Here is a 72,089-nt window from a genome sequence, read left to right as displayed (position 1 = left end):
ATAGATTTAGCTAGATGATTCTCTGATTCCTTTTTTAACTTACTGTTTTGTTGTTAGCTTGCTTTGATGTTTGCATTACATCATTTTAAATTTGTTGGGCTCTAATAGCTTTGAAATTATATTTTGTATCTGTCTAATTGTGTTCTTGGGTATATTTCTATAAGTAAACTCTTTTTATGTAAAAACATAAAAAAAAAAAGAAAAGAAAAAGAAACCCCAGTGCATTCATACCTAAGAACAGTAGCCATTTTATTTACTCCCAGCCAGGTTCCTGTCCTGGAACAGGTGACCATGACACCCCACGAAGAGGATACTGACAATCAGTCCTGTAGGGCAGTGCCTGAAGCGCCTTTACATGCAGATGAAGCATCATTAACATCTCAGACCAAGCAAATAGGAAGCATCTCCTTTTAGACCCCAACCCACCCCAAAATGTATAAAAGACCCTGTCCACAAGGAATAAAGTGCGTGTGCTATTTCATCAAAGATCTGAGAGCATCTGTCATAGATAGAGGTGTAACACTTTGGGGAAGTGAATTCTTTCATGAAGCTTTTGTAGTTGGAAGCTGTTTGAACCTACCACAGTCACTTCCATCTCTGTGGCCCCAACCTTAGCTCCTAACCACCTGGTACTCCCTGCTGTCCCACTGAGCCCTGTTGGTCACTATCATCCCATTGTGTGCCACTTATGCTAGAACAGTGGTGGCCAGAAGAGACCCAGCAGCCTGCCTTGACCCAACTCCCTCTCCCTTTCAGAGAGCTCAACTCTTTGGCCACTCTAGCTCGGCCAGGGTCCTACAGATTCTCGAAGATAGCATCCAGCACACAGGAAAACCTATCCAGCAATTGGCTAATGAGAGATTTTAATCACCTGGCTAATGTGGGTCAGGTCCTAAAGAATATGTATGTATTCCAATAGCCCCACTGTACTGGCTAGTATTTTGGCAAAATATTACATTCATTGGCCATTCCCTTTGCTTAATTCTGTTCCCTTCACCATATCCTCACAAGTGCTCACCCATAGTGTATCTCAGTATTTCTTTCCAGAGGCCCTAACCCTAGACAACACCGTAGTTGACTTCTGTTAGTCAGCTTATTTCTGAAGCCATGTCACTGAGAGGGGAAATCTCATTTAACTCAGTATTCTTAGAAACTAGCAAGTCGTGACTAAATGGAAAGCAATCAGACATGAATTAAAATTAAAATCATCTTAGGGAAAATTAAATATTAAAAAATATTGGCAGAAAAATTGAACAGTCACAAAAGCAATTATTATGTTTCACTTTTTAAAATGCTTCCTATGAATGAAGCTATTTTCATGAACCACTCATACACTTTTAGAGGAAGTAAATTTTACCAGCAACTTCAACACTACTCAGAGTAGAATCCTCTGAATTACTTAACTGCTGCAGCAATGGTCCTCTTTCGTCCGAGTGCTTGCTCTGTACTTGGACAAAGCAAATAATGAACAATGTATGTACGACATCTGCTGGCTCACAGATTATGTTACATCTGCCTTTCAGTAAGGCTGGGCCACAGAGGCTGGGCATCCTGGAAAGTCAAACCTTTTCTTATGTTGAGCCTTGCACAAAGATTAACAGGACTCGATTTGTCTGTGCTGAGAGAGTGGGGGTTATTAATTTGCCAAAGATGCCACTTGTGATGAACAGAACAGCCCCATTCCTTGAATCCTTTGATTTATATTGTCTCCAGATTAATCGTCATTCATCCAATTAAATGCTCTGGATCTGGGCCTCTGGCCAGTTCCATGTCACAGACTGTGATAAGACCTATTAGCTGTAAGGCTTAAGTTAACCAGGATTGGACCCAAGGGAGGTATATTGCCCACATGAACCACCTTCTTCTACTTCTGCACCAACCTGCTTAATGCTAATATATATATTTCATTTTACATGCTATGCCCACAGTCTGTACATGAAATTCAATTCTTAGTAGAATGTTAAAGATTCCGTAAATTTGAAACTGCTGGCAAGTCAAGTTTAGAGGTTTATAAATTTATGTAAATATTTTTTAGCAACACACAAAGTTGTACAAGCACAAACTACAAGTAGGAAGACACCCCTAAAAAAATAGTACAAGGATGTTTCCCAGTGCTATTATTATAACATGCTCTGTTATAATACACTATTATATATTTATATAATATATAATATACTAACAAGAGGCAGGATGAGAAGAGAACTTTATCTATAGTATTTGTATAGTTACCTTTTTCCTAATCTTGGTTCAACACATATTTGTATAGCCTTTAAAACTTAAAATGGAGATGGTTCGTGTGCTGCGGAGACTCGCAGGAAAAGTAAAAGTCAAATGGAAACCTAGAAAATATCTTTTGAGTATGCACCGCTTCTTAGGCATGTAGAAGCAATCCAGGAAAGCTTAGCACAGGGTGCGGAGCCTCTGCTTCTTTGTAATGGACTAAAGTGTAGGCCTTCCTTTGAACTCCAAATCCTGAAAAATAGGAACTGATGAAAGGGTCAGTGGAGTTAATCACCATGGCAATCCCAGCAGGTATACACAGTTCACTCTTCAAGCTGACAAGTGTCCATAGGTTGAGGTTAACACTGGTATTCAGTAGCATGTGCCAGCAGTCCTCATAAGCATTTCCATATATGCCGTTAGTGGGGATGTCAACAAACACTTAAGCATTTTGAATTTTCTTGATTAACATGAGAAAAAAATTGTTTTGAATCATGATACTGGGAAAGATATCTTTATTAGTAGTCATATAAGCACATAATTCTCTATATTAGAATACCAGACTTCATTGAATGTGGTTCAGAAAAGGGCAGGAGGTATTTCTGCATCAAGTTACCCCTCTGTTCTTTGCATTCCACTTGATTTACAGTGACTTGGGATTAACCTCATGACTACAGAGCTTGCCATCAACGGTTGATTAGGTAAGATATGAGGCAATATTTGCAATTATCCACTTTGGAACATGTCATAAATCCATAGAATAGTAAATTGATCCAAATAGTTTTTAGTTCTTTTTCTATACCTTACCTACCACACCATGGTGCTTCCTTCCTTCCTATCCTGACTGAACTTTTAACTTAAAATCCTTCTTAAAAATTACCCTCATTGTTTCATAAACTACATTAAAGGATGTCATACCTATCTATCTGCCATCTACTAGCTATCTATCCATTGAAATGCTTGCTAACATTATTAAAGTTATTCGAACTATAACCTTTTATTAATTATTCATTTAGTGTATCTGTCTATAAGAAGAACATCTAAAATAGAATATCTTGATACTTTTCCTGATGTAATATGATATTGACTTTAGTGCTTATAATGTACATGAAATATATATTTATTCACCCAATATATCTACTACTTTTATCCACTTGGCCCAAATTACTTCATTTTTAAATCTGCTCAGCTATTAATCATTCTTATACATTTTGTTGCTATGGATTCAACAGTTTTTCATTACACAAAGAAATGTCATGCCCTGGTTGTTGTTTGCCTGTTTGTTTCTGTGTTTAGTTTATTTCATTTATGGCGATGTCTTCTAGGCTTATGTTTACAATTGTGAACGGTAGGTTTCTTCGTTTAAAATTCTGTTTTATGTCTTTCTTGTTTATATTCTAATTCTTTTTCCGTTCATTGACATATTATCTTTCATAGGGAGTAATGCAGAAACCAAATAAGAAATATGTATGTACACATAGATAATTAGCATCTTTAAGACATATTCTCTAAGAGGTGTATCTGCTGTATTTGATATCAGTTCTAGTTTTAGATTGATGGCAATATGGGGGAAATTCCATTAGGTTTCACCCTCATTAGCCTTATTATCTATAATAATAGTTGTCATAACAACTATATGCTAATTGTGGTTTTAATTTATATTTTCCTGATGGCTAATGATGAGAACTATTTCTCGTATCTCTCATATCTATTGCACTTTATGTCTTGAGAAATTTTTCTTTTTTGTTGATGTTGTTTTGTTTTGTTTTATCCCCTGTTTTCAATTGTGCTGGACTCTATCTTGGGTATTCTGTACTTTATTTTGGCTAATATGCACTCATTAGAGAGAATATACCATGCATGTCCTTTTGGGTCTGAGTAATCTCAGATGATATTTTCTAGTTCCATCCATTTGCCTGCAAAACTCAGGATGTCCTCATTCTTAATAGCTGAGTAGTATTACAATGTGTAAATGAACCACATTTTCTATATCCATTCTTCTGTCATGGGACATCTGGGTTGTTTCCAGGTTCTGGCTATCACAAGTAAGGCTGCTATGAACATGGTGGAATATGTTCCCCTGTGACGTGGTAGGGCATCTTTTGAGTATATTACCAAGAGTGGTATAGCTGGGTCTTCAGGTAGATCTATTTCCAATTTTCTGAGGAACCTCCAGATTGATTTCCAGAGTAGTTGTACCAGATTGCAATCCCAGCAGCAATGGAAGAGTGTTCTTCTTTCTCCACATTCTCTCAAACATGTGTTGGCACGTGAGGTTTTGATCTTAGCTCTTCTGATGGGTAAAAGGTGGAATCTCAGGGTCGTTTATTTCATTTCTCTGATCACTAAGGATTTTGAACATTTCTTCAGGTGCTTCTCAGCCATTCAAGATTCCTGAGTTTAGTGAATTCTCAGTTTAGTTCATTTTTTGATTGAGTTGTTTGGATTTTTTGGTGATTAACTTCTTGAGTTCCTTATATATTTTGGATATTGGCCCTCTATTGGATGTGGAGTTAGTGAAGATTTTTTTTCCAATCTGTAGGTAGCTTATTTGTCTTATTTACTATGCCCTTTGCCTTACAGAAGCTTTCCAATTTCATGAGGTCCTATTTATTAATTCTTAATCTTAGAGCATGAGCCATTGAAATTCTGTTTAGGAAATTTACCCCTGTGCCAATGAGTTCAAGGCTCTTTCCCACTTTCTCTACTATTAGATTCAATGTATCTGGTTTTATGGTGAGGTCCTTGACCCACTTGGAGTTTAGCTTTGTACAAGGTGACAAGTATGGGGCTATTTTCATTCTTCTACATACAGACAGACCAGCACCATTTATTGAAGATGCTTTCTTTGTTCCATTGTATATTTTTGACATCTTTATCAAAGATCAAGTGACCTTAAGTATGTGGTTTTAATTCTGGGTCTTCAATTCTTTTCCATTGATCAACATGTCTGTCTCTGTACCAACACCATGCAGTTTTTTTTGTTTGTTTGTTTGTTTGTTTTCTTTTGTTTTGAGACAGGGTTTCTCTGTATAGCCCTGGCTGTCCTGGAACTCACTTTGTAGACCAGCCTGGCCTCGAACTCAGAAATCTGCCAGCCTCTGCCTCCCAAGTGTTGGGATTAAAGGCGTGCGCCACCACCGCCTGGCTGCAGTTTTTAATCACTACTGCTCTATAGTGAAGATTGAGGGCAGGGACAGTGATTCCTCAGCCATTCTTTTATTGTTAGGAATTGTTTTAGCTATTCTGGGAGTTTTGCCTTTCCAGATGAATTTAAGAATTACTCTTTCCATGTCCTTGAAGAATTGTGTTGGGATTTTGATGGGGATTGATTAAATCTATAGATTACCTTTGGTAGGATGGCCATTTTTACTATGTTAATCCTGCCAATCCATGAGCATGGGAGATCTCTCCATTATCTGAGATTGTCTTTGATTTCTTTCTTGAGAGATTTGAAGTTATTGTCATACAGGTCTTTCACTTGTTTGGTTAGAGTTACCCCAAGGTATTTTATACTATTTGTGGCTATTGTATAGGGAATTGTTTCCCTAATTTCTTTTTTTTTAATTTAAATATTCTTTTTTATTATGTATTTTCCTCAATTACATTTCCAATGCTATCCAAAAGTCCCCCATACTCCCCCCCCCCACTCTCCTACCCACCCATTCCCACTTTTTGGCCCTGGTGTTCTCCTGTACTGGGGCATATAAAGTTTGCATGTCCAATGGGCCTCTCTTTCCAGTGATGGCCGACTAGGTCATCTTTTGATGCATATGCAGCTAGAGTCAAGAGCTCCGGGGTACTGGTTAGTTCATAATGTTGTTCCACCTATAGGGTTGCAGATCCCTTTAGCTCCTTGGATACTTTCTCTAGCTCCTCCTTTGGGGGCCCTGTGATCCATCCAATAGCTGACTGTGAGGATCCACTTCTGTGTTTGCTAGGCCCCGGCATAGTCTCACAAGGGACAGCTATATCAGGGTCCTTTCAGCAAACTCTTGCTAATGTATGCAATGGTGTCATCGTTTGGAGGCTAACTATGGGATGGTCTTGTCCTTGTAATGTTTCGCCAGCAAAACATACTCGGACAACCAGATCCCTCTACAGCAAAGCTTTATTGCTTACATCTCAGGAAGACCCCAAACACAGGAAACTCAGTCCTTTTAAAACCCACAAGAGTGGTTGGAGACGTGACTCACCCTGACTGGCTGCCCACTATCAGCCCAGATGACGCGCCACGGGACAGGCAGGGCACAAGGAATGGAGAAATACCCCAGCACATACTCAAACTAATTGTTTATCAGTTAGAACACCGGATATGATTGCAAGGGCGGCTCCTTACATCTCCCCCTTTCCTTTTATTTAAAAGACAACAGGCCACCCAGTACTGAGAGTGGAGATAGAGGTCAAATCCCCAGTGTGCAAAATTAGGGGCATTACACAAAACCTTCTCCCAGGCTCATCACCCGGAGGGGTCTTGGTCGCTCCCGTGTTGTTTTTCCTGGGGGCAGGACACTTGAACACTCAACCTTCATACAAGATGACATGTCTCCCTAGAATAGGCTCATTTTATGCCGCAGAGCCTTTCTACTGCAGTGCTTAGCCGTGCAACTCTCTCAGGCTGCTGAAGCACACTCACTCTATCCCGTGCAATGAGACTAGCCTCGTGGGGCGCAAGAGCTGAGTGGCCAGCGACCTATTGTGTAAGTTTAGATAACCATATATCAGGGGAGACACCGTGTTCTAATGCTGCAAGTGCTTGGGCTATCACCATCTTGTCCCTTTTTGTTTGGGCTTTAAGTTTACAGACCAGCCAGAGCAAAAGCAATGCTCCACCGCATAGGATCACGGCAAACAAGCCTACCCCCACCCACTCCTTAAAGTAGGAAAATGCAGAGGAAATCCAGTGGAGAAGTCCTTCATCAGCAAAGGGTCGAGACGCGTAGAATTCACTAGTAGAATAGTAACTCTCAACTCTCGAAGCGTTTGTTCAAATTCCATGGTCCAACTCTGTAACATATAACGAGACAAAGTTTTTGACAAATTTGCTGCTCTTGTAGAATTTTCAAACTGAACAGAAGTAACACAAAGGTTAGGCATCTTGTATTCACAACCCAATTGAGCCAACTGCCAAAGAATATCCACTTGTTCTTGGACTAGGTCGATACGTTGTATTTGTGAGTTGGCTGTGGCTTGTTTATCTAAAGTTGTTGTGACCATCATAGAAAGCTCATTAATAGTTTGTATTGTTTGAACAGTAGTAGATAGAGCTAGTGCCGAGGCTGTGATAGAGGCTGCAACCGCCGCTGTGGCCACCAGTCCAACTATGATAGCAGAAATACCAAAATCTCTTTTCCCTCGAAACAAAGTCAAGCTATTAGGGGCATCTACAGGAACAGGAACAAATCTAGGCATGCGGGTAACCAAAGCAAAAGGATATTTCTTAGCATCCCAGCATAAGGCATAAAAACATTTTTCTCGTGAGCAATCTATCTCTATCTGATTCTGATTTAAGCTTGTGTTACTTACCACCCACAAAAACAGGGGCCATACACATACCAGGGTGGCAGTAAAATTTACCTCTTTTTGTTTTTTATATTTAACATTGGATGTAGTCCATTTAGAATTTGAACCCTGTTTTTCATTCTGGCGCTGGGTACTTCTCTAATCAAAGGTCATTTCTCCCTTCTCACTAGAACCTCCTCCAATCATAGCCATGGGGGCGAGATCAGTACAGCTTCCATTAACCCCACAAAGCAACCACTGATCAAAAGGGTTACTATTAGGTCGGAGGGGGTCCACAGCACTAAAATCATATCCAGCAAAAGTATCATTAAACTCTCTACTAATATATGGTGAAAAGGAAAAATATTTCTCTACTGCCCAAGTATATTTTTTAGCTTGGCAGCCTGTCCAAGGTAGCGTTACATCTTCCATGGACCCTTCCTTGCAAAAGGGTGCCATTCTAGGTTGTGAAGGCGGCTTATTTCCAGAACTTCCACCTTTTCGGCTGGGCCACCATCTTCTTATAACTATGGCATCAGCCTTCATGTCAAAAGCCGCTCCGCCAAAAGAGGCCCTTTTTAACCAGGCTGCTGATTGATAATGCAAGGATATACATTGGCTCTTATCTTGTAATGAGGAAATTAACATAAAGCACAGGCTTCCCTGTAGGAAGAAGGTTCTATTTTCTTGTAAAGCCTGAATCTGTTCATCTAAGGGTAAATAAGCAAGACCCAGTTCTTTATCTGTAGTGAAAAAGCATGGAAATATTTGTGCATTATGCATAACTGGCATAGGAAGAGGGAAAGTTGACATAATTCCCCATCTTAACTCTCTAGATATACTAAGAACCAGAATGTCCAGCATGAGAAGTATGATCCATCGATGTCTTGGGATCTTGTTCCTGTGACTCATTGTCCAAGAGCTGGATCCTTTGAGTGAGGCGCTCCGGAATCCAAAAGGGATTATCTTCCTCCTGTGGAAAAACACATATAGCTTCCCTGGATCTTATTAAAATAGGATCCGGGCCTTACCATTTATTATCAAGGACATTTTTCCACTTTACCATTTCATTGAGCTATTGAGGCCATTGTCTGTGCCTTTCAGCTGGTGATCTTCCAGCATTATCCAATTTTAAGAAATTAAGAGTAAATACTATAAGGGATAGAGCCATCTTTGGTGTCATAGCCTTTATCCCCCCTTTTTGTTTAATTAAATAGGATTTGAGAGTGTGATGGGCACGTTCTACAATGCCTTGTCCTTGAGGATTATAAGGAAGGCCAGTCAGATGAGTCACATTCATCTGATGGCAAAACTGTCATGAATGCTTTTGACTAACAAGAACAGAACATTTGTTTCTAGGGTGGCTATTCAGCCCAGTCATATATACTATTTAGATTTACAAAATAAACAGCTAGGACGTATCTGTTTAGTCTTTCTTGCCAGTGGCTAACTTCAGCTTAGGAATTTTTTCTTGAATAGGAGCCAGGTAATGATGCATGTGCTCTAATATGTTGAATATAAAAAGGGTGCTCACGCATCAAAATACAATCTTGTATTTTCATCAAAATTTTAGATACTGAACTGTTAGTCAGTTTTAATATAACATAAACAGTGACTAATTACCTTTCAATTGTTTCTCTTGAAGAGAGATTGTAACTAGAATGCTTGAAAAGTCATTATAGTCACTTGTGTACAATTTATTTATTTATTAATCAGAAGTTAGAGAAAGTCTTTAAGTTGTCTCTGTAAATAACTATCTTCTAAAACCCAAATAAATATAAGAATCCTGAGTTTGTATCTTTTCAGGAGCTATCTGTAATCTTTATTAGTTAAAGCTTTATGTAAACCTCTATAACACAAAAGCAAATCCTGGGGGTCTTTTCCAGGCAACTTAGGACAATTTCTTAACTGCCCAAAAACAATTTTCTTAAAGGAACAGTATTTTTTTCTTATAAGTTGCATAAGCAATTGCAAGCTCTGAGATATAATATTGACTATTAATATACAACTTAAAGTTTGATTGTTCAACATTTTTAAACACCATCTTCAGCACACAATTTAATTATCTGTGCTGAAACAGGAGGAAACTCAAAAGAATAATCATGTGATCTAATTTACATATACTTTTCTCCCATAGAGGGGTTGTTTTTAAATACAGTAAATGGGATGTAAGCATGCATGAAGATACAAAAGCATGCATGAGCAATTTTTTAACTTATTTTTAGGATGAGTATCAATTTTATTTAAAATGATGGTATGTAATAGGTCAAATATCAATATTCTGCAATAACCAATTGCTGTTTGGAACAAGGAATTCTTAATTCTTAATTATCACCACAGCAGCCTTATAATAGGATGTTAAAACTTTGAGGTGAAGAAGGATGATTTTACATTAATGTTTATTTTTGCCAAAAAATAGCTGTGGACACATTTAATAAAAATAACTAGAATATGTAACTAATATTTGATTACCACCAATTACAATTGATACCAATAGACTACAGAAGTTTCTTCTACTTTCTGTTAAAGCCTTTTTGGTTCTCACCAGTTAATTGGAATCTCACTTGATAGCACCTTAACAAAGGCTTAGGTTCTCCTGTGGCGAGTTTAAGGTGAGGTCTTAGCCAATTAACATATCCTGTAAGCTTTTGGAAATAAAATTTTGAAGTAAATTTGTACCAATTTACCAGTATAACTGAAACCCTAATTATTAAAAAAGATATTGCCTGTGAATCTTATGAAGCAACAACTCTTCTCCAGAACTTTAAACTTCCCTTTAGAGACATTAGTTAATAAAATACTTTTCACTTAGGAAACAATATATACTGAAAGATTTAAACCTTTTGCTTCTTGTATTGAAGCCGATAATAAAAATTTCTTACATATTGTTAAGCTATGTTAGCCATACCTAGGGGCAAAACCTTTAATGGTCACCAGTTCACTAGAAGTAAACTCTTTACAAATGGAAAAAAATAAACTTTTAAATCTATAATAATTTTACATGAAGTAGGCAAGCTATTTTGAAATGCTTTTATAGGTGTTATAGCCTGATTAACCTTTTATAAACTTTTGAATTTAAATTTTATTTCGAACAACATCTGGCTATGTCTGTAATAAGGATCTAAGAAGTGACACACAAGCCGAGCTGAAGCTGCTCCCCTCTGAGCTCAGCCTCAACCCAAATGCAATCTGAACACTCTGCCAGAGTCTTGGCTCAAAGATTATCTCTATGTTGCAGTATCCTTAAAGACTTGAATCATGTGTTTGTTCATGTTGTTTAGAAAGACTCCAACCTTGAGTTCCCAATTTTAAGCTAACTTTCTGTCACAAGCAAAAGGCTGTCTGCCCCTTTAAGAGCTCTGCTTGTAATTGGCCCTCAGCAAGGCTTATCCAGCTGTACTTGACTCCCAGCCACAGTGCAGCTAATTTATCAGCTTGTACTTGTGCAAATTGAAACTACTTTTAAAACAAGTTTTAACCATTTATATTTTTCAACATGAAACATGGAACAATAATCATTCAAACAACACAACAAAAACAAACATGAATTGACAGACATATGGACAATTTGTTTTGATGCATCAAAAACAGACAATAGACAGACAGGGAATAGAACTTTGTGTCTCAAAGGGACACAGATATTTTAACCAGAGCTAAGAAAAGTTCCATAGGAGTCAGAGAGAAAGTGGGACGTCTCCCGTTTTTCTTCTGTTCCCAGGAGAGCTCTGAAATAGCTTATTTTCATTTTTTCTCTTTTTTGCTAAAAGATCCCAAACAGGGGATAACTGCTTTTTTTTTTAAAAACTTATTTTCTCTCCCTCATGTTCAGACTCTACTTCCTTATCTCCTTCTTCTGGTAATACTGCCAGTGAATGAGGGTAGGTGCAGTGACCTTGAGAGCTATCTCTAAGCCTTTAATGAAAGCTGCCTCTTTAGTCAAAGTCTTTGAGAGGAGGGTAAATTGACTTAATTTTAATTTCTATCCTTTGTATCTTTATATTTTATATTATCTTTTGTATCTTTATATTTTATATTATCTTTTGTTTTTCTCTTTTCTCCTTTTCTAATCTCACCCCGGGCATACTTTCCCGACATTATCTTTTCCTCGGGTTCAAGACCCGTGGAAAGGCCTGTATGCTTAATTGGTGCACCATGTTTCCCTTTTGCTCCTTATCTCTCTCCCCACTTCTGCCTCTGATAGGCTTTCTTGAATTTCATCCAGAATTTTCTGCCCCGCCTCACCAGCTTCCACAACGGCATGGTCTCTGTTTTAAGTTTGCCGTTCTGCTGTTTCCTAACTAGATCTCTTTTCAGTTTCTCCCAAGAGGCAATAAAACAAACAAAAGGGCCTCTAACTCTGGAGAAAGTTTAAGACCGCACGTACCTTGCAGAGCTGTATTGTCCCGTAGTTCTGAATCTGCCCCGTGAAACGGGGGCTCTCCTATCAGCGCCTGGTGATAATATAGTTCCCGGGTTTCTGCACCACTTCTTGTCCTTGTAATGTTTCGCCAGCAAAACATACTTGGACAACCAGATCCTTCTACAGCAAAGCTTTATTGCTTACATCTCAGGAAGACCCCAAACACAGGAAACTCAGTCCTTTTAACACCCACAAGAGTGGTTGGAGACGTGACTCACCCTGACTGGCTGCTCACTATCAGCCCAGATGATGCGCCACGGGACAGGCAGGGCACAAGGAATGGAGAAATACCCCAGCACATACGCAGACTAATTGTTTATCAGTTAGAACACCGGATATGATTGCAAGGGCGGCTCCTTACAGGATGGATCCCTGGATATGGCAGTCTCTAGATGGTCCATCCTTTTGTCTCAGCTCTAAACTTTGTCTCTGTAACTCCTTTCATGGGTGATTGTTTCCAATTCTAAGAAGGGGCAAAGTGTCCACACTTTGGTCTTCGTTCTTCTTCAGTTTCATGTGTTTTGCAAATTGTATCTTATATCTCGGGTATACTAAGTTTCTAGGATAATATCCACTTATCAGTGAGTACATATCATTTGAGTAATTTTGTGATTGTGTTACCTCACTCAGGATGATGCCCTCCAGGTCCAACCATTTGCCTAGGAATTTCATAAATTCATTCCTTTTAATAGCTGAGTAGTACTCCATTGTGTAAATGTACCACATTTTTTGTATCCATTCCTCTGTTGAGGGGCATCTGGGTTCTTTCCAGCTTCTGGCTATTATAAATAAGGCTGATAGGAACATAGTGGAGCATGTGCCCTTCTTACCAGTTGTTTCCCTAATTTCTTTCTCAGCCCATTTATCTTTTGTATAATGGAAGGCTAGTGATTTGTTTGAGTTAATTTTATATCCGGCCACTTTGTTGAAGTTATTTATCAGCTGGAGAAGTTCTCTGGTGGAATTTTTTGGGTTGCTTATGTATACTATCATATCATCTGCAAATAGTGATACCTTTATTTCTCCTTTACCAATTTGTATCACCTTGGTCTCTTTTTGTTGTCTTATTGTTGTAGCTAGCACTTTGAGTACTATATTGAATAGATATGGGGATAGTAGGCATCCTTGTCTTGTCCCTGATTTCAGAGGGAGTGCTTCAACTATGTCTCCATTTAATTTAATATTAGCTGTTGGTTTGCAGTAAATTGCTTTTATTATGTTTAAATATGGGCCTTGAATTTCTGATCTCTCCAATACTCTTAACATGAAGGGGTTCTGTACTTTATCAAATGCTTTTTCTGCATCTAAGGGGATGATCATGTGATTTTTTTCTTTGAGTTTATTTATGTAGTGGATTATGTTAATAGATTTTCACATATTAAACCAACCTTGCATCCCTGGGATGAAGCCTACTTGATCTTGGTGAATGATGGTTTTGATATGTTCTTGGATTTGGTTTGCAAGAATTTTGAGTATTTTTGCATCAATATTCATAAGTGAGATTGGTCTGAAGTTCTCCTTTTGGGTTGGGTCCTCGTGTGGTTTAGGTATCAGAGTGAGGCTTCATAGAATGAGTTAGATAATGTTCCTTCTCTTTCTTTTTTATGGAATAGTTTGAGGAAAATTGGTATCAGGTCTTCTTTGAAGGTCTGGTAGAATTCTCCAATAAATCCATCTGGCCCTGGGCTTTTTTTTGTGGGGGGGGGGTGACTTCTTCTTCTTTTTATTAGATATTTTCTTCATTTACATTTTAAATGCTATCCCAAAAGTCCCCTATATCCTCCCCCAACCCTGCTCCCCTACCCACTCACTCCCACTTCTTGTCCCTGGCGTTTTCCTGTACTGGGGCATATAAAGTTTGCTAGACCAAGGCGCCTCTCTTCCAAATCTTGGCTGACTAGGCCATCTTCTGCTACGTACGCAGCTAGAGACATGAGCTCTGTGGGTACTGATTAGATCATATTGCTGTTCCACCTATAGTGTTGCAGACCCCTTAAACTCCATGGGTACTTTCTCTAGCTTCTCCATTGGGGGCCCTGTGTTCCATCCTATACCTGACTGTGAACATCCACTTCTGTATTTGCGAGGCACAGGCAAATCCTCACAGGAGACAGCTATATCAGGGTCTTTTCAGCAAAATCTTGCTGGCATATGCAATAGTGTCTGTGTTTGGTGGCTGATTATGGGATGGACCCCCAGGTGGGGCAGTCGCTGGATGGTCCATCCTTTCATCTTAGCTTCAAACTTTTTGTCTCTGCGACTTCTTCCATGGATATTTTATTCCCTATTCTAGGGAGGAATGAAGTATCCATGCATTGGTCTTCCTTCTTGATTTTCTTGTGTTTTGAAAATCGTATCTTGGGTATTCTAGGTTTCTGAGCTAATATCCACTTATCAGTGAGTACATATCAAGTGACTTCTTTTGTGATTGGGTTACCTCACTCAGGATGATATCTTCTAGATACATCCATTTGCCCAAGAATTTCATAAATTCATTGTGTTTAATAGCTGAGTAGTACTCCATTGTGTAAATGTATCACATTTTCTCTATCCATTCCTCTGTTGAGGGACATCTGGGTTCTTTCCAGCTTCTGGCTATTATAAATAAGGCTGTTATGAACATATGGAGCATGTGTCCTTATTACAATTCTCCAATAAATTCCAATAAATTCTTCTGGCCTTGGGCTTTTTTCTTCTTTTTTTCTTTGTGTTTTTTTTGGGGGGGGGGGGGTTGGGAGGTTTTTCGTGACTTCTTCTATTTCCTTGTGTGATATGGGCCTCTTTAGATAGTTTACCTGCTCTTGACTTAACTTTGATATGTGGCATCTGTCTAGAAAAAAACATCCATTTCATCTATATTTTCCAGCTGTTTTGAGTGTAGGCTTTTATAGTAGGATCTGATGATTTTTTTTAAATTTCCTCCGTTTCTGTTGTTATATTTCCCTTTTTTATTTCTGATCTTGTTAATTTGGATGCTGCCTCTAGGCCCTTTAGTTAGTTTGAGAAGGGGTTTATCTATCTTGTTAATCTCTCAATGAACCAGCTTCTGGTTTTGCTGACTCTTTGTATTGTTTTCTTTGTTTCTATTTGATTGATTTTAGCCCTGAGTTGGACTATTTCCTGCCTTCTACTCCTCTTGGGTGAGTTTGCTTCTTTTTGTTCTAGAGTTCTCTTGTGTGCTGTTAAGTTGTTAGTGTAAGATCTCTCCAGTTTCTTTACCAGGGCACTTAGTGCTATGAACTTTCCTCTTAGCACTGCTTTCATTGTGTCCCATAAGTTTAGGTATGATGTGTCAACATTTTCATTAAATTCCAGGAAGTCTTTTTTTTTTTTTTTAATTTCTTCTCTGACTAAGTTATCACTGAGTAAAGAATTGTTCAATTTCCATGTGTATGTGGGCTTTCTGTAGTTTTTGATGTTATTGAAGGCCACTCTTAGGCCATGGTGATCTGATAAGATACATGGTACTATTTTAATCTTCTTGTATAGATTGAGGGTTGTTTCGTGACCAAGTATATGGTTGATTTTGGAAAAGGTACCATGAGGTACTGAGAAGAATGTGTATTCTTTTGTTTTAGGGTGAAATGTTCTGTAAATATCTGTTAAATCCATTTGGTTCATAACCTCTCTTTCAATGTGTCTCTGTTTTGTTTCTGGTTCAATAACCTGTCCATTGGTGAGAGTGGAGTGTTGGAATCTCCCACTATTACTATGTGGGGTTCATTATGTGTTATGAGCTTTCATAAAGTTTCTTGTATGAATTTTGGTGCTCTTGCATTTGGGGTATAGATGTTCAGAATTGAGACTTTCTTTTGGTGGATTTTCCCCTTGATGAATATGGAGTGTCCTTCTTGATCATGCTTGATAACTTTTGGTTGAAAGTCTATTTTACTGTATATTAGGATGGCAACTCCTGTTTGTTTCCTGGGACCATTTGCTTGGAAGACCTTTTTCCATCCTTCTATTCTGAGATGGTATCTATCTTTGTTATTGAGGTTTGTTTCTTGTATGCAGCAAAGCTCTGGATCTTGTTTGTGTATCCAGTCTGTTAGCTTATGTCTTTTTTTTTTTTTTTTTTTTTTTTTTGGTGAGTTGAGTCCATTAATATTGACAGATATTAAAGAGAGATATATGTTTGTTTTTGTAGGTGGCTTTATATGCTTATGGCTCTCTGCTTTCAGCTTTGATGTGAGATGCTTAATAGCTTGTCCTTTCTTTGGTGCAGATACCTTCCTTGTGTTGGAGTTTTCCTTCCAGGATCCTCTGTAAGGCTGGGTTGCTAGATAGATACTGTTTGAATTTGGTTTTGTCCTAGAGTATTTTGGTTTCTCCATCTATGTGGATTGAAAGTTTTTCTGGGTATAGTAGTCTAGGCTGGCATTTGTGCTCTCTTAGAGTCCACATGACCTCTGATCGGGCTCTTCTGGCTTTCATAGTCTCTGATGAGAAGTCTTGTGTAATTCTGTATGTTACTTGGCCTTTTCCCCTTGCAGCTTTTTATATTCTTCCTTTGTTCTGTGCATTTAGTGTTTCGATAATTATGTGATGAGAAGATTTTCCTTTCTGGTCCCATTTATTTGGTGTTCTATAGGCTTCTTGTACCTTTATGACCATCTCTTTCTTTAGGTTGGAGACGTTTTCTTCCATGATTTTGTTGAAGACATTTTCATGTCCTTTGAGCTTGGAGTCTTCTTTCTCCTCTATTCTGATTATTCTTAGATTTGGTCTTTTCATTGTGTCCTGAATTTCCTGGGTGTTTTGGGTTAGGAATTTTTAATGTTTTGAATTTTCTTTGACAGTTGTGGCAATCTCTTCTACTGTATCTTCTATACCTGAGAGTCTCTCTTCTATTTCTTGTATTCTGTTGGTAACATTTACATCTGTAATTCCTGACCTCTTTCCTAGGTTTTCCATTTCCAGGTTTGCCTCCATTTGTGTTTTCTTCATTGTTTCTACTTCCACTTTTAGGTCTTTGATCACTTTATTCAATTCCTTCACCTGCTTACCTGTGTTTTCCTTCATTTCTTTTAGTGAGTTATTGATATCTTCTTTAAAGGACTCTATTATCTTCATGAGATAAGGATTTTAGGACAGATTCCTGATTTTCAGGTGTGTTGGTGTATTCAGGGCTTGCTGTGGTGGGAGAACTGGGTTCTGATGATGTTCATGAGTTTTAGCTTCTGTTTCTTATGGTCTTGTGCTTACCTTTCACCATATGGATATCCCTGGTGTTTGTTGGTCTGGGTGACTGTTTGGAGTCTGCCTCTTTTGTCCCTGACTTGCTTCAGGTCTCCCAGTAGGCCTGTGGCCCTGGCTGTATGAGACCACCTGTGGGGTGTTTCAACTGGGGGCTCTTCACAGGAGCAGAACGGCTGCTTATCTGTTGCCCTGGCAGCAGTAGATCTACTGGGAGGCCTTCAGACTGTTGGGTCTTTAGTGGAGCAGTCAAGCTGTTGTCCAACTGCTCTGAGTGCATCTTATCCTCAGCTTCTCTGAGTTCAGTGGGTCCTCAACTGTTCTATGTGCAATAGATTCTCTAGGATGGATCAGGATATGGTGTCTTCACCTGAGCAAACCAACTAGGAGTCTGCCCCAGCAGCAAGGACTGGGCAGAAGGTGTCGAGAATTTTTTTCTAAGCATATCTTCAGTCATTTTTATATTGGGTTACTTTTTTCCTTTCATTGACTTGAATCAATTCTTTGTACACTTTAAATATTAATTATATGTCTGATGTATGTTTCTTCAGATGTTTCCCCCAACTGATAGTCTGTTATATTCATGTCGTTCTTTGTTTCCTTTGCTTCTGAACCTCTCTAGTGTTACTTATTCCCAAGTATTGCTGGGTCCTGTGGCAAGTCTTTACTTACCCCTTTGAAGAACATTTTCCAAGGTGTCTATAGTTTCTTGGTAACATCGGAAAATTGATACAATTAACATATTTGCTTTTGTTTTTTCAGTAATTGGGTGAGACTGTATTCAACGCTTATTACCCACTATCTAGATCTAGAAGACATAATACTTAATAGGAGCCAATTATTACCACTGCTGGAGCTACTGGACTTACTCAAAAGGTGAGGAATATTCTCTGAAAGAAATGGTTTCTTCCAAAATTGTTGTTTCCAGAGATAATTATAAACTTCAGAGCTGTATCAAATAACAGAAATAGCTAATAAATAAGAAAAATACCACTTCTGTAAGAATAGGTATTTATATAATATCTGTATAACATATCATTTGCCATTGCACATATATAAGTCTTTTCATAGGCTGATTTGCTGTTAATAAAATTTAGCTGAATCTGATAACTGTGTAAGTAGGAAAGACCTCACCTGTTTTTATAAAATAACTCAAGATGGCAACTTTGTGTTAAAAGTAAAAATTTAAGTGATTACCTAACATTTAAACATTGAAATACCTATGAACTACTAAATGCACTAAATTTTAGCTAATGTGCACAATTAGGCTAAGGATAGTATATAAATTGCAATAGATCTTGGATATTCATATATTCCATACCAAGGATTTAATTAATTTTGATTTAAACATTGTAGGGAGAAAATTGGATTTGTATTAAATAAGGATAGACTATCTTCTCATCATTAGTCCGACTCTACATTACTACAGTTCTTTACTTATTTTTATACAATATTCAGTATTATAAAATATTCAGTTTTCTAATGTGGTCTTACTGAATAGTTTAATTAAGCTAGATTACCAGGGATCCCAGCTTCATGAAGAGAGTAGTCAAATAGTGCATCTTAAACATGACACCACTAATGTCATAAAATCTTTGCTATGACAGATGATTGTTTAAGATTCCTGAATAAAAACTATGGAGAAAATAGTTATTCAAGCTCAAGAGTCTTTTCAGATATCCATAATGGAAAATATGCTATAATAGAAGTTTAAAGTCAGAGAAATCAATGTAGTTTTAGAGAAGTCCAACATGCTATTTCTTGAACCACTGAACCACCTGAAACAGTGTGGATATAGTAAACATTTTTACATATTAGTAAAACATATTCTACTTATTTTCATCTTTGGTAACTTTTTCAACTTTAATTAGACTGCCATAACATTACAATCCTTTTGAAGTGTTAATAATTAACAATGATGACTTAGGTGAGTGAAACACAAATGTTTTGTGTGTGTGTGTGTGTGTGTGTGTGTGTGTATGTGTGTATAAACAAACTGTGTATATGGGGTTCTTCAAAAATTTAATGCATAGCATAAATTTATAACATTCCCTTTGAAAAGCAATCCACTAATGAAATAAGCAATGACTCTGTCAGGGGTTGCAGCAAGAAAAGACCATCTTTAACCCTGTTTATTATACCCAAAAGTAAGTTTCCAAAGATGAGTTAATAGGAGAAAAAAGCATGTATTTGTTTGACATAAGTTTTACATCAACTGGGGGAACTCATATATGCAGTCACAGAGAACAAGTTGTATGCACTTTTATGGTAAGTTTGAGGAAGCAAATAGTTGTACAAAAGCATGACTGCACAGCAGGTGGCATGTAATAGCACTCAACTGCTGGATTCAGCAAAATCTAGTTTTACACGTTTTTCTATCGCTTGATTTTCAGATATAAGAGCCTTACTTTCCTCTACAGATAAGACCTTTGCCTGGCCCATAAAGGTGCCATGATCTCTTCCAGGGAAGTACTTGCAAAAGATAATTTTATGACCTTCTCCAGGAAGAATTGATAAGGCAGTTTTCTTAATTTCCTTGCATTTAAAAAGCTCAGTGTATAACCTGTATTTTGTCAACTGACTGAGTCTGTCATTGCAACAAAGAAAACTAAAACACCATGGTTACTTCAGGTAAAATATCGGAATACTTTTAACTAGTTCAAACCATACTTATAAGAATCAGACAAAAGAAACCTAGCGTGGACTATAGCAACATGTATTTATACCAGTATTCTTTTAGATAGTGTTTTGGAATCACATTTATGGAATTATGAACAGTTCCAATTTAAAAATAACTTGATTTTGAGTTAAAAATTTTGAAAACTTCTTATTATAATGAAATCAAGTAACAATATATTCTTTATACTCTTTCTACATTGAAAACATCACTTTCAAAGAAATAATACCTATCCACAGAGAACATAAATATGCAAAGATATCACCAAGACAGTATCTATTTTCTCAAAAATAAACACCCAAAAACAAAATATCTATTTGCTGAATATTGAAATACAACATTGCAGCCACCTGTGCTGGTAAACTTTTACTCTCAAATACTTTGCAAATATGATTTGTATATTAATTTCAATGGTAGCAAATTTTATTATGATAGACTGCTTTATTAGGTGACTTAGTTTCTTTCAATTCTATAAAGTACAAAGTAAATAAGACTACAAATCTATTAACAATTTGCTACTTCCAGAATGCATATATGCCCTGTTTATTATATATAATGCAAATTTCTAGGAAAGTATAAGTTATACACATGAGACATGAAATACAGGATGGGAGACCATGGATTCAACTGCTATTATTAACAGGAAAATGTGTAACTGATGTCCAAGCTAAAACACTTTAGTAAATGAAATTGGAATTATACTGGCACAGTGTGTATCAAACTTAGTACTTTCCAAGAAAATCAGGTCTTATGCACAACATAAGCAGAATCTGTCAATATACTAAACATTGCGGTTTCTGTAAAACAATAGGAATAATTGTTGTTCACAAGCACCATGGCAAATTTTAACAAACAAAATGAGTAAACCAATGCTCTAAAGTAGACTATAAAATAGACAACCTGCTGCCCTCCCAGGAATTTAATTAGCCTGCTTTCCTTTAGGTGTTTCTGTATTTTTGCCACTGTGGTGGTGTGGTGCTCTCCAACCACAAGTGTGTTGTTAACAAGGGTGTTGAAACAGACATTCCCAGGCACACCCAAAACAATCGAGCATTTTTTTTTCACCTTGGTAGTCAATTTTATTCACCGTTAGAAGTGCCCAATATAACAAGAGAGAAAAAGATTTAGTTGGCTATTTGTTTTCAGAGTTTTCATCCATCATGCGTGGAGAGTATGGCAGAGAGCAGAGCAACTCACACCATAGCAGTCTGAATGCAGAGAGAGGTTGGTAGTGGTGCTGCAAGCTGGCTTCTGTCTATTCCTCTTTTCTTTTCTCGTAGGTCTTCAGGCTATGAAACTATGTCACCTGTATGGCAGGCCTTCTACCCTGAGCTTATTCTCTTTAGAAACACCTCGACAGGATGCCATCTTTTATTGATTTTAGTATTTATTTGTGTATATGTTTGTGTGTTTGTGTAAATGTATGCCATTTACACATGGGATGGCACATAGAGTCCAGAAGCTTGGGTATAATCCCTTGAAACTAGATTCAAGTTTGTTATAAGTTACCTGAAATGAATGCTGGAATTGAACTTAGGTCCTCTGGAAGATCAGCAAGTGTTTCTAAAGACTAAACATCTCTCCTACCATGGAGTGTCATTTTTTTTAATTAGGTATTTATTTCATTTACATTTCCAATTCTATCCCAAAAGTCCCCCCCCCACTCCCCCCCAACTTCCCCCCCTCCACTTCCACTTCTTGGCCCTGGCATTCACCTGTACTGAGGCAGATAAAGTTTGCATGACCAATAGGCCTCTCTTTCCACTGATGTCCGACTAGGCCATCTTCTGATACATATGCAGCTAGAGACACGAGCTCCAGGGGGTACTGGTTAGTTCATATTGTTGTTTCACCTATAGGGTTGCAGATCCCTTTAGCTCCTTGGGTATTTTCTCTAACTCCTCCATTGGGGGCCCTGTGATCCATCCAATAGCTGACTGTGGGCATCCACTTCTGTGTTTGCTAGGCCCCAGCATAGTCTCACAAGCAACAGCTATATCTGGGTCCTTTCAGTCTAGCGGTTCCTCAGAAAATTGGACATAGTACTACCGGAGGATCCTGCAATACCTCTCCTGGGCATATATCCAGAAGATGTTCCAACCAGTAAGAAGGACACATGCTCCACTATGTTCATAGCAGCCTTATTTATAATATCTAGAAGCTGGAAAGAACCCAGATGCCCCTCAACAGAGGAATGGATACAGAAAATGTGGTACATTTACACAATGGAGTACTACTCAGCTATTAAAAAATGAATTTATGAAATTCCTAGGCAAATGGATGGACCTGGAGGGCATCATCCTGAGTGAGGTAACCTAATCACAAAAGAACTCACACAATATGTACTCACTGATAAGTGGATATTAGCCCAGAAACTTACAATACCCAAGATATAAGATACAATTTGCTAAACGCATGAAACTCAAGAAGAACGAAGACCAAAGTGTGGACACTTTGCCCCTTCTTAGAATTGGGAACAAAACACCCATGGAAGGAATTACAGAGACAAAGTTTGGAGCTGAGACGAAAGGATGGACCATCTAGAGACTGCCATATCCGGGGATCCGTCCCATAATCAGCCTCCAAACGCTGACACCATCGCATACGCTAGCAGGATTTTGCTGAAAGGAATGTCATTTTTAAAAAAAATAATTTACTAATATTTATCTTTATGCATAACTCAGTACAATTAATTTATTAACAACTATAGCAAATGTGTTTAAAAGATTTGTGAAATAAATAACACTGATCTCAAATTTCCATGCTGACACCTCCAAATAAGAAACTGTCATCTTTATATATTTTGACAAAGTCAATCTTCAAAACACTTCTATTATCTTTATCTTATCATTACACTTTACATGCTGAATTGTGGGGGAGAGTGCTTAACTAGTATTAAGACCCACCTAATTGGCATGGAATCCAGGATTCAAATCAAGAAGTATGTCTTTGAACCCCATGAGCATAACCAATACTTTATACCAAATTTGGATGAATAGCAGTTTCAATTTGTAATTGGCATCTATGTATTAATAATTCTTATTATCGGTCCAATTGAAACATAAGTAGAATGTTATTAATCTCTTACACACTAAGTATGTTTTCTTTGTAGTTGATTATCTCCCAAAAGAGAATATATGCTTAAAACTGAAGGAATCTAAAATTACTTGAAGGGTATGTTGTCTTTCCACAAGATAAATACATACTAATGTTCTTGGAGAAAGGCAAAGGTCCATATTTTAAGGGTCAGGGAAAAATGCCTCTCTAAGCTCCAAAACCCACAGGAAATCCATAATTCTTTATTCAATAGTGCAATCAGATGAGTGGCCCAAGTATCTATCACTCTAAATATACCTCCCTAAACACCAAATAAAGATGATTAGTTAATCAAAATCTTCAGTCAGAAAAGCCCCCTAATGTGCTCATCACAGAAGTGTGTCTGTCCAACACTAAATATATGCAATTATTAGAGTAATGTTAAATATTGCAAGAGCATGAAGACAGCTCACATTTCTTCTATTTTAAGCCAAATTGCATTCTATCAGAATATTCTAAGTTCACCCTAGACCTAGGTAGTTTTTACATGTTTGTAAAGAATTAGTACTCCTTTTTTTAATTGAAAACAGTCTTTTATACAATGCACCCTAATTCTGTTTTTCTCTCCATCTGTTCTTCCAGTTCCTCACCACCTCCCTTACCATTTGGATTCATCTCCTTTCTCTTTCACTAGAAAACAGACAGGTATCCAAAGGGTAATAATGAAATGTATAGTATAAAGCAAAATCATACACACTGTTATCAGACAAAACAAACAGACAGAAAATATAAATTGTTTACACACTCGGGAATCCCATAAAACCTCAAAACTGGAAGCTATAATATAGCTATAATGTAATATAACACATAAAGGCCCTATAAAGCAAAATAAAATAAATGCTCCTAAAAGATAAACCTAAAACAAGAAAATGAATAAAAAGCCCTGATACAACATTATGTGACAAGGATGTTCCAAACAAGGCATTGAGTTCATTTGTTATTGTTCATCTACTGCTGAACATGCAGCCTATCCTTAAGAGTAGTCTGCTTCCCAAGTGAGACTCTCTTAAAGGAAACTAATTTTTCATTCATACATGGTTATCAGTTGAAGATACCTTCTGAGTTAGGGTTGGGTCTGTATATCCAGTTCTACTTTCAGCTCTAGGAGCCCACATAGTGCACTGTGCATGCTGCCTTGGTCTTTATGAGTTCGTCTGTATGTTAATCCTGTTTTACCTAGAAGTCATTGTTCCCTTGGGCTCCTTCATTGCTCAAGGTCAAACATTCATTCTGATTTCTGAGTCAGGAAGTGAGGGATTTTCTGGAGCTATCCCATTTTGGGCTGAGTGTTCTCAAAGCTCTTAATGTCTGCAAGTTGTCTGGCTGTGGGTCTCTGTATATTTTAGCATCTGCTGCAGGATAAGTATTCTTACTTTTAACCCAAGTTGTTGAAAATTATTTCCAATTCTATTCATTTACCTTCCTGTCTTTTATTCATATGGACAAAGGTCATCCCTTGCTTCTGTAAATTTCTGAGGAAGATATGCAAGGTAGTAGAAATAGAATAATATCTAACTAGATTCATTTGGTGTCAGTCTCTGTCTCTAACTTTCTTTTCCTATATATTTTTTATTAGGTATTTTCCTCATTTACATTTTCAATGCTATCCCAAAGATCCCCCATATCCACCCCCCCAATCCCCTACCCACCCACTCCCCCTTTTTGGCCGTGGCGTTCCTCTGTACTAGGGCATCTAAAGTTGGCAAGTCCAATGGGCCTCTCTTTGCAGTGATGGCCGACTAGGCCATCTTTTGATGCATATGCAGCTAGAGACAAGAGCTCTGGGGTACTGGTTAGTTCATATTGTTATTCCACCTATAGGGTTGCAGTTCCCTTTAGCTCCTTGGGTAATATCTCTACTTTTCCTATATTTTTATTAGATATTTTATTTACATTTCAAATGCTATCCCCTTTTGTGGTTTCCATTCCAAAAACCCCCTATCCTATCCTCCCCTACCCCTGCTTCTGTGAGGGTGTTCCCCCACCCATCCACTCCCACTTCCCCATCCTGGAATTCCCCTACACTGGAGCATCAAGCCTTCACAGGACCAAGGGCCTCTCCTCCCATTGAAGTTTGACAAGGCCACTCTCTGGTATTTATGTGTCTGGAGCCATGGGTCACTCCATGTGTACTCGTTGGTTGGTGATTCTAACTTAATACAGAGTGTTGAAGAAAACAACTGACATTTTATACCCTTCTTTCCTGAAAATAATAGAGAGATGAGAGGCGCCAGCTCCAGGCCACCTTAGGCACAAACTCTTCAGATTGTCCCCAGGTCCCCAGAGGACTCTCCATACCACAGGCACCCTACCATGCCCAGGATTTTAAGATCACAACATCTGTTCCAAACCAATCGTGACTGGCCTGTGACAGCAGCAGGGACTCAGGAAACCAGCCTGAGCAGGGGCATAAGTCTCTTCCGGTCAGCGCCAGCTCTGAGCTACCTTGGGCATGAAGTAGGCAGACTGTCCCAAGGTCCCCAGAGGACTATCCATGCCACAGGTGCCCTAGCATGCCCAGGATCTTAGGGATCACTGGTGAGTGGAAGACAACATCTGTTCTAAACCAATCATGATGGGCCTATGACAGCAGGAGCAAGGACACAGGAATCCTGCCTGGCCAACAACTTGGGTTCCTTCTGATCGGTGCTGGTATACCTTGGTTTTGAACACACCCGACAGCCTCACGGTCCCCAGAAGAGATATCACTTACAGGAGCTGTAACACGCTCATGATCTTAGGATTTCAGGATCCCAGGATAACAGGAGCTTGGTCACACCAGGATCTCAGGGTCTCAGATGAATCTTGACTGCCCAGAACTCTGACACACCCAGAATCTCAGGTTCATAGGATCTCTGAATCACAGGATCACAGAGAAAGCTGGACTCTGAAGAGTCATGAACCAACTGGGATTATTGGAAGAACAGGCTCCAATCAGATATATTGAGGGCAGCAAACACTTGAGATAATCAGAAGGCAGGAGGCAAGTGTAAGAACAAAAACAAAAGAAACTACTTGGCAACATCAGAACCAAACTCTCCCACCATAGCAAGTCCTGATACACCATCACACCAGAAAAGCAAGATAGGGATCTAAAATCACTTCTCATGATGATGATGGGGGACTTTAAGAAGGAAATAAATAACTCCTTTAAGGAAATACAGAAGAACACAGGTAAACAAATAGAAGCCCTTAAAAAGGAAACACAAAAATCCTTTAAAGAGTTACAGGAAAACACTAACAAACACGGGACAGAATTGAACAAACCCATCCAGGACCTAAAAATGAAAGTCCAAATAACAAAGATCCTAACTCAAAACATCCAGGAAATCCAGGACACAAAGAGAAGACCAAACCTAAGGATAATAGGTATAGATGAGAATGAAGACTTTCTACTTAAATATCTTCAACAAAGAAAATTTCCCTTACCTAAAGAGAAAGATGCCCATAAACATACAAGAAGCCTACAGAACCTCAATTAGAATGGACCAGAAAAGAAATTCCTCCCAACACATGATATTCAGAACAACAAATGCACTAAATAAAGATAGAATATTAAAAGCAGTAAGGGAAAAAGGTCAAGTAACATAAAAAGGCAGACTGATTAAAATTACACAAGACTTCTCACCGGAGACTCTGAAAGCCAAAAGATCCTGGACAGATGTTATACAGACCCTAAGAGAACATAAATACCAGCCCAGGCTACTATACCCAGCCAAACTCTCAATTACAATAGATGGAGAAACCAAAGTGTTCCATGACAAAAACAAGGTTCACACAATATCTTTCCATGAATCCAGCCCTTCAAAGGATAATAAAGGGAAAACCTCAACACATGGAGGGAAATGACACCCTAAAAATAGCAAGAAAGTAATTCTTCAACAAACCTAAAAGAAGATAGCTGCAAAAACAGAATCCCAACCCAGAAACAAAAATAACAAGAAGTAACAATTATTTTTCTTAATATCTATTAATATCAAAGGACTCAATTTCCCTGATAAAAAGACATAGACTAACAGACTGGCTATATAAACAGGACCCAACATTTTGCTGCATACAGGAAACCCACCTCAGGGACAAAGACAGACACTACCTCAGAGTAAAAGGCTGGAAAACAATTTTCCAAGCAAACATTCCAAAGAAATAAGCTTGCAGTAGTCATTCTAATATAGAATAAAATCGACTTCCAATCCTAAGTTATCAAAAAAGACAAGGAGAGGCACTTCATACTCATCAAAGGAAAATTTTTCCAAGATGAACTCTCAATTCTAAATATCTATGCTCCAAATGCAAGGACAGCCACATTCATTAAAGAAATTTTAATAAAGCTCAAAGCATACATTGCACCACACACAATTATAGTAGGAGACGTTAGCACTCAACTCTCATCAATTGACAGATCCTGGAAATAGAAACTAAACAGAGACACATTGAAACTAACAGAAGTTATAAAACAAATGGATTTAACAGACATCTACAGAATATTTTATCCTAAAACAAAAGGATATACCTTCTTCTCAGCACCTGATGGTACCTTCTCCAAAATTGACCATATAATTGCTGACAAACAGGTCTCAACAGATACAAAAATATTGAAATTATCCCATGCATTCTATCAGATCACCACAGACTAAGGCTGATCTTCAATAACAACATAAATAATAGAAAGCCAAAATGGGAGATGAACAACACTCTACTCAATAATAAATGGGTCAAGGAAGAAATGAAGAAAGAAATTAAAGGCTTTTTAGAGTTTAATGTCAATGAAGCCACAACATACCCAAACTTATGGGACACAATGAAAGTAGTCCTAAGAGAAAAACTCATAGCTCTGAGTGCCACCAAAAAGAAACCAGAGAGAGCACACACTAGCAGATTGACAGCACACCGAAAAGCTATAGAACAAAAGGAAGCAAATTCATCCAAGTGGAGTAGACAGAAGGAAATGATCAAACTCAGGGATGACATCAACAAAGAAGAAACAAAAAGAACTGTACAAACAATCAACCAAATGAATAGATGGTTTTGAGAAAATCCAGAAGATTGATAAACCCCTAGCCAGACTAGCTAGAGGGCACAGGGATAGTATCCTAATTAACAAAATCAAAAATGAAAAGAGAGACATAACAACAGAACCTGAGGAAATCCAAAACATCATCAGATCTTACTACAAAAGGCTGTACTCAACATTACTGGAAAACCTGGACAAAATGAACACTTTTCTAGATAGATATCAGGTATAAAACTTAAATCAGGATCAGATTAATGATCTAAACAGCCCTATATCCCGTAAAGAAATAGAAGCAGTCATTAATAGTCTCGCAACCGAAAAAAATCCCAGCCAAAAGAAGCCCAGGACAAGATGTATTTAGTGCAGAGTTCTATCAGACCTTCAAAGAGGACCTAATTCCAATTCTCCTCAAACTATTTCACAAAATAGAAACAGAAGATACTCTACCCAATTCATTCTATGAAGCCACAATTACTCTGATACCTAAACCACATAAAGACCCAACAAAGAAAGAGAACTTCAGACCAGTTTCCCTTATGAATATTAATGCAAAAATACTCAATAAAATTCTCGCGAACGGAATCCAAGAACACATCAAAGTGATCATCCATCATGATCAAGTAGGCTTCATCCCAGGGAGGCAGGGATGGTTTAATATACAGAAATCCATCAACTTAATCCACTATGCAAACAGAATCAAAGACAAAACCACTTGATCATCTTGTTAGATGCTGAGAAAGCATTTGACACAATCCAACGCCCACTCATGATAAGTCTTGGAAAGAATAGGAGTTCAAGGCCCATAAATAAACGTAATAAAAGCAATATACAGAAAACCAGTACAACATCAAACTAAATGGAGAGAAACTTGAATTAATCACACTAAATCAGGGACTAGACAAGGCTGCTCATTTTCTCCCTACCTATTCAATTTAGTTCTTGAAGTTCTAGCCAGAACAATCAGACAACAAAAGAAGATCGAGGGGATACAAATTGAAAAAAGAAGTCAAAATATCACTAATTGCAGATGATATGATAGTATATATAAGTGACCCTAAAAATTCCACCAGAGAACTCCTAAACAGATTCGATGCAATCCCCATTAAAATTCCAATTCAATTCTTCACCAAGTTAGAAAGGGCAATTTGAAAATTCATCTGGAATAACAAAAAACCTTGGATAGCAAAAACTATTCTCAAAAATAAAAGAACCTCTGGCAGAATCACCATGCCTGACCTAAAGCTGTACTAAAGAGCAATTGTGATAAAAACTGCATGGTACTGGTATAATGACAGACAGGTAGATCAATGGAATACTACTGAAGACCCAGAAATGAATCCACACACCTATGGTCACTTAATCTTTGAAAAGGAAACTAAAACCATCTAGTGGAAAAAAAGACAGCATTTTCAACAAATAGTGCTGGCACAACTATTATCTATTATTATCTAGTTATCTACACGATAACTAGAGGTTATCTTGTAGAAAAATGTAAATAGATCCATTGTTATCTCCTTGTACAAAGCTCAAGTCTAAGTAGATCAAAGAACTCCACATAAAACCAGAGACACTGAAACTTATATAGGAGAAAGTGGGGAAGAGCCTTGAAGATATGGGCACAGGGGAAAAATTCCTGAACAGAACAGCAATGGCTTGTGCTGTAAGATCAAGAATCAACAAGTGGGACCTCATAAAATTGCAAAGCTTCTGTAAGGCAAATGACACTGTCAATAAGACAAAAAGGCCACCAACAGATTGGGAAAGTATTTATACCATTCCTAAATCAGATACGGGACTAATATCCAATATATATAAAGAACTCAAGAAGTTGGACTTCAGAAAATCAAATAACCCTATTAAATAATGGGGCACAGAGCTAAACAAAGAATTCTTAACTAAGGAGTATTGAATGGCTGAGAAGCACCTGAAAAAATGTTCAGCATCCTTAATCATCAGGGAAATGCAAATCAAAACAACCCCTGAGATTCCACCCCACACCAGTCAGAATGTCTACAATCAAAACTTCAGGTGACAGCAGATGCTGGCGAGGATGTGGTGAAAGAGAAACACTCCTCCATTGCTGGTGGGATTGCACCCTGGTACAACCACTCTGGAAATCAGTTTAGCAGTTCCTTAGAACATTGGACATAGTACTATTGGAAGAGCCAGCCATACTACTCCTAGGCATATACCCAGAAAATGTTCTAACTTGTAATTAGGACACATGCTCAACTATGTTCATAGCACCCTTGTTTATAATAGCCAGAATCTGGAAGGAACACAGATGTTTCTCAACAGAAGAATGGATACAGAAAATATGGTATACTTACACAATGGAGTACTACTCGGCAATTAAAAACAATGAATTTATGAGATTCTTAGGCAAATGGATGGATCTGGAGGATAGCATCCTGAGTGAGGTAACCCAACCACAAAAGAACTCACATGATACGCAATCACTGATAAGTGGATATTAGCCCAGAAACTTAGAATACCCAAGATACAATTTGCAAGATACACATGAAACTCAAGAAGGAGGAAGACCAAAACGTGGATACTTTGTTTCTTCTTAGAATGGGGAACAAAATACCCATGGAAGGAGTTACAGAGACAATGTTCAGAGCTGAGACAGAAAGAAGGAGCATCCAGAGACTGTCCCACCTGGGGATCCATCCCATAAACAACCACCAAACCTAGTCACTATTGTATATTCCAGAAAGATTTTGCTGTCAGGACCCTGATACAGCTGTCTCATGTGAGGCTATGCTAGTGCCTGGCAAATACAGAAGTGAATGCTTATAGTCATCTATTGGATGGAACACAGGACCCCCAATGAAGGAGCTAGAGAAAGTACCCAAGGAGCTAAAGGGGTCTGCAACCCTATAAAAGGAACAACAGTATGAACTAACCAGTATGCCCCTGAGCTTGTGTCTCTAGTTGAATATGTAGCAGAGTTTGACCTTGTAGGCCATCAATGGGAGGAGAGACACTTGGTCTTGTGAAGATCATATGCCCCAGTGCAGGGGAATGCCAGGGCCAGGAAGCAGAAGTGGGTGGGTTGGGGAGCAGGGCGGGGCTAAGGGACTTTCCAGATAGCATTTGAAATGTAAATGAAGAAAATATCTAATAAAAAAAAAAGAATAGAGTGATGAAGTTGAAAGTACTTAGTTGTAACTGTTGGTTCAAAACTCTCTTCATAAAATTGTGACTCACAAGGCTCTGTGCAAGAATATTCTACATTAAGGTGAACCATGGCTATGCAATGAGCACATCCTGAGGTGCATCCTGGAACTGTTCGAAAATTTTTTTTGTCTCAGTTCGAAGCTTTTCTTTTTCTTTTGACTCTGATGTGAATACATTTGTGTGACATTGCTATTATCCTTCCTGGCTCAGCTTGTCTCACTGTGTCATAAATAGCTGGTTGTTATTTACATGTCTACATGTACATATTCTATTCAATAATAGAAATAATCAACTCCTAATAGTTAGTATCATGGATAAGCATCCTTTGAATACTGAAGCCCTTAATTATTAATGATACCAATGATTTATTTATATCACAACTTGATGTATTCTTACATAAACCATATCAAAATTCTTAGAGTCTTAGTGTGTAGGTGTTTCAGTGAGACTATGGAGACTATGTTCATCATGGTCAGATAACCCATGAAAAAAATAAAAACTTATTAAAGCTTGTATAAATAAAAGAGAAGCTTAAATATGAAAGGTTCCCAATACAATATAAATGAAGGCATAAAAACATAGAAATGTAACACATTTATTTCATGCAATATTTCTTTAAATAATCTCAAAATTAAATAAATGTCAAAATCATACAGAAAACTTACTTTCATATTTGTAAAATTTTATAATCTTGTGATTTAATTTCTTCACTGTAACTATCTACATACACCAATGCGGATATCTACAATATATTTTTTAAGTTATTTCTGAATAAGTTATATATGTTATGACTTTAAGCTGGCAGATTTTCTCAGAACATGGATACTATCTTATATAACAATAATAGCCTTAGAGAGTTTAATTCTGGTTTAGTAGAATTATCTAATATGCTGCTTGCATTCCAATCTTAGGAAGGGTCTTACTCTTTCAGGTCTTTTGCTTCCTGTAGTAGGTTCCAAAGTATAGACACACACTGACTGCTCTGTTAGTATCTTATGTTTCCTTCCAGCTGAAAAGCTCATGTGTTATCATTCACTACATACCTCAGTTTTTGCAGTAGCTGAAATTGTAGTACTTAGTAAATCTTAGGTAGAAAGGTAGAAAAGTGATGCCAAACACTCACCCTAGACTTTTCATTTTTGGTGAAAAAAAAAATCTACCCATCGTTCTTTATATTTCAGTTGTTTTTCATAATTATTTTGATTTTTTTACCAAGATACAAATACTTCTGTATATATATTAATTTGTGTGAGCGTGGTATGTATATGTATTTGTGTGGGTGTACACATGTGCATGTGGATGCATTTGAATGTGTGCATGTGACAGAGATGAATGTCAGGTGTCTCTCACATATTCCACTATAGTTTTGGAAGCAGAGTCTCTCAATAAACCTGGAGCTCAAAGATTGTTGAAGATGTTTGGTCCATGAGCTTCAGAGAGCTGTCTGTGTGCACTGTCTGCAGTTTGTTGCAAATGTGTGCCAGTGGAGCCTGCTTTTATGTGGTTTCTGAGTAAATAACCACTCTGTGGGCTTACAAGACAGGTGCTCTACTTCTTTGGTTGTCTCTCCTGTCATGGTACAAGTATTTTCAATGCCTTAAAATAACTTCATAAGATTAGCCATTGGAAACTAATACAAACAGGCTCTTCTATTCTTTTACATTTGTTAAGTTTCAGAAATTCAATAGGTACTACCAAAAAAATCACACAGTCCTGCTTTATAAAATTCTTTGTTTAATTTTAAGATATTAAGGAATAGTTTTGGTCTGATAGGAGTTTAAGGTAACTTCACCATCTCAGAAAACTGTTAACCAGTAAATATTGACTATGCATGTGGAGGCTAGTACTTGTAAGAAATTATGCTACTATATTTTAAATATTACAAGCAAAATATTTCCTTATATTGCCATTGATAACACTTTTATGAATCTCTTAGGGTTACTGTTGTCTATGTGTCTTATATTGTGACATGTAAGTAGCCACTGTCAGTGTGGGCTGCTATCTGGAAATTCTTCTGCTGTTACAACTGAGCTCCCATGATTATATATTCTTGCCTATTTTACCTCCATTGTAATTGATTTATTTTTTCATCATTTGAGATCCCCTGTCTCTAGGAGACTTCAGTATATTCCTATACGCTGAGATGCTAACATCTACAATACATTGTCTATGTGCAGTGTCTTCTCACAAAACCTCCCCTGTCTCGTGGCTTAAATATCACTGACACACCAATATTCCTTAAGTTGCATATCCCAATAGAAATATAAACGTGTGATATGTAAGCTTAGACATAAAACTGCCATCTCTTCTTGAATGTCTACTAATGGCCATTGATTTTATGTGTACTGTGTATTGCATATCGCTAAGGGTACAGAACTACAATAGAACATGATGTGAATGTCCTCTTATATAGAAATCATTTACATTGTCTCATGCATATAAACATCCAGAAAAAGACATCTGATTAAAAATGTTCTAAGGTTTCTCCTTACACTAAAAATCTGTGGTTCTAAAAGAACCTCTGGTGGAATCACCATGCCTGACCTAAAGCTGTACTACAGAGCAATTGTGCTAAAACCGGCATGGTACTGGTATAGTGACAGACAAGTAGACCAATGGAATAGAATTGAAGACCCAGAAATGAACCCACACACCTATGGTCAACTGATCATTGACAAGGGAGCAAAACCCATCCAGTGGAAAAAAAGACAGCATTTTCAACAAATGGTGCTGGCACAACTGGTTGTTATCATGTAGAAGAATTTGAATTGATCCATTCCTATCTCCTTGTACTAAGGTCAAATCTAAGTGGATCAAGGAACTTCACATAAAACCAGAGACACTGAAACTTTTAGAGGAGAAAGTAGGAAAAAGCCTCGAAGATATGGGCACCGGGGAAAAATTCCTGAATAGAACAACAACGGCTTGTGCTGTAAGATCAAGAATCAACAAATGGGACCTCATAAAATTGCGAAGCTTCTTCAAGGCAAAAGACACTGTCAATAAGACAAAAAGGCCACCAACAGATTAAAAAAGGATCTTTACCTATCCTAAATCAGATAGGGGACTAATATCCAATATATATATATAAAGAACTCAAGAAGGTGGACTCCAGAAAATCAAATAACCCCATTAAAAAATGGGGCTCAGAGCTAAACAAAGAATTCTCACCTGAGGAATACCGAATGGCTGAGAAGCACCTGACAAATGTTCAACATCCTTAATCATCAGGGAAATGCAAATCAAAACAACCTTGAGATTCCACCTCACACCAGTCAAAATGGCTAAGATCAAAAATTCAGGTGACAGCTGATGTCGGCGAGGATGTGAAGAAAGAGGAACACTCCTCCATTGTTGGTGGGATTGCAAGCTTGTACAACCACTCTGGAAATCAGTCTGGCAGTTCCTCAGAAAATTGGATATAGTACTACTGAAGGATCCAGCAATACCTCTCCTGGGCATATATCCAGAAGATGTTCCAACTGGTAAGAAGGACACATGCTCCACTATGTTCATAGCAGCCTTATTTATAATAGCCAGAAGCTGGAAAGAACCCAGATGCCCCTCAACAGAGGAATGGATACAAAAAATGTGGTACATTTACACAATGGAGTACTACTCAGCTATTAAAAGGAATGAATTTAATGAAATTCCTAGGCAAATGGTTGGACCTGGAGGGCATCATCCTGAGTGAGGTAACACAATCACAAAAGAACTCAAATGATATGTACTCACTGATAAGTGGATATTAGCCTAGAAACTTAGTATACCCGAGATATAAGATACAATTTGCAAAACACATGAAACTGAAGAAGAACGAAGACCAAAGTGTGGACACTTTGCCCCTTCTTAGAATTGGAAACAATCACCCATGAAAGGAGTTACAGAGACAAAGTTTGGAGCTGAGACAAAAGGATGGACCATCTAGAGACTGCCATATCCAGGGATCCATCCCATAATCAGCTTCCAAACACTGACACCATTGCATACACTAGCAAGAATTTGCTGAAAGGACCCAGATATAGTTGTCTCTTGTGAGACTATGCCGGGGCCTAGCAAACACAGAAGTGGATGCTCACAGTCAGCTATTGGATGGATCACAGGGCCCCCATGGAGAAGCTAGAGAAAGTACCCAAGGAGCTAAAGGGATCTGCAACCCTATAGGTGGACCAACAATATGAACTAACCAATAACACCCCCCCCCCGGAGCTCGTGTTTCTAGCTGCATATGAATCAGAAAATGGCCTAGTCGGCCATCAGTGGAAAGAGAGGCCCATTGGTCATGCAAACTTTATATGCCTCCTCAGTACAGGGGAACGCCAGAGCCAAGAAGTGTGAGTGGGTGGGTGGGGGATCGTGTGGGGGACTTTTGGGATAGCATTGGAAATGTAAATGAAATAAATACCCAATTAAAATATCTGTGGCTCTCTAGTCTACATTTACTATAGTATTTCTGTTTTAAACAAAGCTGAAATTACAGCTGTTTTACTCTATTACTCAAATCTAGATATTAGAGGTAGGTTTTAGAACTTACATAAGCTATTTGTGATAATTAGATGAAATTGCCAATTTGACTACATTTAGCATCCCTGTGAAGAATGAGTGTACACCTGTACAAATGGGCTTTCATGATATGGGCACAGCCATGTCACGGTGCCCATGTCATGGCTGCCAGTGCCTCAGCCTCTTGGGAATGGCATGGCTTTTCCCAGGTCTGGATCAGGAAAATGGAAAGGGTCAACTTCTCCTGGCCTGATTACTGATGTTGATCAAATTGGCTAAACACAGTACATATAGAACGTATCAACCACATCTTCCTTCTTCCATATTACAGTAACTTTCACTGTGATTAATCTCCCTCATTCAGCTGTATATAATAAACCTGTCTTTGAGAGCTGTATATAAAATCACTGAGTTCCCCAGCTGCTATGTATCAACAGATCCCATGGCCCTCCCTCCTGACCCAGCTTTTCTGTGTGTTTATAATTGCTTCATTCTTAGGTCATCTGGGTTAGGTCCATCCCTAAGCTATGCAGGTCACAACATACCATCACACCTCTAGGTATGTCTATGAAGCTATTTTTAGAAAGAAACTGTCCTTGTGTGTTGGCAGTACACTGTATTGGCTGGACCATGAACTTATTCAATAACAGAAAACCGAGTAAAGTACCAGCATTCATTGTTCTCTGTTCCTAATTCTGGACTGCAGATGCCATGTGACCAGGTGCCTTGTGGTCCTACTGCCACACCCCTCCTACCATAATAGTTTTTATTCTTTCATAAACCACAAGACAAAATAAACTCTTCTTCCCTTTAATTGCCTTGTTGAGTCCTGGGTCAGAGCAATAGGAAAAATAACTAATATTAAAAATGGCAAAAGATGTAACAACCCTACTCTGTGGTTCATATGTCTTCAAAGATGTCTTGCAGGAGGAATGTGAAAAAATGTGGAACATCAAGGTTGGAGAGGCCTCTAATTCTCATTTTGCCAATTACTCATGGGGCCACCCTGTGTAATTTGGGAGATCAGAAAGAGAGAAACATGTTCAGTGGAAACCCAGCAGGTGAAGTTTCAGAGGACAAGGACTCTCTTAGAAATAATCTAAATGGTAGTATTGCTACATTCTGGAAAATATTATGGCTACCTTCTTCCTGGGTCCTGAGAACTTGAAGTTGGATTCAAAAGTTATTGACCATCTTATATTTTATTGGAAAGATATGAAAAGATATCTTGAGATTAAAACCTCAGCCATGAAAGGCTCCACATCTCATTTGAAAGGAAACAGCCATAGCCAAACCATCACTGAAGGGTTTCTCACCTCCAAGTAAATCACCCAGAAAATTGTTTTTCCAGGTTCATCACACAGAAGCAAAAAGTGCAAGTGTGGCCTGTGTAGGCCAGGTTGCATCTTAAGTTTGCAACGAAACTCAGTAGCAAAGTGTGTATGAAAGTGTCTAGAACCCATGCAAGCTTCAGTAGTGACGCGATCAGGAAGACTTGGGCCAACGTTCCAGATTTTCACAGGCAATATGAAGCATAGTCATTGCTCTGCAAAAAGACCACAGAGTAAAGTAAAACCTAAATTGTGATAAAGATATTAAGGTGTCAGCACTGGGAAACGAAGGAAAGATGCATGCTCAAAGTGGAACATGGGCAAGGTCAAGGCCATATTGCTAAAGGTGGTAGAGCTGAAGCGGTGGGGCTAACCAAGTCCTCTGGAAGCCAGATGGTTCCATCACTTCCTCCAGATGGCTGTCTTGCAGCTGCAGAATTTGATGTTTTCCCTGGAGGATATTGGTCTTTCTTTTTTGTCCAGTCTGTCTTTGTTATACGACCGCCCCTTCTTATTTGATTGGGAATCTTTTACTACCAGCAATTGTTTTTTAGAAAGCATACCTTTCTTTGTTTTTTATTTTGTCTTTGTTCTGCATCTTATGGACATGCATACTGACTTAATTTTCTGATGTGACTTTGGACTTTTGAATAATTTTAAAAATGTTAAAACCACGTGGACTTTAGACATAGACTAAGTATATTGTAAACTGTGAGATGAAAATGAGACCTTGAGAGTCAAAGGTAGAAAGTTAGCCCTATATGATTGTTGTGTCAAGTTGACAAAGAGTGAAACTTTTGCAACTAATCTTCAATATTAACTTGATTAACATTGCTGTGAAAATCTACTTCTAGGTATTTCTATGAGGCTATTTCAGAAAAGCTTAGCTAAGAAAGTAAGACCATGAACATGCATTCGTCACATAAGCTGGGGGCAAATAATTTTTTTTAAAAGGGAAAGTAAAAAGAAGAAAGTAAATTGAACTTCAGTATTCACATCTCTATCCTTCCCAACTGTGTGCAATATGATGAGCTACTTTTCATTCCAGCCACTATGCCTTCCTCAACATGATAGTCTTCACTCTCAAACTGTTAGGAAAAATAAATAATTTCTTCTTGGAATTTCTTCTGGCGGGTATTTTTTTTTGTCATAGGAAAAATGAGTAACTAGTATAGCATTAAACATTTCTAAAGTGCTTATCAAATAATATCCTGGCTAAAAGCTAGAGAAATGACCCAGTGGGTGGCTATCTTAGTCACTTTTCTATCACTATGACTAAACATCATGGCCTGAACAGCTTATAATAAACAAAGTTTACTCAAATTTCCAGTTCCAAAGGCTTAGAGTTCATGGTCCTCCTCTGGACAGCATGGCAGCAGGCAGGCAAGGATGGTACTAGAGCAGTACCTGAGAGCTTACATCCTGCTCCACAAATAGAAGGCAGGGAGAGGAGTAATGGGAAATGTTATATGCTTGTGAAACCTCAAGCCTATACTTGGCAACACACCTCCAACAAGGCCACATCTCCTAATCCTTCCCAACAAGTTCTACTAACTGGGGACCAAAAATAAAAATACATGAGCCTATTGGGTATATTCTTATTCAAACTACCAAAGTGGATAAAAGGTATTTCTTACTGAGCACGTTGACCTGATGACCTGAGTTGGATCCTCAAAACCAACATTATAAAGGAAAGATTCAGCTCTTATCAGCTGAGCTCCACACATGAGTCATGGCACCTGGATCCCTCACTCATTACATACATATCGAAAGAAAGAAAGAAAGAAAGAAAGAAAGAAAGAAAGAAAGAAAGAAAGAAAGAAAGAAAGAAAGAGAGAGAGAGAGAGAGAGAAAGAGAGAGAGAGAAAGGAAGGAAGGAAGGAAGGAAGGAAGGAAGGAAGGAAGGAAGGAAGGAAGGAAGGAAGGAAAGAAAAGAAAGGAAGAAGGAAGGGGGAGAGGGAGGAGGGAGGGAGGGAGGGAGGCAGGCAGGCAGGCAAGCAGACAGGCAGGCAAGAAGGAAGGGAGAAAGAAGGAAAGGTGCTGTTTGTATTTTGATGCGAATTCCATTATCCTGGGAGGGGCTACAAATAAGGAGTAAATCACACATACTCTTCTTGTGAATCAGTCCCCTACTGAATAAAGGAACCAATCACTGGGCGAGTAGGAATAAATTCCTGGTTGGACAGAGGAAGAGAAGAAGCAGGAGAGAGTAAGGTCTTTTTTGGATGGGGATAGCATTAGGACAAGATGTAATTACTAGTTTCTCCTAGTTTCAAAGGTAGATCCATCAGGATTCGCCAACAGAGGATTCAGATTTAATAAAGCATACAAGATTAGGGTTCTAGTTCTTGTGTCCAGAGGTTGAGCTACCATTGTTTTTGAACAAAGTTTGTGTCATGTTGTTCTTCTTTTGGCTACTCGGCTTTGTTCCAGAGAGAAAGGTACGGCAGCAAAGGCTGGGTTTGCCTGATGTGCACTACAAAGGCTATGGGAAACTTGAGGCATGGGGCTGGTGTGGTAACGACCCACCAGTGGGAACCTATCGATCTGAGTGGAGAGATTTTGGAGCCCTGAGTGAGAGACTGCATGAGATAAAAACAGGTCAGCTATTGCCTTCCAGTGCATGGCCGGCCAGGCCACCAGGTCAGAGAGTTGCTAGCACAAGTACAGGAACATACAGGGTATTTTTTGTTTTTTTGGTTTTGGTTTTTGGTTTTTGGTTTTTGGTTGGTTGGTTTTTTGTTTTGGGTTTTTTTTTTTTAATTATTGGATATTTTCTTTATTTACATTTCAAATATCCCCTTTCCCAGTCTTTCCCCCAGGAAACCCCCTATCACATTCTCCCTTCCCCTGCTTCCATGAAGGTGTTCCAACATCCACCCACCCACTCCCACCTCTCCACTCTCAGTTCCCCTACACTGGGGCATCTATCAAGCCTTCATAGGACCAAGGACCTCTCCTTCTATTGATACATGACAAGGCCATCCTCTGCAATGTATGCAACTGGAGACATATGTACTCGTTTGTTGATGGCTTAGTCTCTGGGAGCTCTTGGGGGACTGGTTGGTTGATGTTGTTCTTCCTGTGGGGTTGCAATCGCTTTCAGCTCCTTCGGTCCTTTAACTCCTCTATTGGAGACCCCGCACTCAAGTCCAATGTTTTGGGGTTTGTTTGCTGGTTGATTTGTTTTAACATTTCCTGCAACAGAAAGGTTTCCTTCTCAAAATAAGCAAATGAAATTTCATAAAATATTTATCAGTCACTTCTAAAAAACAAATACAGACAAGGTTCATTTTAGTACATCTACAGATGAGCAAAGATTCAGTAATATCTTTGAGCACATACATTTGGACAAAATTACAAGTTACACAAAATAATAATAACAATGAAACTAGAACGTTTTCAGACTATTTTGAAAAAAAGAGTAAATGAAGGCAAGTATTACACAATTGATGGTTCTCATCACTAAATAATAACCATCAATGTAACCCTGGTTTTGTTTGACAGTTGCTGTTTATGAGAGACTCCAGAATCTTCAAGACCCACCACCCACTTTTGTTTGCTTTATTTTAGTTCTATTCCACAAGTCAAACACATAATCTTGCTAATAACTTCAAATTAAAATGAAATTAAATCAATTCAACACTAGTTTTATCCAAACTAAAGAGATTATAATTAGAATGAGCTTGTGATTAAATCGATAAATGTGTCATCTTTGGGTTTTTAGGAAAGAGTGATATAAAGCTACAAACTGAAAGAAAATTTAATGAAAGATGTTTACATTCCAAAAGGTGACGAAACTTTAAAAACTTGACCAAATAACACTTTAATGTAGATTCCAGTCAGGTTATACAGATTATAGAGTTTATAGCAGACAAACAAATGAAATGCCATTTGAGAACATCTCAATATCTGAATACATTATTGTTCTTAAACACTTTGGTTACAACAGACTCCTTTCCCAAAAAGGAATTGCAGGAAATTCAAATTCCACATCCCTTTGGGAAAAAGAATTCAGAATTGAGTAAGACTTGGTAAGAATCTACTTCAAAGATTTGGGATATGAACTTGTGTTTATAAGAATATTCTTCCCAACTAGCTAATAACATTATTTTAGCAAGAAAATCGAAAAGCAAGGGAATCTTTAAAAGCTACTCATGACTGAATTCCCATAACTAGATTCTCAGTTTCAAGGTTTTCTGCCCTCACACAGAGAAATGTTATCCCTTTCCTGACCAAATCTAGCACTTACGCATCTGACCTTTGCAGCCTGTGCTGAAGGCCTGTCAAACACAATCTTGTTTGCAATATTTTCCATTCTTTCTGTATTTTCAGTTTCATTCTTTCCACTGATTCCTTCCACTCAAGCACCAAACAAATAAAATCAGACCCTATTCAAAAGGAAAGAAGTATGAATCAGAACCTTCTGACCTTGCATATCCTAATTTGCATTCTTTCTCTTCAATCCCAGAGCTTTGAACATCTTGAAAGACAAATTTTCATGTCTCTTTTAATTCCATCACTACTTCTTCCCTTGTAAACAACAGAGAATTTGACCTCCAATATTATTTCCACCAATCTGCCTACCCTACACCCTTCCTCTCATCCCTAATATACTTATGAATCCATCAAGTTCTGTACACTGTTCTTTTCTCATTTACTTTGTCTACACCCATACAATTCAATAGATAGTCCTCAAAAACTGATTTGGACCTTTTTTTTTTTTTCCTGTGCACATCTGTCTTTCTACACCCATTTTTCTTAGGAAATCTTCCTCAGTCGATATAATTATGACATCATTTCTAAACAGATAGCTCTCACACCATATATCCAACCTGACTTCTTTACTGAACATCAGTACTTAACAGCCATCTAACTAGATTTCTTCACGTGTATGGTCTGGAAACAGGAAATTCAGCATGTCTGGCATTTAAGTATCCTTAGCCTCTGTCTCTCTTATTCATCCTTAAACCACTAATGCCTTAATGTCTCAAGCTTTAAACTCCCATGACTTCTCTTTCACATTTTTATCCTCACCTATCTTAAGACATGAGGATTGATAGCTGAGAATTTCTAATTTTCTCTTTCCTGAGTTCCTCTCCCACTCTTCATCTTTAACAACATCCTCCCTCATGTAGTTTATGTATGATAGCTAGCTCAGACCCATCTGAAAGAGGAACTGCCCAGATCAGTTCTGTTGGCATGGCTGATTGTAAGTTGATGTAGGAGTGCCCAACCCATGTGGACAGTATCTTGCACTGAGCAGAGGTCTTGGCTGTATCACAAAAGTACTATGAAACTGTGAGCAACATTCCTTCATGGAACCTGCCTTAAGTTCTTGCTTGCATTCATGCCCTGACTGCTCTCTATAGTGGGTTATAATCTGTAAAAACCCTTTCTTCTCCTAAATTGCTGTGGTCATAGTATTCACCACAGCAACAAATTGAAACTAGAGTAACAGCTTGGTTTTCACGGGCCTTAGCTCTAAATATTCACTTTCTTGTCTAAAAGCTAACAAAGGACCATACTAGTAAGAGAATAATATTCCAACTCCAACCCTGTTACTCTTTGATGTTCTGCCTCCAAACAGTTTTATCATGCTTCCCACAATTCTCTTGTTCTGATACACAGAAATTTGAAATTCCCATGCTCACTGGTCTTTTATTGGAATGTTATCCTCTCAACCTAGAATCCTCTGTGCCTACCCAGCTCTTCCCTCTAAGCATGATCAGATTCTACCCACTCTTCAGGGAACTCGCTCTGATTCCGATTTTGTTGTGAAATATTTTTAGCCTTTCAGCTGGAAGTAATCATTTTGTAAAGGAGAGCCTAGATCATTTTTCTTTATATCATCTATGACACTGATCCACTTTTGGCTTTATACTAATATAATTACTTTTGTTCAGATTCAACAAGCAGTTAACCATCCACGTTTACCAGGTGATGTGGTGGATATAGATTCAAAAAATTGTAATATTCTGTGTTAAGGTCTTCAAGGAGTCCCCAGGGGTGAAAATAGATTTACTTATCTTCACAGCAAAGTAAACAAAGCATTTGAATAGAATATCGTTATTTCACATGGGATGTTAAAAAGTTGTGAAAACTTAGTTCATAAAAGGTGATGATAATGGGAATATTTTCATGGAAACAAAAAAGTCAATATCAGTGTCAATTGATGGCTAGGTCCAAAAATTCTTAAAAAGTATGTGCATCTAGTCTAATCTCTATTAAGAATGTCTAGTTCAAAATTATTCTATTCTTTCCTTCTCTCTCCCTCAAGGACTAAAGCAATTAGGTGTTTACAAATTAAATATAGAAGAAAACTCTGTTATTATGAATGGTTTTGATTATCTCCTTATGAGAGTTAATTTTTTTAAAAAAAATTACTATGCTTATGCTGGGTAATAAAGAAGTACTTGTTTGTTATGTGTTAGAAATGACTGCTACAATGAAACATGGTATATCTGCTTTGATTTGAGTATGTTCAAGATTCCTCTTTTATGAATTTTCTGTTTAGTTCTATACCACATTTTATTTTTGTGTTGTTTGGGTTTTTTTTTTTTTTTTTTTTTTTGGAGGTTAGCTTCTTGAGTTCTTTATATATTTTGGGTATTAGCAATCTATCAGATGTGGGGTTAGTGATTTTTTTTCCCAATCTGCATGTTGCCAATTTGTCCTATTGATTATGCACTTTACCTTACATAAGCTTTTCAGTTCCATGAGGTCCCATTTATCAATTCTTGATCTTAGAGCCTGAGCCAATAGAATTCTGTTTCCACCATCACTGCCTTCCATGCAAATGAGTTCAAGGCTCTTTTCTACTTTCTCTTCTATTTGATTCAGTGTATCTGCTTTTATGTATATGATTTTATGTCTTTGATCCACTTGGACTTGAGCTTTGTTTAAGGTGACAAATATGGATCTATTTTCATTTTTCTGCATATCAACTGCCTGTCAGAGCAGCACCATTTATTGAAAATGCTTTCTTTTGTCCATTTTATATTTTTGGCTTCTTGGTCAAAGATCATGTGTCCATAAGTGTGTGGTTTTATTTCTGGGTCTTCAGTTCTATTCCGCTGATTAACATGCCTGTCTCTAAACCAATACCATGCAATTACCACTCTTGGGCGTATACCCAAAAGATTCCCCACCATTCCACAGGGGCACATGCTCCACTATGTTCATAGCTATTTGTGATAGCCAGAAGCTGGAAACAACCCAGATGTCCCACAATGGAAAAATGGATACAGAAAAATGTGGTTCATTTACCCAATGGAATAGTATTCAGCTATTAAGAATGAGGACATCATGATTTTTGCAGGCAAATGGATGGAGGTAGAAAATATCATCCTGAGTGAGGTAACCCAGACCAAAAAGGACATGAATGGTATATACTCACTAATAAGTGGATATTAGAAATAAAAAATAAATTAAAAAAACAGGATACAATCCATTGAACTCAAGAAGGTTAACAAGTCAAAGGCCCAAGTGAGGATGCTTCAATCACATTTGGTAGGGAAAAGGAAGGACTCATTGTGGGCAGAGGAAGGGAGGGAGGAATATGGGTGGGAGAGAGAATGGGAAGAAGAAAAGGGAAACATGATTAGGTATTAGGGGAACAGAAATGAAGCCCGGAAGGCTAGTAGAATGAATGGAAACAGGCAACCTTGGGAGGCAGGAGGTAAGGGGACCCTCTAGAATGTTCCAGAGACCTGGTAGGTAAGAGACTCTCAGGACTCAAAGGAAGGGACCTTAGATGAAACACCCAACAGTGGGGAGAGGGAGCTTGTAGAGTCTACCTCCAGTAGAAAGGGCATCAAATGGAGGGATGGAATTGCCATCCCAGAGTCAAAATTTTGGAACCAGAATTGTTCCTGTCTAAAAGAACTGCAGGGACAAAAGTGGAGAAGAGACTGAGGAAAAGGAGATCCAGTGACTGGCCCAATTTGGGATCCATCTCAAGGGGAGGCTCCAAGGTCTGAAACTATTACTGATGTTATGATGTGCTTATAGACAGGAGCCTAATATGACTGCCCTCCAAGAGGCCCAACAAGCAATTACAAGTCAGATGCAGATACTTACACCCAACCAATGGACAGAAGTCAGCGACCACTGTGGTTGAATTAGTGAAATGCTGAAAGAAGTTGTGGAGATGGGTGACCCCATAGGAAGACCAGCAGTCTCAACTAACCTAGACCCTCGAGATCTCTCAGCCACTGAGCCACCAACCAGGTAGCATACAAGCACACATTAGCTGGCCTTTGGCCCCCGACACATACAGCAGAGGACTGCCTGGTCTAGCCTCAGTGAAAGAAGATGCACCTAACTCTCATGAGACTTGAGGTCCCAGACAGTGTGGGGGCCTCTTCAGGTTGAGGAAGTGGGAATATCCTCTTGGAGATAGGAATGAGGAATGAGATATAGAACTGTGGGAGGACAGATAGGGAGGAGGATAACAACTAGACTGTAAAAATGATTAACAATAATTAAAAAAAAAATTCAGGCTGTAGACAGGTATGTGAGACATTTTCTTAGTTAATGATTGATGAGAGAGGGTAGGGATCCCCTTAGCTGATGTTTTGGGGTGAAATAAGACAGAGAGAATTGAGTAAGTCAGGATGAACCTGCTAGTAATCAACAATGAGTCCTCCATGGCCTTTGTTTCTAGTCTCCTCCAGGCTTCTCTCAAACTGTAAGGTGAATAAAACCTGTTCTGCCAAGTTAAAAAAAAATAAACATAACACATTTAATTTGGTGTTTTGATGTGTAATTACGTATATACACACACGCACACACACACACACACACACACACACGCACACAAATTTTCCCATCAGTCTTGACAATGTTCGATCCAAGTAACAAAGACCTTCAATGAAAAACCCAAACATCAGGCATAAAAAAAATCTTCCATGAGTTGTTGCTGAGGATTGTCCAAAAGACTTCTAAAATGTAGGCTACAGATACGACTACTGTTATTGTTACTGCTACTGCTACTGCTTCAGATATTGATGTTGATACTGCTTGCTCTCAATGATGGATTGCTGAAGATATGTATTTCAGACACAGACAGGGGCCCTGAGCTGGAAGTGACCTGAAATCCTCATCTCTGAAGACTAAAGTGCCTGACACAGAAGGGGGCATTACAAATATTCTTTACAAACAATTTGGGTGTCTCTTTCTCCTATTATTTGGAGATTTCCTTTGGGTCACCTTCATTCATATCTATGATTTAGGAAGTTTCTATTGCTGAATTATTTTCCATATGACTGACTCCTCGAGTGGTCCTTAGTTTTAGCTATCTCTCCCCAAATTTCCTCTCGTGTTTCCCTCTTTCCTTCCCTTCCCCACTTGATCCTTCTGTTCCAGCTGCCTATATCCATCTAGAACTATCAATTCTACTTACCATTCCTAGAGAGATCTGCCCCTCTTGCCATCCAGTCCCTTATCCTATACCTGGCCTTCCATCCTTTACCTGCAAATTTTGTTATTTATTTTTTTCCTTTCCAATTATTTATTTAGTCACTTTACATCCAATCACTGCCTCTCCCTGTTCCAGTCCTCCCCCAACATGGCTCCTTTTCAAAACTCTCACCTGCACCTCTGGGAAGGCAGGGGTCTTACCCTAGGTATCAACTCACCCTGACACCTCAAGTCACAGCAGGACTCCACTGAGACCAGACAAGGCAGTCCAGTTAGGGGAACAGGATCCACAAGGAGAAACCAGAGTCGGAGTAAACCCTCACTACAGTTATTGGGGAACTTGAAGACCAAGCTGTATATCTGCTACCTATATACAGAGGGGGAGGGAGTGTTGGTTCAGCTCATGTTTGTTATTTTGTTGGTGGTTCTGTCTCTGGGAACCTCCAAGGCTCTAGATTAGTAGATTCTGTTGGTCTTCTGTCACTATCTCCTCCAAGTTCCTCAGTCCTTCCCTCAACTCTTCCACAAGGCTTCCCAGGCTTGGTCTAATGTTTCACTGTAGGTCTCTGCATCTGTTTCAATCAGCTAGTAGATGGGGCTTCTCAGAGAGCAGTTATGCTAGGCTTCTGTCTGTTAATCTAGGCTAACAGATTGAAACAGCCTGAGGCTCCAAAGGTAGATGACAGGATGCTCTTGGGACTTACTTCTGTGGCTACAAACCTGGCTTCCTTGGAGACTACTGTGAACTCAACTTTGATGAATGTGCCAGTCAGCCATGTCTCCATGGAGGTCTATGTGTTGAGGGAAACAACTACCACTGTGACTACACAGAGAGTGGATTCACAGGGACACACTTTGAGACTTGGATGCCTCTTTGTTGATCAAAACCATGTCATAGTGATATAACATATTAAGACACCGTTGACAACTATATTTCTCACTGTTGTCCTTGTTACACAGGTGCCCTGTATGAGATGAACATAAATGAATGCAGTAGCAACCCCTGCCTATTTGGTGTAAGATAAAGTCTCAAAGTGGTTTTGAGTTGCATTTCCCTCCTAGGAATATTGAACATTTATTTGTTTCCAAGCCATTTGAGTTTTCTCTTTTGAGAACTCTCTGTATATATCTGTACTCCATCTTTTAATTGGGATATTTGTTTACTTGAGATCCAGGTTTTTAATTCTTTATATATCTATCAATGTACATGTAGTGGGGAAAAAAAAAAAACTTTTTCAATTCTTCAGCCTGCCATATTATCCTTTACCATTCTAGTGATGTCATCTAGGACCTCATAGATAGAGGTCAGTGAGTAACATCAAAGGTCTCTCTTGTTAGTGGCTAACATAGCTAGCAAATTTATAGAATACTGGGTCCCTATGCAGCACAGATAGGAATTATGATAATCTGATCCAAGGACGTTGAGAACCCTCAGGAAAGAATGCAAGACATCAATGTTAGCAGGAGTGTGAAATATGTTGATTGAATCTTTATGGACAACAATGGTGGTCCAATGACTTCAGTGGAAGAAGTAACTCAGATATGGTAGAAGCACCAAGAGAACTAGACTTGAACTTAGATTTAATATTTGACTGAACTGCTGACGTCTCAGAAACACTTCAAAGAATGAAGACTTGCTTTCTGGGGCTTGAGTGGTGGCTCAGAAAGAGTACATACTTCATTTGCAAAGGTCTTTGTGTATGTTCCCAGCACCCACTTTAGGCAACTCAACCAACTTCATCTCCAGAGGAGCTAGCACCCTCTACTGTACTCCTCAGGCTCCTGCACACATATCTGCAAACCTACTTATAAACACACATAAACACACACACACACACACACACTTAAATATAAAATAAAATCTTATTTTGTTTTTAGTTACTTCTTACAAGTGGAACCTATTCCTGGTGAAGCTACTGTAATACTGGTGAAACAACAGTAAAGTGTTTAGTATACTTATATAAACTTAGTTGGTAGAGTAGCGAGTAGAATTGAGAGGATAGACCTCAATTTTGAAGGAAGTTAAACAAAGTGTAAAATGCTGTCCTATAACCTCACATGTTATGGTGACATTTTGCAAACCAATGTGATAAATCTATTAGTCAGACCTGAAATGTGTTAAACCTGTGCTATACCATGGGGCTCAACCCTCTGAGTACCTGTACCAACCTGATCATGCTCTATTGGTTTTCTGTTCTCTACTTTGTAATTGACATGGTCTTTAATTTTAATTTGTTTTAACTGAGTTTAGTTTCTTCTTCTGTTTTCTATTTCCTTCAAATTTTACAGTAGGTTGTATACTTAGGATCTTTATTCTCTTTGATGTAGGTGTTTGTTGCTATAAATAGCCAGCCCACTTAGACCTAATTTTTGTTATATTCTAAAAATTTTAGTATGTTATGTACCCAATCATGTCCCTTAAGTTTTTTTGATGTTTTCTATGTAATTTTGCTTTTTCCCCTAGTTTTGACATATTTGTGAGTTCCCTGAAGTTCCTCTACTTTTAAATTTTAAATTTCTTAAAACAGTGATCAGAAAAATCACTATATATATTCCTATTTTTCATAAAATAAACTAAATAAAAAAGGTCTGTTATAGTTGAGGCTGGCCTGGAGACCACTTGAAGCTATAACTGCCCTTGACCATTCATTTTTTCTTCTCCTAAACTACATGTGTGCGCCACCACATATGGCTCATTTGTGTTATGTTTTAAAACTTGCTTTGAGGATTCACAGAACTTGTCCTGGCATTGTTCTTTTTACGCTTGTCCACATTATATATACATATACTGCTACCACTGAATAGAATGTCCTACAGACACACATTTTTCTTTATTATTCTCTGACTCACAGGTGAAAGCAGGATAGTAAGATCCTAGTGTTTTATTATATGGTTTCCCTTCATTTCTATTAATGTTTACTTTGTATATTTATACATGTCCCTTTCTATATTAATATAAATTGATCTTTCTTATGAGTGTATTTTCTTACATGATTCCTCCTTTTGTTTCATAGTGTATAAATATAGCTACTGTCTCTTGTTTGATTTTCATTTACGTGGTGAATATTTCTCTATTGATTTAGTAGCAGAATATACAAATAAACTAAATGCCTCTGAAGTGTTCTGAAATCAAAAACTAGATGCAGATATTATAGATTTAGAATGGTTCCCGTGTTGGGTACTGATGTTTTGGCCTTTCATGCCTTCCCGGCTTAGCTTCTGATATGTTAGGGGATTTTATTGTTTGTTTTTGTTATTGTTGTTTTTCTCACCAGCAATCCTTTGTGTGTGAATATTCTCCTCCTGGGTTCCTTTAAAGAGGTTTTATTGAGTCTTTGATTCTTTTGTAAGTTATTCTGGTTTGTAATGAGTTCTCTGTATGTGTTGTCATTGAAGGAGAGGAAAGCCTAGACTCACCATTCTGCTATCACCATGATGTTACTGTCCTTGTCATGTCATACACTCACGAGTGAGCACATTGAAACATGGCAAACATCCAAGTGCCCTTGATTAAGGTGTCTCACATTTTGTCTCTTTTAAGTATGAAATCTTAGAAATCAGCAATGAAAAAGTTAAATCCCTTCATAAATAAGATTTTTATCTGTAAATAATCATGGTCTCAAATTATACAGGATAGAAAGCAAACACATAAAGTGGCATGAATCTTGGATCCTGGGTCCCTCAGAGACTAGTCTGCTCAGGTGAGAGTGCAGAATACCGTAGCAACACAGCTTCTGGGACAGACCCCATTTCGGGCTCCAGACATCCTGGCACCTTCCCTACCAGAGGAGAGGTGTACACCCTGCCTGGGAGGGCTCTGCCAGAGCACGTGGGGGAGCCATGTTGGGTCACTGGTCCCTCAGAGACCAGTCTGCACAGGTCAGCTCACGGACTGCAAAGGGTGAGCAAGCAGACTGCAGAAGCAACACAGCTTCTGGAACAGACCCCATATCAGGCTCCAGACATCTGGGCACCTTCCACACCAGAGAAGAGATGTACGCCCCGCCCAGGAGGGCTCTGCCAGAGCAGGTGAGGAAGCCATCTTGGGTCCCGGGTCCCTCAGAGACTAGTCTGTGCAGGTGAGAGTGCAGACTGCAGAAGCAAAACAGCTTCTGGGACAGGCAGAAGCAACACACCTTCTGGGACAGACCCCATTTCAGACTCGAGACATCTGGCACCTTCCCTGCCAAAGGAGAGGTGTCTGCCTGGGAGGGCTCTGACCTCCAAAGCAGGAGAGTGCCACCTTGTGTCTCATGTCCCTCAGAGACCAGTCTGTGCAGGTGAGTGTGCAGACTGCAGAGGCATCACATCTTCTGGGGCAGGCCTTGTTTCCAGCCTTCATCTTCAGCCAGGAGGCAGGTCTGAATGCCAGATATCTGTGCACCTTCCCTGCAAGAGGAGAACTTGCCTGCAGAGAGTACTCTGACCACTGAAACTCAGAAGAGATCTAGACTCCCAGGTCTGCTGACAGAGGCGAACAGAAACACAGTAGGAAGAAGCTCCAACTAGAGACAACTATAACAACTAACTCCAGAGATGACTAGATGGCAAAGGGCAAATGTAAGAATCTCATTAACAGAAACAAAGACCACTCACCATCATCAGAATCCAGCACTCCTACCTCATCCAGTTTTGGATACCCCAACACACCCAAAAAGCAAGACTTGGATTTAATATCATATCTCATGATGCTGGTAGAAGACATCAAGAAGGGCTTTAATAACTAACTTAAAGAAATACAGAAGAACACTACTAAAGAGGTAGAACTCCTTAAAGAGTTACAGGAAAACACAAACAAACAGGTGATGGAATTGAACAAAACCATCCAAGACTTAAAAAAGGGAAGTAGAAACAATAAAGAAAACCCAAAGTGAGACAACACTGGAGATGGAAACCCTAGGAAAGAAATCTGAAACCATAGATGCGAGCATCAGCAACAGAATACAAGAGATGGAATTGAGAATCTCAGGTGCAGAAGATTCCATAGAGAACATCAGTACAACAATCAAAGAAAAGGCAAAATGCAAAAAGATCCTAACTCAAAACATCCAGGAAATCCAGGACACAATTAGAAGAACAAACCTACAGATAAAAGGAGTAGATAAGAATGAAGATTTTCGACTTAAAGGGCCAGCAAATATCTTCAACAAAATTATAGAAGAAAACATCCCAAACCTAAAGAAAGAGATGCCCATGAACATACAAGAAGCCTACAGAACTCCAAATAGACTGGACCAGAAAAGAACTTCCTCGTGACACATAATAGTCAGAACAACAAATGCACTAAGTAAAGATAGAATATTAAAAGCAGTAAGGATAAAAGGTCAAGTAACATATAAAGGCAAGCCTATTAAAATTACACCAGACTTCTCACCAGAGACTATGAAAGCCAGAAGATCCTGGACACATGTTATACAGACACTAAGAAAACACAAATGTCAGCCCAGGCTACTATACCCAGCAAAACTCTCAATTACCATAGATGGAGAAACCAAAGTATTCCATGGTAAAACCAAATTCACACAATATCTTTCCATGAATCCAGCCCTTCAAAGGATAAAAAAGGGAAAACACCAACATAAGGATGGAAACTACACCCTAGAAAAAGCAAGAAAGTAATCCCTCAACAAACCTAAAAGAAGACAGCCTCAAGAACAGAATCCCAACTTTAACAATAAAAATAACAGGAAGCAACACCCTTTCATCTGAGCTCCAAACTTTGTCTCTTTAACTCCTTTCATGGGTATTTTGTTCCCAATCTAAGGATAAATGAAGCATCCACCCATTTGTCTTCCCTCTTCTTGACTTTCTTGTGTTTTGCAAATTGTATCTTGGGTGGTCTATGTTTCTGGGCTAATATCCACTTATCAGTGAGTGCATATCTAATGACTTCTTTTGTGATTGGGTTACCTCACTAAGGATGATATCCTGGAGATACATCCATTTGTCCAAGAATTTCATAAATTCATTGTTTTTAATTGCTGAGTAGTACTCCATTGTGTAAAGGTACCACATTTTTCGTATCCGTTCTTATGTTGAGGGACATCTGGGTTGTTTCCAGCTTCTGGCTATTATAACTAAGGCTGCTATGAACATAGTGGAGCATGTGTTCTTATTACCAGTTGGAAATTCTTCTGGGTATATACCCAGGAGATGTATTGCCTGGGGATCCATGCCACAATCAGCCACCAAACCCAGAAGCTATTGCACAATGCCAGAAAGATTTTGCTGAAGGGACACTGTTATAGCTGTCTCATTTGAGGTTATGCCAGTGCTTGGCAAATACAGAAGTGGATGCTCACAGTCATCTATAAGATAGAACACAGGGCCCCCAATGGAGAAGTTAGAGAAAGCACCTAAAGAGCTGAAGGGGTCTGCAACCCTATAGGTGAAACAACAATATGAACTATAGGTGGAACAACAATATAACCAGTACCCCCAGAGCTCATGTCTCTAGCTGCATATGTAGCAGAAGATGGCCTAGTCGGCCATCACTGGGAAGAGAGGCACCTTGGTATTGCAAACTTTATATGCCCCAATACAGAGGAATGCCAAGTCCAAGACGCAGGAGTGGGTGGGTAGGGGAGCAGGGTGGAGGGAGGGTATAGGGAACTTTCAGGATAGAATTTGAAATGTATATAAAGAAAATATCTAATAAAAATAAATAGGTAAATAAAATTCATTTAAAAAACTTTAGGAAAGCATAAAGCACAAATTGCACCTCACACAATAATAGTGGGAGACTTCAACACCCCACTCTCACCAATGGACAGATCCTGGAAACAGAAACTAAACAGAGACACATGGACACTAGCAGAAGTTATGAAACAAATGGATCAGACAGATATATCCAGATCATTTTGTCCTAAGACAAAAGGATATACCTTCTTCTCAGCACCACAGGGTACCTCCTCCAAAATTGATCATATAATTGGTACACAAAACAGGTCTCAACAGATACAAAAATATTGAAATTATCCCATGCATCCTATCTGATCACCACAGACTAAGGCTGATCTTCAATAACAACATAAGTAACAGAATGCCAACATTCACATGGAAACTGAACAACACCCTACTCAATGATACTTTGATCAAGGATGAAATAAAGAAAGGAAGACTTTTTAGAGTTAAACGAAAATGAAGCCACAACATACCCAAACTTATGCGACACAATGAAGACAGTCCTAAGAGGAAAACTCATAGCTGTGAGTGCCTCCAAAAAAAAAAAAAAAAAAAAAAAAAAAACTAGAGAGAGCACACCTGACAGCACACCTAGAAGCTCTAGAACTAAAGGAAGCAAATTCAACCAAGAGGAGTAGACTAACTCAGGGCTGAAATCAACCAAGTGGAAACAAAAAGAACAATTCAAAGAATCAACCAGGAGCTGGTTCTTTGAGAAAATCAACAAGATAGATAAACCCTTAGCCAAACTAACTAGAGGGCACAGGGACAGTATCCTAACTAACAAAATAAAAATGAAAAAGGAGACATAACAACAGAACCTGAGGAAATCCAAATTATCAGATCCTATTACAAAAGGCTATGCTCAACAAAACTGGAAAACCTGGATGAAATGAACAACTTCCTAGACAGATACCAGGTACCAAAGTTAAATCAGGATCATATTAACGTTCTAAACAGTCCTATTTCCCCTAAAGAAATAGAAGCAGTCATCAATAGTCTCCCAACCAAAAATAGCCCAAGATCAGATTGGTTTAGTGCAGAGTTCTATCAGACCTTCAAAGAAGACCTAACTCCAACTCTCATCAAACTATTCCACAAAATAGAAACAGAAGGTACTCTACCCAATTCAACCTATGAAGCCACAATTACTCAGATACCTAAACCACACAAAGACCCAACAAAGAAAGAGAATTTCAGACAAATTTCCCTTATGAATATTGATGTAAAAATACTCAATAAAATCCTCGCAAACTGAATCCAAGAACACATCAAAACAATCATCCATCATGACCAAGTAGGCTTCATCCCAGGGATGCAGGGATGGTTTAATATATGGAAATCCATCAAGGTAATCCACTATATAAACAAACTCAAAGACAAAAACCACATGATCATCTCTTTAGATGCTTAGAAAGCATTTGACAAAATTCAACACCCCTTCATGATAAAAAGTCTTGGAAAGATCAGGAATTCAAGGCCCATATCTAAGCATAAAAAAGCAATATACAGAAAACCAGTAGCCAACATCAAACTAAATGAAGAGAAACTCGAAGCAATCCCACTAAAATCAGGGACTAGAAAAGGCTGCCCACTTTCTCCCTACCTATTCAAAATAGAACTTGAAGTTCTAGCCAGAGACAAAGTTTGGAGCTAAGACGAAACAAAGGGCTATCCAGAGACTACCCCGTCCAGGGATCCATCCCACTATCAGCCACCAAACCCAGAGGCTATTGCATATGCCAGCAAGATTTTGATGAAGGGACCCTGGTATAGCTGTCTAGTATGAGGCTATGCCAGCACCTGGCAAATACAGAAGTGGATGCTCACAGTCATCTATAAGATAGAACACAGCCCCCCCCCCCAATGGAGAAACTAGAGAAAGCACCCAAGAAGCTGAAAGGGTTTGCAACCCTATAGGTTGAACAACAAGATGAACTAACCAGTACCCCCAGAGCTCGTGTTTCTAGCTGCATATGTAGCAGAAGATGGCCTAGTTGGCCATCACTGGGAAGAGAGGCCCCTTGGTCTTGCAAACTTTATATGACAGGAGAATGCCAGGGCCAAGAAATGGGAGTGGGTGGGTAAAGGAACAGGGCGGGAAAGGGTATTGGGTGCTTTTGGGATAGCATTTGAAATGTATATAAAGAAAATATCTAATAAATAAATTATCAAGCCAAAAAAAAAGTGGCATGAAATGACCCTAGTCCTCTTTCAGCTGTGATTTCTTTATAGCCTGACTGAGCAAAACTTCTTCCTAAGCATAGGATAAATAGAATTTTTCTTAAAAGATGATTCCCTTAAGTATACCTGAAGTTAAATAATAAGCTTAACTATGGGATAAAAAACAAGTATCTATCTTAAGTTGGGCATGATGACACACATTCTAACCAAAGCACTCAGAAGGGAAAGGTAGTTATCTCTATGAGTTCTAGGCTATCTAAGACTATACAGTGAGACTCTGTCCTTACCAGATTCTCAATATATATACTGAGTATATATGGGTGTGAATATGTGTGTGTGTGTGTGTGTGTGTGTGTGTGGTAATCATTCTGCTAATAAAAATTAGAAAATTATCTTCATGTATCATTTTATAAATTGCTGTCCAGAGAAAGTAATAATTTTTGTTATTGGCAGTCACTATGAGAGCAAAATTAAAACCTTGTGAAAAAGCCAGATGGTAAAGTCCATGTTCAAACTCTAGGTTAAAAAGAAGAAGAAGAAGAAGAAGAAGAAGAAGAAGAAGAAGAAGAAGAAGAAGAAGAAGAAGAAGAAGAAGAAGAAGAAGAAGAAGAAGAAGAAGAAGAAGAAGAAGAAGAAAAGAAAGAAAGAAAGAAAGAAAGAAAGAAAGAAAGAAAGAAAGAAAGAAAGAAAGAAAGAAAGAAAGAAAGAAGAAAGAAAGAAAGGAAGGAAGGAAGGAAGGAAGGAAGGAAGGAAGGAAGGAAGGAAGAAAGAAAGAAAGAAAGAAAGAAAGAAAAGAAAAACAAACTACAAATTTCAGAGGCACAACTGTCAGAGGAATTCAGTTTAAACCCAGTGTTGACAGGAGACCCGTAGGGCAACAATCCAGAAGCATCAGCATTTAGATAACTTGATCTGTGTCACACCGAAGTTAAGTCAAGATAATGGGAACTGAGTCAAGCAAAGTTTGAATGGTATATAAAAAGTTCACAGCCAACAAATCCAAAGCAGTATATGAACCACAACAGATTCAAGGCAAAGTGACAGGTTTAACGGAGGAAGCAATGGAAGGTCACATGTGAAGAACAGCCACATCTAAATATAAATAACTGTGATGAACATACATCGTTCAGACCTGCAAATATTCTATATGTGCATACATGCATATGCCATGAGAATACATATGTCATGGATGATTATTATTCTGTCTGCCACTGACCCACGCAAAAGCCTGAAAACTCTCCCATCTAGCTAGCAGAAACCACCCTCTTCATCTTTCTATATATAAATAGATATGTAACCAAGCTTAGCAAACAAGTCTGTCCTGACAAGGAAATGGTAAATCCTTATTGACATAACCAGAATACAGAGAAAGGTGTAAAATTTCCCTAAATGTCTCAAGGCTAAGCTTAACTTACCTATAAACTCTGGCCTAAAACCAATAGTTGCATTTTTGGCGGGTGGGAAGGTAGAATTCCACGAAGAAACTGAAAACATGAGCATTCAAACTAGGTGTGGGGGTCCATACATTTGACCCCTACTTTTAGGCTACTAAGGCATAAATATTGCCAGGCCAGCCTGTTGTATAGAGTAAACTACTGCTGAAATACAAACAAAATAAAAATCAACAAAGCAAAGCAATAAACACCTGCTTTTAACTAATTGTTATGTGGAATGTTATTACCTGATTACTAATCAAGGTATAGATATTTCCAAAGTGCTATGGCTGGGCTGATTTTTACATAGGACCTATTACAAATTATAGATTTGTTTTAAGAATTTGGGCACAGAGACTAGAGAGAGGGCTGAGTGTTGAGCACCTACTGGTCTTATAGAGACCTTAGGTTCAATTCCTATCCCATACAGCACCCCCCAATCATATGTACGTCTAGTTCCTGGGAATCTGAAATCCAACTCTAACTGCCTTTGGCTCTTGCACACACCTGATGTACATATATACAGTCAGATAAACACATTGCATAATAAATGAATATTGATAGATTAATTTGGGAGGAATTTAAATATGATAAGAGAGAATACTTCAACTAAACACCATATACTATCAAATAACACCCCCCAGTATCAGGAATGGTTTACATCTTTTTAGTTGTCCCATAGGACCCCCATTAGACATACCAGTCTATTGCCAATGTTATTTATTACCCCCATAACACTATAACTGTAAGACCCTATTGCTGATGACACCAGAAACTTATGTCATTGTACATGGGGAAATGGAGCCAATGTCCCCAAGAAGCTTCAACTCTGCTGACTAGTATCCATGATTCTGAAAGTTATTATATATGCTACATGAAAATAAAAGTAATTTCCAGCCTCACGGGGCCTCTGTAAGTTTCAATAACAATTAGATGATAAGATATATCCACTGACACAATGGTGGCACAAATGTCCTGGGAATAACCAACCATTTTTAAATTAGACTTAAAGTCTGTTCCAAGAGCTGGATCCCAGAACTGACACTGTTAATCAGGCCAGAAAATATGGGCCCTATGGGAAAGGCAACTACTGTTATTCACTACTACTGTTAGTGAACATAGCAATAAAACAATCCCTAATCACATATTACTATACCCCTAGATCAATGCCTCAACACTCATCAGAGAAGCTTCTTCTTACAGTGGATAGTAATAAACATGGAAACGCACAAGGGGGCAATGTGTAGAGAGTGAGGGAATTTGGAGCACTCATGTCATATTAGGATGTCTCTATCACATCCCTTTCCTCCATGTTCAGGGGTCTCTGTAACAGAGTAATCAGAAAGACTGTAAACCTCAGATGATCCCAAGGAAACAGTGTCTTACAGACACAGCAGAACTGAGTCACATATGAACTCCCAAAGAGAATAGCATGAAAATATAGCACAACCCATTCTTATCGCAAAGGCTCAAAGCCACAACTCACTCTGGACTTTATTTACTCTTAGCACACTAAGGCTAACCTGAAAAATCTGTTAAGACTTGAAAAACTTGGACTGATTTGTATGGTTATAATTGCACATGCTAAACTCTATAGTTAGTGCTTCTTAAAAATATAAGATCCTGTCTCGTTCAATTCAAAATTTCTAAAAACAGTAGAACTTTGCTACTCTCCAACAGTAACAAATATCAAAAAAAAAAAATTTAAATTTTCTTAAAAATCACAAAACCAGATGGAAGAAACTTAAACTTGGGGAAATTATGTCTGTGAATTCTTTTCTTTTCCCCTAGAATCTTATAAAAGCCAATGCTTTTTTCTATTTTGTTGGCTTTCTGTTATAATCTATTTAGCTCAAGAAGTAGCTATGTTTGAGAAGTACCATGGAGCTGCCTGATCCTAACATAATAACTTGTTCTACCTCTAAATATCCACTTCTCTCTCTGTGTATCAAATAGACAAAAATTGAGCAAAAAATTCTTGAGACAAAATGTGGCTAACTTAAAAGAAAAGCTGAAGTCTATGAACACTTACAGGCAAGGATCACAGCAGGATAGCTTACTGCTATTGAGTTATGCATTTATTTTGTTTGTATTGGTTTCTAAATAAATGGCTGCCACAACTACGAAGGAAATAAGACGTTTAAATGATTATCATCACGATGGAAGGTCTCCCAACAGTTCAGTCCAGACAGTGCTATATTCACTGCCAAAAGTTAACTTAAAAAATTTCCAGTCATTCTTATTTCTTAGGAGCAGTTAGAATTTGAAAGATGCATAAAAATACCTCTACAGGTATTCTGCAACCCAGTTTTACATTAATTTGAGTAATGATGGACAGAAACCAAAGGCAATGGAGTTGTAATTAATATAATACAAAAAGCTGAGAGAAAAATCATGCATCTTTAGCTGGCTAAGTCTTGAACAAGTGTTGGCAAGTATCTTTTGCTCTCTACAAGAGCTCTCCTGATGTAGGATATATGAGATAGCACTTTGGTCAGAGGCAGAAAAGGAACTTTTAAAGATTCATAATAGATCAAGACTTAAATAGTTGCCTCCTTTCAAACCTTACAACCTCCCAAAATTAGGGGTTTTATGGGTATCAAGAAAAGAGTTAATAAACTACTGTATATTTTCATGTAAACACCTACTAAAATCCTGTATTGTAAACAGTGCAGCATGGGTGATTATTCCAGAGGGAATTGGTGGGCACTGGAAGAGTTAGTGAGAAGAGGAAAGGGTGGAAATGTTATTCATCAACTTCACCTCATGTTGAAGTTCTCAAAAATAAAAACTTAAATTAAAAATCAAGTAGTATTTGCTACAAAACTGTATGATAAATATATACCTATCACAGCAATACACAAGTCCCTGATACTCACTTCTGTCTTAGGGTTTCTATTGCTTTGAAGAGATATAATGGCCACAGCAACTCTTATAAAGAAAACATTTAATTGGGGACTGGCTTATAGTTCAGAGGTATAGTTTATTATCATTGTGGAGGGAAGCATAGTAACATGCAGAAAAATCATAGTGCTGGACACGTAGCTAAGAGTTCTACATCTGGACCTGAAGGCAGCTGGAAGAAAGAGTGACACAAAGCCTGGCTTGAGCATCTGAGACCTCAGAGCCCACCCCCAGTGACACACTTCCTCCAATAAGGCTGCACTGATCTAACAAGGTCACTCCTCCAATGATGTCACTCCTTATGTTTCTATGGGGGCCAATTTTATTCAAAGCACCTTTGGATAGTGACTGCTATTGCATATGTATTCTCCTTTATATGTTTTTTCTAATCAGTGAACAAAGCCTCTGAATTGATATCTATGTAACACCTGATGATACGACACAAGTAAGGCATAAATTCTATCCAGTTTCTAGATCTCAGAGACTGAAAGGCAACAATCAATTGGAAATTGTCTTGTTATTCTAAACCTAGAATTGAAAACTCATAGTAAGAATGTTTTAACTAATCTTCTCTATCTACATGTAGACATTGAGCTTGACAGAGGGTCTTATAGCTGGTCATATACAGGCCTGACCATTCTTTTATTTGTAGGAATGTAGATTGAGACTTGGATTAGAAAAGCAGTTGAACATTATTTTTATTTTATTTATTTACATATCTCTCATTGCCCAACCTCTTGGTGCCCCCTCCCACAGTTCCTCATTCCATACCTCCTCACCCTTGCCTCCAAGAGGGTGCTTCTCACCACCAGGCCTCCTCCTTCCCTGAGGCTTCAAGGTTCTTGGGGTTTAAGTGCATCTACTCCCACTAAGGCCAGACCAGGCAGACCTCTGCTATATACGTACCAGCGGCCTCAGATTGGATTGTGTATGCTCCTGGTTGGTAGCTCAGTCTCTAGGAGCTCCCTGGGGTCTGGGTTAGTTGAGACTGTTGATCTTCCTATGGGGCCACTTTCCCCATCAGCTTCTTCAATTCAACATAGAGATCCCTGACTTCAGTCCAGTGGATGGGTGTAATTATCTGTGTCTGTGTCAGTCAGCTGTTGGTAGGGCCTCTGAGAGAACAGCCATGCCAGGATCTGTTCGATAAGCATATTACAGCATCAATAATAGTGTCAGGTCTTGGTATGCCCACCACCACAATGAGATGGATTACAAGTTGGGCCAATGATTGAACCACCTTGTCTTAAGTCTCTTTTCCTCTTTTGTCCTTGCAGTTCTTTTAGGAAAAAAAATTCTGGGCAAGAAATTTTGACTGTGGGTTAGGAAACCAGTACCTCCACTTGAGGCCTTGTCTATGTACTGGAGGTAGACATTTTAAGTTCCCTCTCCCCAATTTTGGATACTTAGGGTAAGGTTACTCCCATTGAGTCCTAAGAGTAGCTCACCTCCTGGGACTCTGGTATGTTCTCAAGGGTCACTGTTTCTAATCCCCTCTCCTGAATCTGCTTATTTCCATTCATTCTATTGGCCCCTGGGGTTCTCTCCTTCCCCCCAATACTATGATTCTGCTCCCCATTCCCACTCCCACTCTCACTCCCTTCTCCCTCTCAAGTCCCTCCCTCTGCCTCCTGTAATTATTTCCTCTTCCCATCTAAGTGGGACTGAAGTATTCTCACTTGGGTCTTTCTTGTTACACTTCTTAAGTTCTACACATTGTATTTTAGGTATTCTATAGTTTTGGGCTAATATCCACTCATCAGTGAGTACATACCATGCATATCCTTTTGGGTCTGAGTTACTCCACTCAGGATAATATGTTCTACTTCCATCCATTTGCCTGCAAAATTCATGAAGTTCTCATTTTTAATAGCTGAATAGTATTCCATTGTATAAATGAACCACATTTTCTGTATCCATTCTTTGATTGAGGAACATCTTGATTGTTTCCAGCTTCTGGCTATTACAAATAAGGCTGCTATTAACATAGTGGAGCTTGTGTCCTTGTTATATGTTGCAGCATCTTTTGAGTATATGCCCAGGAGTAGTATAGCTAGGTCCTGAGGTAGAACTGTTTCCAATTTTCTAAGGAACCACCAAGCAGATTTCCAGAGTGCTTGTACTAGCTTGCAATCCCACCAGCAAAGGGAGACTGTTCTTCTTTCCTCATATCCTTGCAAGCATGTGTTGTCACTCGAGTTTTCTGTCTTAGCCATTCTGATTAGTGTGAGGTAGACTCTCAGGGTCATTTATTTTGATTTGCATGTCTCTGATGACTATGGACTTTGAACATTTTTAAGTAGTCTTAATGGGCCATTCTAGTAAGAGCATAGAAGAGGGGTATTGAGGGTGATTTAAACTGTGGTGACCTGGATCAACAGGTTTCAGAGGAGAACACCAATAAGTGGCCTAGAAATCATTTTTTGTGAAATTTTGGTGAAGAATGTCGTTGTGTTCTTCATGTCTCTAAAAATATCTGCCTGAGACTAAATTGAAGTCTTATAGATTAAAAGCTTCGGATGAGAAGATTTCCAGATAGCCTAGCATTGACTGTGTTGTGTGAGAATCAACAAAACCAGAAGTGGGTTCTTGGAGAAAATCAACGAGATAGATAGTCAGACTAACCGGAGGGCACAGAGACAGTATCCGAATTAGTAAAATCAGAAATGAAAAGGGAGACATAACAATGGAAGCTGGGAAAATTCAAAAATCATCAGATCCTACTACAAAAGACTATACTCAACAAAATTAGAAAATATGGAAGAAATGAACAATTTTCTAGACAGATACCAGATGCCAAAGTTAAAACAGGATCAGATAAAGTATCTAAACAGTCCCATAACTAATAAAGAAATAGCAGCAGTCATTAAAGTCTCCCAACCAAAAAAAGCACAGGACCAGGTGATTTTAGTGTGGAATACGATCAGACCTTCGAAGTAGACCTAATACCAATACTCTTCGAACTATTCCACAAAATAGAAACAGAAGGAACACTACCCAAATCATTCTATGAAGCTACAATTACACTTATACCTAAACTACACAATGCCCCAAAAGAGATAGAGTACTTCACATAAATTTTCCTTATGAGTATAGATTAAAAATAATCAAGAAAATCTTTGCAAACTGAATCCAAGAATACATCAATACAATCATCCATCATGATCAAGGAGGCTTCATCCCAGGGATGCAGGGATGGTTCAATATACAGAAATCCATCAATGTAATACACTATGTAAACAATCACAAAGGAAAAAAAATCACATGATCTTTTCATTAGATCCTGAGAAACCACTTGATAAAACTCAACACCCCTTCATGTTAAAATTCTTGGAAAGATCAGGAACTCAAGGCCCATACCTAAACATAGTCAAAGTAATATACAGCAAATCAGTAGCCAACATCAAACTAAATGGAGAGAAGCTGGAAGCAATCCCACTAAAATCAGGGACTAGACAAGGCTGCCCACTCTCTCCCTACCTATCCAGTATAGAACTCGAAGTCCTAGCCAGATCTATTAGACAACAATAAGAAATCAAAGGGATACAAATTGGAAAGGAAAAAGTCAAAATATCACTATGTACAAATGATAAGTTAATAAACTTAAGTGACCCCAAAAATTCCATCAGAGAACTCCTAAACCTGATAAGCAACTTCAGTAAAACAGCTGGATATAAAATTAACTCAAACAAATCAGTAGCCTTCCTCTACTCAAAGGACAAACAGGCTGAGAAAGAAATTAGGGAAATGACACCCTTCACTATAGTCACAAATAATATGAAATTCACTGGTGTGACTCTAACAAAGCAAATGAACGATCTATATAACAAGAAATACAAGTCTCTGAAGGAAGAAATCAAAGATCTTAGAAGATGAAAAGAAGATCCATGCTCATGGATTGGCAGGATTAATATAGTAAAAATGGCCATCTGGTCAAAAGCAATCTACAGAATCAATGCAATCCCCATCAAAATTCCAACTCGATTCTTCATAGTTAGAAAGAGCATTTTGCAAATACATTTGGAATAACAAAAAACCCAGGACAGGGAAAACTAATTTCAACAATAAAAAAACTTCTGTGGGATTCACCATACCTGACCTCAAGCTGTATTACAGAGCAATAGTGATCAAAACTGCATGATATCGTTACAGAGACAGGCAGAAAGATCAACAGAATAGAATTGAAGACCCCGAAATGAACCCACACACCTGTGGTCACTTGATCTTTGACAAAGAAGCTAAAACCATCCAGTGTAAAAAAGACAGCATTTTCAACAAATGTTGCTAGTTCAACTGGAGGCCAGCATGTAGAAGAATGCAAATGGATCCATTCTTATCTCCTTGTACAAAGTTCAAGTGGGTCAAGGACCTCCACATAAAACCAGACACACTGAATGTAATAAAAGAGAAAGTGGGAAAGACCCTCGAACACATGGGCACAGGGGCACTTTTCCTGAACGGATCACCAATGGCTTATGCTCTAAGTTCAACAATAGACTAATGGGACCTCATAAAATTGCATAGCTTCTGTAAGGCAAAGGACAGTCAATAGGAAAAAATAGCAACCACCAGATTGGGAAAAGATCTTTACCAATCTTACATCCAATCGGGGGCTAATATCGGATATATACAAAGAACTCAAGAAGTTAGACTCCAGAGAACCAAATTAACCCTATTTAAAAAAAAAATGGGTACAGAGCTAAACAAAGAAGTTTCAACTGAAGAAAATTGAATGGCCAAGAAGCACCTAAAGAAATGTTCAACATCCTTAGTCATCAGGGAAATGCAAATCAAAACAACCTTGAGATACCACCTCTCACCAGTCAGAATGGCTAGGATCAAAAACTCAGAATACAGCAGATGCTGGCGAGACTGTGGAGAAAAAGGAATACTCCTCCATTGCTGGTGGGATTATAAGCTATTACAATCACTCTGGAAATCAGTCTAACGGTTCCTCAGTTAATTGGTCATAGTATTACCTGAAGACCCAGCTATATCACTCCTTGGCATATACCCAAAAGATGCTCCAACATATAACATGCTCCAGTATGTTCATAGCATTATTTATAATAGCCAGAATGTGGAAAGAACCCAGATGTCCTTCAACAACAGAGGAATGGATACAGAAAATGTGATACATTTACATAATGGAATACTACTCAGCTTCTAAAAACAATGAATTCATAAAATTCTTAGACAAATGAATGGAACTAGAAAATATCAACCTGTGTGAGGTAACCCAATCACAAAGGAACACACACCTTATGGACTTACTGATAAATGGATATTAGCCCAAAAGCTCAGAATATCCCAGATACAATTCACAGAGCACATGAAGCTCAAGAAGAAGGAAAACCAAAGTGTGGATACTTCATTCCTTCTTAAAATGAGGAACAAAATGCTCACTGGATTAATTACAGAGACAAAGTTTAGAGCAGAGACTGAAGGTATGACCATCCAGAGACTGCCCCTCCTGGGGATCCATCCCACATACAGTCACCAAACCCAGACACTATTGTTGCTGCCCAGAAGTGTATGCTTACAGGAGCCTGATATAGCTGTCTCCTGAGAGGCTCTGTCAGAGCCTGCAAAATACAGAGGTAGATGCTCACAGCCAACCATTAGAATAAGCATGGGGTCCCCAGTGGAGGAGTTAGAGAAAGGACTGAAGTTGTTGAAGAGGTTTGCAACCCCAGAAGAAGAACAACAATATCAACTAACCAGACCACCAGAGCTCCCAGGAACTAAACAACCAACCAAGGAGTACACATGGAGGGACCCATTGTTCCAGCTGCATATGTAGCAGAGTATGGCCTTGTTGGGCATCAATGGGAGGAGACATCCTTGGTACTGTGAAGGCTGGATGCCCGAGTTTAGAGGATTGTGAGGGTGGGGAGTCATGAGTGGGTGGGTGGGTAGTTAATACCTTCATAGAAAAAGGTGAAGGGGCAAGGGATAGGATGTTTCGGGGGGGAGAGGAAGAGGGGGGATAACATTTGAAATGTAAATAAAGAAAATAGCCAATAAAAAAAGGCAATTTGTGGTTATAACCTAATTCAAAATTCAAAAAATGCATAAATTACTAAGTATTGCATTCTTCCTGGCATAATTCTAACCACAGAAATCTTTCATATTCATATTTTTAAACTGACAATCTAATTATGTAGAAAGTGATTCTTCTTAAGTCAATTATACAAATTTCTTTATCAATTGTTTTACTTAAGCTTCATTTTTTATATTGTAAAGTTGACTTATATGTGGTCTACCACAATATCTCATTAAAATGGATTAAATTGAAACACATATTGATTAGCAAAAATAGATACTTAACACTACCATAGACTAAGCAAAAAATTATACTGATCATTTTATACTAAAATCTGTCTATTCAAAAGGATCAAATCAACATTAAAATACACTTTTTTTCCATTTTTTATTAGGTATTTAGCTCATTTACATTTCCAATGCTATACCAAAAGTCCCCCATACCCACCCACCCCCACTCCCCTACCCACCCACTCCCCCTTTTTGGCCTGGCGTTTCCCTGTCCTGGGGCATATAAAGTTTGCAAGTCCAATGGGCCTCTCTTTCAAGTGATGGCCTATTAGGCCATCTTTTGATACATATGCAGCTAGAGACAAGAGTTCCGGGGTACTGGTTAGTTCATATTGTTGTTCCACCTATAGGGTTGCAGATCCCTTTAGCTCCTTGGCTACTTTCTCTAGCTCCTCCATTGGGAGCCCTATGATCCATCCATTAGTTGACTGTGAGCATCCACTTCTGTGTTTGCTAGGCCCCGACATAATCTCACAAGAGACAGCTATATCTGGGTCCTTTCAGCAAAATCTTGCTAGTGTATGCAATGGTGTCAGCATTTAGAAGCTGATTATGGGATGGATCCCTGGATATGGCAATCACTAGATGGTCCATCCTTTCGTCACAGCTCCAAATTTTGTCTCTGTAACTCCTTCCATGGGTGTTTTGTTTCCTATTCTAAGAAGGGGCAAAGTGTCCACACTGGTCTTCGTTCTCTTGAGTTTAATGGGTTTGCCAAATTGTATCTTATATCTTGGGTATCCTAAGTTTCTGGGCTAATATCCACTTATCAGTGAGTACATATTGTGAGAGTTCCTTTGTGATTGGGCTACCTCACTCAGGATGATGCCCTCCAGGTCCATCCATTTGCCTAGGAATTTCATAAATTCATTCTTTTAAATAGCTGAGTCGTACTCCATTGTGTAAATGTACCACATTTTCTGTATCCATTCCTCTGTTGAGGGGCATCTGGGTTCTTTCCAGCTTCTGGCTATTATAAATAAGGCTGCTATGAACATAGTGGAGCATGTGTCCTTCTTACCGGTTGGGGCATCTTCTGGATATATGCCCAGGAGAGGTATTGCTGGATCTTCCGGTAGTACTATGTCCAATTTTCTGAGGAACCGCCAGACTGATTTCCAGAGTGGTTGTACAAGCTTGCAATCCCACCAACAATGGAGGAGCGTTCCTCTTTCTCCACATCCTCGCCAGCATCTGCTGTCACCTGAATTTTTCATCTTAGCCATTCTGACTGGTGTGAGGTGGAATCTCAGGGTTCTTTGGATGTGCATTTCCCTGATGATTAAGGATGTTGAACATTTTTTCAGGTGCTTCTCTGCCATTCGGTATTCCTTGGGTGAGAATTCTTTGTTCAGTTCTGAGCCCCATTTTTTAATGGGGTTATTTGATTTTATGGAGTCCACCTTCTTGAGTTCTTTATATATATTGGATATTAGTCCCCTATCTGATTTGGGATAGGTAAAGATCCTTTCCCAAACTGTTGGTGGTCTTTTTGTCTTATTGATGGTGTTTTTTTGCCTTGCAAGAGCTTTGCAATTTTATGAGGTCCCATTTATCAATTCTCGATCTTACAGCACAAGCCATTGCTGTTCTATTCAGGAATTTTTCCCCTGTACCCATCTCTTCGAGGCTTTTCCCTACTTTCTCCTCTATAAGTTTCAGTGTCTCTGGTTTTATGTGGAATTCCTTAATCCACTTAGATTTGACCTTAGTACAAGGAGATAGTAATGGATCAATTCACAATCTTCTACATGATAACAGCCAGTTGTGCCAGCACCATTTGTTGAAAATGCTGTCTTTTTTCCACTGGATGGTTTTAGCTCCCTTGTCAAAGATCAAGTGACCATAGGTGTGTGGGTTCATCTCTGGGTCTTCAATTCTGTTCCATTGGTCTACTTGTCTGTCACTATACCAGTACCATGCAGTTTTTAATCACAATTAGTCTGTAGTATAGCTTTAGGTCGGGCATGGTGATTCCACCAGAGGTTCTTTTATCCTTGAGAGGAGTTTTTGCAATCCTAGGTTTTTTGTTATTCCAGATGAAACTGCCGAGTGCCCTTTCTAATTCTTTGAAGAATTGAGTTGGAATTTTGATGGGGATTGCATTGAATCTGTAGATTGCTTTTGGCAAGATAGCCATTTTTACTATATTGATCCTACCAATCCATGAGCATGGGAGATCTTTCCATCTTCTGAGATCTTCTTTAATTTCTTTCTTCAGAGACTTGAAGTTCTTATCATACAGATCTTTCACTTCCTTAGTTAGAGTCACGCCTAGGTATTTTATATTATTTGTGGCTATTGAGAAGGGTGTTTTTTCTCTAATTTCTTTCTCAGCCTGTTTGTCCTTTGTGTAGAGAAAGGCCTTTGGCTTGTTTGAGTTAATTTTATATCCAACTACTTCACTGAAGCTGTTTATCAGGCTTAGGAGTTCTCTGGTGGAATTTTTAGGGTCACATATATATACTATCATATCATCTGCAAAAAGTGATATTTTGACTTCTTCCTTTCCAATTTGTATCCCCTTGATCTCCTTTTGTTTTCGAATTGCTCTGGCTAGGACTTCAAGTACAATGTTGAATAGGTAGGGAGAGAGTGGACAGCCTTGTCTAGTCCCTGATTTTAGTGGGATTGCTTCAAGCTTCTCATCATTTACTTTGATGCTGGCTACTGGTTTGCTGTAGATTGCTTTTATCATGTTTAGGTATGGGCCTTGAATTCCTGAACTTTCCAAGACTTTTATCATGAATGGGTGTTGGATTTTGTCAAATGCTTTCTCAGCATCTAACGAGATGATCATGTGGTTTTTGTCTTTGAGTTTGTTTATATACTGGATTACGTTGATGGATTTCTGTATATTGAACCATTCCTGCATCCCTGGGATGAAACCTACTTGGTCAGGATGGATGATTGTTTTGATGTGTTCTTGGATTCGATAACAAGAACTTTATTGAGGATTTTTGCATCAATATTCATAAGGGATATTGGTCTGAAGATCTCTATCTTTGTGGGGTCTTTTTGTGGTTTAGGTATCAGAGTAATTGTGGCTTCATAGAATGATTTGCGTAAAGTACCTTCTGTTTCTATTTTGTGGAATAGTTTGTGAAGAACTGGAATTAGATCTTCTTTGAAGTTCTGATAGAAATCTGCACTAAACCCATCTGGTCCTGGGCTTTTGTTGGTTGGGAGACTATTAATGACTGCTTCTATTTCTTTGGGGGATATAGGGTTGTTTAGATCATTAACCTGATCTTGATTCAACTTTGGTACCTGGTATATGTCTAGAAACTTCTCCATTTCATCCAGGTTCTCCAGTTTTGTTGAATATAATCTTTTGTAGAAGGATATGATGGTGTTTTGGATTTCTTCAGGATCTGTTGTTATGTCTTCCTTTTCATTTCTGATTTTGTTAATTAGAATGCTTTCCCTGTGCCCTCTAGTGAGTCTGGCTAAGGGTTTGTCTATCTTGTTGATTTTCTCAAAGAACCAGCTCCTCAATTGGTTGATTCTCTGAATAGTTCTTCTTGTTTCCACTTGGTTGATTTCGCCCCTGAGTTTGATTATTTCCTGCCATCTACTCCTCTTGGGTGAATTTGCTTCCTTTTGTTCTAGAGCTTTTAGGTGTGTTGTCAAGCTGCTAATGTGTGCTCTCTCTAGTTTCTTTTTGGAGGCACTCAGAGCTATGAGTTTTCCTCTTAGAAATGCTTACATTGTATCCCATAAGTTTGGGTATGTTGTGGCTTCATTTTCATTGAACTCTAAGAAGTCCTTAATTTCTTTCTTTATTCCTTCCTTGACCAAGGTATCATTGAGAAGAGTGTTGTTCAGTTTCCACGTGAATGTTGGCTTTCTAATATTTATTTTTTAATTGAAGATCAGCCTTAGTCCATGGTAATATGATAGGATGCATGGGACAATTTCAATATTTTTGTATCTGTTGTGGCCTGTTTTGTGACCTATTATGTGGTCAATTTTGGAGAAGGTACCATGAAGTGCTGAGAAAAAGGTATATCCTTTTGTTTTGTTTGTTCTGTAGATAACTGTCAGATCCATTTGTTTCATAACTTCTGTTAGTTTCACTGTGTCCCTGTTTACTTTCTGTTTCCATGATCTGTCCATTGGTGAAAGTGGTGTATTGAAGTCTCCCACTATTATTGTGTGAGGTGCAATTTGTGCTTTGAGATTTACTAAAGTTTCTTTATTGAATGTGGCTGCCCTTTTATTTGGAGCATAGATATTCAGAATTGATAGTTTTTCTTGGAGGATTTTACCTTTGATGAGAAGGAAGTGCCCCTCCTTGTCTTTTTTGATGACTTTGGGTTGGAAGTCAATCTGATCAGATATTAGAATGGCTACTCCGGCTTGTTTCTTCATACCATTTGCTTGGAAAATTGTTTTCCAGCCTTTCATTCTGAGGTAGTGTCTATCTATTTCTCTGAGATGAGTTTTCTGTAAGCAGCAAAATGTTGGGTCTTGTTTGTGCAGGCAGTTCGTTAGTCTATGTCTTTTTATTGGGGAGTTGAGATCATTGATATTAACAGATATTAAGGAAAAGTAATTGTTGGTTCCTGTTATTTTTGTTGTTAAAGTTGTCATTCTGTTCTTGTGGCTGTCTTCTTTTAGGTTTGCTGACGGATTACCTTCTTGTTTTTTCTAGGGCAAGGTTCCCGTCCTTGTATTGGTTTTTTTTCTGTTATTATCCTTTGAAGGGCTGGATTCGTGGAAAGGTAATGTGTGAATTTGATTTTGTCGAGGAATACTTTGGTTTCTCCATCTATGGTAATTGAGAGTTTGGCTGGGTATAGTAGCCTTGGCTGGAATTTGTGTTCTCTTAGTGTCTGTATAACATCTGTCCAGGCTCTTCTGGCTTTCATAGTCTCTGGTGAAAAATCTGGTGTAATTCTGATAGGCTTGCCTTTATAAGTTACTTGACCTTTTACCCTTATTGCTTTTAGTATTCTATCTTTATTTAGTGCATTTGTTGTTCTGATTATTATGTGTCGGGAGGAATTTCTTTTCTGGTCCAGTGTATTTGGAGTTCTGTAGGCTTCTTGTATGTTCATGGGCATCTCTTTCTTTAGATTTGGGAAGTTTTGTTCTATAATTTTGTTGAAGATATTTGCTGGTCCTTTGAGTTTAAAACCTTCATTCTCATCCACTCCTATTATGCGTAGGTTTGGTCTTCTCATTGTGTCCTGGATTTCCTGGATGCTTTGAGTTAGGATCTTTTTGCATTTTCCATTTTCTTTGATTGTTGTGCCGATGTTCTCTATGGAATCTTCTGCACCTGAGATTCTCTCTTCCATCTCTTGTATTCTGTTGCTGATGCTGGCATCTATGGTTCCAGATTTCTTTCCTAGGGTTTCTATCTCCAGCGTTGCCTCACTTTGGGTTTTCTTTATTGTGTCTACTTCCCTTTTTAGGTCTAGTATGGTTTTGTTCATTTCTATCACCTGTTTGGATGTGTTTTCCTGTTTTTCTGTAAGGACTTCTACCTGTTTGGTTGTGTTTTCCTGTTTTTCTTTAAGGACTTGTAACTCTTTAGCAGTGTTCTCCTGTATTTCTTTAAGTGAATTATTAAAGTCCTTCTTGATGTCCTCTACCATCATCATGAGATATGCTTTTAAATCCAGGTCTAGCTTTTCGGGTGTGTTGGGGTGCCCTGGACTGGACGAAGTGGGAGTGCTGGGTTCTGATGATGGTGAGTGGTCTTGGTTCCTGTTAGTAAGATTCCTACGTTTACCTTTCGCCATCTGGTAATCTCTGGATTTAGTTGTTATGGTTGACTCTGTTTAGAGATTGTTTTTCTGGTGATTCTGTTACTGTCTATCAGCAGACCTGGGAGACAGGCTCTCTCCTCTGAGTTTCAGTGCTCAGAGCACTCTCTGCTCGCAAACTCTCCTCTTACAGGGGAGGTGCCCAGATATCTTGCATTTGGACCTCCTCCTGGCCAAAGAAGAAGGCCCAAAACAGGACCTTTCCCAGA

This window comes from Mus musculus, chromosome 15, assembly GCF_000001635.26.
Source record: "Mus musculus strain C57BL/6J chromosome 15, GRCm38.p6 C57BL/6J".
Classification (NCBI taxonomy): domain Eukaryota; kingdom Metazoa; phylum Chordata; class Mammalia; order Rodentia; family Muridae; genus Mus; species Mus musculus.
This window is presented reverse-complemented; position numbering follows the sequence as displayed.